The sequence below is a fragment of the Saccostrea cucullata genome, unplaced genomic scaffold (genome assembly GCF_032062105.1).
Source record: "Saccostrea cucullata isolate Sc308-1 unplaced genomic scaffold, CSIRO_AGI_Scuc_v1 ctg1107, whole genome shotgun sequence".
Taxonomy (NCBI): domain Eukaryota; kingdom Metazoa; phylum Mollusca; class Bivalvia; order Ostreida; family Ostreidae; genus Saccostrea; species Saccostrea cuccullata.
This window is the reverse complement of record NW_026940312.1, coordinates 13,630-85,718: the sequence shown is the minus strand read 5'-3', so window position 1 is coordinate 85,718 and position 72,089 is coordinate 13,630. Positions and strand designations below refer to the sequence as shown.

The 72,089-nt window shown below is 32.5% G+C and overlaps 2 protein-coding genes across 3 annotated transcripts in view; both read left to right on the top strand.

Moving 5' to 3' along the window:
- Positions 1 to 4,560, top strand: part of LOC134255098 (homeobox protein HOX3-like) — a 28,248-nt gene extending 23,688 nt beyond the window's left edge. Inside the window, exons 3-4 of the mRNA XM_062737612.1 lie at positions 1,160 to 1,738; positions 3,634 to 4,560. Coding sequence (XP_062593596.1) covers positions 1,264 to 1,738; positions 3,634 to 4,406 — 1,248 coding nt within the window. The 5' untranslated portion in view covers positions 1,160 to 1,263 and the 3' untranslated portion in view covers positions 4,407 to 4,560. The remainder of the gene's footprint in view (positions 1 to 1,159; positions 1,739 to 3,633) is intronic.
- A 40,623-nt stretch (positions 4,561 to 45,183) lies between these two features.
- On the top strand, positions 45,184 to 61,485 carry LOC134255097 (homeobox protein Hox-B2a-like). Of its 2 annotated transcripts, none has more exons than XM_062737610.1 (3): positions 45,184 to 45,640; positions 56,591 to 56,817; positions 58,742 to 61,485. In XM_062737610.1, exons 1-3 carry the CDS (start codon positions 45,310 to 45,312, stop codon positions 60,206 to 60,208), a joined length of 2,025 nt encoding a protein of 674 aa, XP_062593594.1. In that variant the 5' UTR covers positions 45,184 to 45,309; the 3' UTR covers positions 60,209 to 61,485. The 2 variants fall into 2 exon arrangements, with proteins under 2 accessions (XP_062593594.1, XP_062593595.1); XM_062737611.1 differs by lacking the exon at positions 45,184 to 45,640 and adding an exon at positions 51,867 to 51,970.
- The last annotated feature ends 10,604 nt before the right edge of the window (positions 61,486 to 72,089 follow it).

Here is a 72,089-nt window from a genome sequence, read left to right as displayed (position 1 = left end):
ATTTGATTCCTCTTTTGGGGGATAAGGGTTCTCTGTTTATTTTGCGGTAAAATGTTGTATTTTACTGAACATTGGGATGTCAATAATCTCTGCTGATTTGTGACTGGAGGGTGATATACATGGGAATTGACAGCAGAATTCGAGTTCGGGGTTTGAGCTGTCCGGTAGTGATGTCCAGTGATTGATTAGGCTCGGGCTCGGTCTGTCGGCTTCAATATGTCAGGGGACTGGGGAATAGAAGTCGGATATTTAGAGAGTTCAAAAACACTTTTGTTATAAAAAAAAGGTTGTTATATAAACTTTTTTAAACACGTGTGCATATTTAAAATAATTGATTTAAATTGACAAATTTTCAACATATATATGGAAACTACTGCACACTCTGAAATTTGTGAAGCGTTTGACCTATCGTAAACCATTAATTGTTACATAAATTATATTTAAAAAAAAATACATATCTCATTTTGTATATTAAAATTTTGGAGTTTGAATTGATTGATTGTATCTAAAAAAACTTGTATTGGTTGTAAATCAATTTCTTTTAAAACTACATTTGTCCATTAGGTGTCGATATTTATAATGAAAGTTTAACGCTCCCTCATTGAATCTAAAGCCATCTGAATAGACTAAAGTGTTATTTTCGCACCAAAACGGAAATTTAATTAACGTGTTTGAATGCGTTTACAACTTACCTACTCACTACTGAAAACATCCGGGATAACCATTCCAAAAAAATAATTGTGATGAACAAAAAAAATCCCAATAATGAATCAGTAAAGAAACCCTGACAAGGATCAATCGGAAAGATAACAAACATTTAAATAATTTGAAATCAAAATTTTAACCCAGTGAATTAAATCCTGTTACTCAATTTAGAGAACTTGAAAGGTCCAGGCGGTTTCTTTGATGTGGTGTTCGGTACGGATGGACCGTGACCCCTTTGTGTTGGTCATTCTTTTCCTTACATAAGACTGACAGTGGGCCGCGTGTCCTTCGAGGACTCTTTCTTTGGCCAGTTTGTGTTTGTCAGAATAAGGATAATTTATGCGAAAAATATTACCCCGAAACCAAAGTGATTATTTTTTCATTACATAGTCTTCAATTTCAATGCCCTCTTTCGTTGTAATTTAAAAGAAAATTTCTTTTCTCTCCTTTTCAGTCTTTGGAGTTGAATGAAGTCTGAATCATCAGTTTGATTGGTTGGTATCGCGTCACATGACTGCTGGGTAGGTCGATGGTGGAGATGATTTGAGTTATCATAATATGACACATAGAAGGGGGAATGAAATAAATTTCAGCAACAGAGACATGCACAAAACCGCGTTTTACAACCACCCGGCCGTGTTTCAGAATTACTTCCCCGGCGATACTAATTACTGCTATGATGTTCCGTATGGGCAACCAAACATGTCTCCTCAGACAGGAGATTTCTACTCCCACCCATCATGTGCCGTGCAGAACAACAGCTTATCATCTCCAAACGGATCTTATGGAACACAATACACAGGTCCTGACGGGTACCCTAACCACTTGACCGGGGTGGGGAGTCCGAATACCGCCTCTTTTAGTAACAAGGGAGAAATTTATCCATGGATGAAAGAATCGAGGCAAAACTCAAAGCAACGCCAAACAACTCAGCAACAAAAACAACAGCAACAACCACAACCTCCACAGCAACCTCAGCAAAACCAACAGCAACAGGGACAAACAGGGCAGGCAGCTCAGCAACCCGGACCTGGTAAGTCGTTTGTTCTGCGTTTGTATCTAGAATGATTTGGGGAATTAAATATAGACATTTATAGTTCCCCCCAGTGACCGACTACCCATTAAAACCTAATTTTCTAATGATGGATATTGCTGTTACAGGGGGTTTATGGTCTGTTTCTGTAGATTGTTCGTTTTTTAGAAGTCTGATACAGAAGACGGGCTACCAGAATATATTCCTGATTGATATCACTTTAAGGGCACATCTGTTTACCCACTAGTATAGTAGATTTTTTGCTTTATCTTTTTCCAGATAGACGTATTCGATTGTATAAAGTGAAGATGTCCAATTATTATCAAGAAATCTTATTTTGAAACCGAATGCAAATAATGAATTTTATTACAGGTGTATAAGAATGTTACCTCCATAGTGGATTTTGCTGTACACAGTCAATATCTATAAAATATGATTTAATTCAGTTATAGTAATTATCTTCACACGCATTAAAAAAAAGATATTTCGAATTCACGGTTTATTTAATGAAAAAACAAATACCTGCTGTATTTGCAAATTAAGCAATGAAAATACTTTTAATTAGCTAAAAAGAAGAAGCTACGATCATGATATGTTGAGGTTGTATATGAATCTGTGTGTGGTCTATAAACTTTATATAAGCTTTAATTAAATTACTTGTAATGAGATTCCTGCTCTACAACTATCTGATTTACTTTGTAATGTTGTTATAATTCCTTATCATTATTGCATGCAATGATTAAATGACATTAATTAATTGTCATTCGATGAAAGCGTATGTTTTCCACTGGGAAATGTTCTCAATGCAGTAGCTTTGTTGCCATACTTTCAGGTATATACATAGATATAAAGCAAGACAGGCCACGAACAGAATAATTTTTCTCTTAAAAATGAGTTCACTAAAAATGTGATACTTTTTTTTATCTCATCAGAAATGGATTTCATCTGCAATTTTTTTTAAAGGGTGTTTTATTTTCAAGAACATGAACATATAGCGGCATCCAAAAAAAAAAGAAAAAAAAAAAAGAAAGAAAAACACTAAAATTGATTAAAAAGGCGTATAAATACTGGTCCCTTCTGACATAATTTTATTTTTTAAAATAAAATCGACAGTATTATAACTAAAAACAGTTTTGTTGCAGACTGAAAAATTTTACAAAGGATATTGTCTTTCCACAAATTTTATATAAAAATAAACTTTGCTGTATAAAATAAATAAAATTTGTGGAAAGACAATATAAAAGCTTTGATTTCTGAAAATCAATTTATTTTGTGCTTCTAAAATAAGAACGCGGTCCTAAAAAGTGTTGTCTATCCCAACAGTCATTTTTGTAAATGATTCCATTTATACTGTACATGTATACGTTATCAATAACTCTAGCATGAAACTCACAAATGGTATCTGCATTTTTAAAATCTTGACATGGAGTATATGAATAATAAGCTATAATAGTATACTTTTATTTTAAAAAGTACTTGTTAACCGAGAAGTTGCATTTTTACTCGTAATCTAAAGACTTAAACATGCCGGGTCAATGCTATTTTGAAAAGGATTGATTTAAATGCATTATGAGATTATCATATTGTATAGATTTACAGCAAGTCTTCATTTATGATAATTGATACATCTAAGAAATATTGTTAATTTGACAGTGTTTTTTGGGTTCTTTCATGTTGCTAATTTTAAATTTTCGAGGGGAGGTAAATACAAAAATTACGATCTAGCTCAAAATGTACACCATGAGATAGTTCTAATTGGGCATTTTTTCTCACTTAAATTGTTCTTTTTTGAAAAATAATATATAACCTCACAACCTGTACAACTTTATCTGAGAGGAAATAATTAATATGCAATATCTGTAAAAATAAATAAATCTTTTTCCTTTACTTTTTAGAGCCAACAAAGAGAGCGAGAACAGCGTATACCAGCGCCCAGTTAGTGGAACTAGAGAAGGAATTCCATTTTAACCGCTACCTCTGCCGACCCAGAAGAATAGAAATGGCGGCGCTGCTGAGTCTAACGGAGCGACAGATCAAAATCTGGTTCCAGAACAGAAGGATGAAATTCAAAAAAGAACAGCGCCAAAAACCCCATTCTGACAAGTGTAAACACGACGGGAATTTATCCGGAAGTGATAGTGACAGCCAAGGGTCGACATCCGGTGGCGTTGACCGACTTGGCAGTGATTGTGGCGGGAAATTGAGTCCGGATGACCTGGTTCATCCACATTCACCTCATGGTCTGCACCCCGGGATGGGGGCACATAACAATCACACGAACCACAAAATCACGCACTCACCTCAAGTCCCGGGACAGGACCAGAGTTTACGTAACCAGTACCTCACAGATAACAGTAATTACTTCCGGGAACAAACCTCACCTCGCCAGACTCAGTCAATCTCACCGCCGCATCCACATTATAACGACATATACCAATCCTCACAACATCCGGGCTACAATCACCTCCCTCCCGATACCACGGGTTACACGACAGCGGGTCCTTACAATACCCACAGTCCCGTGTACCCAGAGTTACCTCCCGCGAATGCCCAAATGGAGGCGGGAAATCAGTATTCATCTAATATGGGATACACCACTGGGATTCCAAACTCAAATTGTTATACTCAGGGTTCTTATGACTACATGCCAAAATTGACACATTTATAATTGAAGAATAATGATAGTTTTGTGTTAGATAAATTCTGTTGGATTTTTGTAGTGCAAAAATCTTTAAAAATAAAAAAGATTTTACTTTGAAAACTGGTGACATTTCTGCGTTGATCTTGAACAATCTGGCACCAACAAACTGTGAAAAATCCTGTAAAACTCTGGCAATAAATCTAATCGATTTCAGGCGATCTAAAATCATGGACACTAATAAAGCAATCGGAATTAAACTTAAGCGATAGCCTTAACGACCTGTCGGATCTGACACATCCTTAATAAAGTAATGGCCTTTTAATAGTGTCTTCTAACGATGAAATATACAGCTGTATTAAGGATGCTGGTCACTTACAGACAATGACCACAATATGGTAGAAACTGTCAACAGAATTTCAGTGATGACCACCGTCCGTAGTGATGAGGGAGAGCCAGAAAGGTGTGAGCACGTGTGAAGTGGGGTGTTGCTAAATGGAGTTGTTTTTCTTTGAACGTTTATTAAAAATCATTTAGCCAAAGACAACACGAGAATAATAAATGTGTAGATTGTTAGAAGTGTGCATGTTCCTTAATAATCATATAAATAAACAGTCATTTTACAAGATTCATTGTACATTCAGGGTAAATGTTTGTCATGCCAAACGAGAATTTTAGTTATTTGTTTATCTCCGATACCAGGGTAATACATGTACGAGGCGCATTCTTCCAGGTTTTAAATGTTATGAAGATTTTTTTGACGTATTGTAGAGTTAGAATTTTGCTTTCCTATTGAAAATGTCTTGTTTTTGTGCTTAAGTATAAACTTAAATTTTTACCAAATTTTGAGGAAGAAAACATTTGTTAGATAATTGTCCGTTAATTTTTTGTTACTTAAATAATAAAGAGTCAGACAATTGCATTGTTATCTGTTGTATTTGTCTACTGAACTTAAAAAGTGATAAAAAGGATTCATTAATTCCGAATTTTTAGTACCTTTGAAATTCATCAAAGGTTTAAAGGCAGATTCAGAGACCAATTCTCCTTGATGGATCGTCAGAATTATAGCAGATCTTAAGTATATCTAACTGACCAAAAGTGATTGAAATTAAAAGATAAAATCTCAGATACAGAACGAAATGATTTCTGTCCAGTTTTTTTTTTTTACTGATTATTGTATAAATTATTTAAGATACACCTTTTTAAAAGGTGAATTAATCACAATCGACATTTTATGACAGGCCCAAAAGCTACCCCAATGGACGGCCATTATAGACGTGTGATATCTCATAAAATATTCAGAACCTGAGAAGCAGTGGAAATATTTACAATAACTTGATTGACATGGAGGTTAAAATTTAAAGGCGCCAACTAAAATTCAGAAAATACGGGAATATGCCACCTCTGATTTGAAAATCCGTTCTGATAGAAATAGTGTAAACTGTTTTTATGATAAAATCGCGATTCAGTTTCAAATCCGTCATTTTTTGAGTAAGTGTCAGAATGCATTAATTTAAGACTTCTAGAGATCTTATCTCTTCGTTCAATTAAAATTTTACCACACCAAAGTTTAATACACGTCAAATTTTTAGGCCCCGATCTTAGATGGTGGCGGATAGGCTGTACATGGACCCCAGAAATAATACAATCCCTTTCAATTCCACAACAAAATATTTACAGAAGTCGGCCTTTGATGTACAGAAAAATACCCGGCAATGGCTGATTGTTTTGTGAGTAAACATGCTGGATCAAGGATAATCGTAACTTGCTCCGACTCTGAATTGTGAAGCTGTCACGGGAGCCATATTTGATACGAAGCAGACGGTATCTGCAAGTACCCGGCTGTAACGTCACGGTACCGTACCCGCCGCGACAAATTTGATTATCAAAACAAATATGCCCATAACTTAATATGTTCAGAAATCACCCTCTTTACATGTAGGTGTTCTTTAAAATCTTCTCTGAGATAAAACTGAGATTAGGAATATGAATTCAAAGGTCATCCCTTTTCAAAGTAACTCGAAGCACTTTGAAGAGTAAGCAAGTCTGACGGAGACAACATTTTACAAAGCATAGATCATTTTTTTTTATCCCTATAAATTTATTTCTTCAAGGGACACTAACTGCACTGAATATTTCTATTCGTAAAACAATAAATTGAATTGAATTACCTAGCTCTTGGCTAATTCAAATCTAGTTGTTACTTCATTAATTGGTATTTACTATGCTTGAAATAGTCAGGGCACATAGATAAAACCCCTACAATTTTCCTAACCTATGCTGACTTCAGAATTGAATAATGAAAGATCAGTAGAACTTATTTTCTTCGAAATTGCGTCGAGTATTTCTATCGGGAATTTCACACCTGATGTTTAGTCTGTTATTATTGAATCTACCTATGTGTATGTTGGTGGCCTGTTTACAGAGATCATTACGATAAGGTGAATTAAATTTCTAAAATATTATTTCATTTCATACGTAAATAATAACAGAAACATAGCACAGTAAAAAATAAAAAGAGTCCTTCATTTCAGATTTTATCACAAGAAATGTAGGTACTTATCATTTTAAATTAGAATTAATTTGATAAGAAAATTTGCTAATAAATATGAAACATTCGATGTATCATTCGATTGTCATAATGAATATCTAATAACTAGTAGATTAAAAAAATATTTATTCATGTTCGTCATTACATTTTTTTAACGACGATTAATAAGTGATGAATTCCAACCATGCACAATTCATCAATAACCATTAGCACTAACCCGAATGATAATTTATTTTAGTATTTTGAGTGGTTTTTATGGAAAATGAAGTGGGAGGGTGGGTTATTCTCTTTTTCTGCTAGAAAAACATTCTTGTTGTACATATACATCTATCCAGTAAATGATTATAAGTTCCAGATCTCAAGTTTAATTCGATGTACATTGCTGTTCAATTAAGGTATTTATGAATACCCTTTTTTACATAAAAATTTATGACCAAGATAAAAAATTGACATCTCTGTAAATTGTTGTTAAATAATCAATAAATGTATTTATTTTTTCCTTAAATATTTTAACTAAGTAATTAAGATTAATCGAAATATAAGATTTATTTTTATGAAAGTTTTTGCCTCCGTCATCAGATATTTTGTGAAAAGGACCACTGATATGGCGGTGCTCTAATTGACACAAATGAAAACGCAAGGTTGGAATTTGAATGACCATTTATCAATAAATAAATGACAAGCAAAAAAATATGTCTACAAAGAAAAATTGAAATTAGGAAACACAATTAACACATAAGGTAATAGAAACAAACACATACAGCTAAACTATCATACAATCTTAAAGTATGCAAAGAGGTACACAAACATGTACATTTAATCAATACACATTAGATTTCATGTGCCTTACGTAATTTATAGGGAAAGTTGCGGGTCCTTCGGGTGAGACCTTCACCGAGGTCCCGTGTCACGATAGGCGTTTGCGTGAAGCCCCCTCCCTGCTCAATGACCTAAGTGCCGAGTAAAGGTCAGAATTTGAATCCCTTCACCGGTATAGGGTGACATCTCTGTCTCAGTGAAATAGTCTGGGACGTAAAACAGCAATCATTCAACCAACATACATTATGTGTAGATGTATGAAGTTGTACCAGACACACACTTTCTTTCATGAAAAGTGTTATGCTATTATGGATTACAGGAAAATAAGAGAGAGTTCTCGGCAAATTTTGTACAGACTTTTTAAAATCTGATTAATTTATTATATGTCTTCACATTAAAAAATTAAAAACAAAGAATTTATAGTTTTACTGATTTACATGTTTAAAAGGGATAAGTTTCTGAGATTCCAAAAAAAAAAAAAAAATCATTAAAATTTTCATATAACCTTATTTCTATCGATCAATCAGTATTATTGTGTTAAGTTCATTGACCTTGGGTATGATTTTTTTTCTCAATGAAACAAATTTGAGTGATTTTTTTTCCCATATTGTTGTATATCTAAAATGACATTAATTTCCACATTAGAGGATAATACTAAAGGTTGCAATAGACTTATTTGATAAATATTCGCACTAAAGGTCAAGTCAAAATTTTAGAAAAGGGGCGAGTGCACCACACTGTAGTTAAGCATTGCCTGGAGTCTTATGTAACTTGAGGATATGGGGTAAAGGCATAGAAAAGGAATGTCAGAAGAATGCAAGTCGTGGAACCCTCAAAAATTTCTAGTATGATGAGATAACTCTGGTAAGATTGTTAGAAATATTGGGTCTTGTGAATTAACCATAGTAGTCTCTCTTTTTACACGTGTCATACTCGGAAATTAGGCAGGCGTTAAAATCCAGAATTATACATATCACATTGAAATCTTTTTACCCCTTTTTGAGGAATAGATACAGTTGGGGGAAAATATAAACCTTTTCTTATTCCCAAAAAATCTAAATGCCAAAAATCGTTGGTAACCTTTTCGTACTGAGAAATCCACCGCTCAAAATTGTCCTCTCTGTTTGAAAAATTGTAGCCTTGAAACAATTCTGAAATATAATAAACTTAAAAAATGTTAGATTAAGAATGCATATTAATTTGACAAATGTTAATTTTTGTAATATAATGCTTTCATTCTTTATTTTTAGACGACGCTTTTCATTCAAGGTCTTCTGCAGAAATGAAGTGAACATAAAGTGTACTTATAATTTTGTTTAGAATATGAACGGACAAAAGAAAATCTACATATATCCAGTTTTAAATATAATATATTGTATCTTCATTAGTGTTCATCAGTATTCAAAGTAAAATGTTTTCCAATTTCCCCTTATTTAATAGATAGTCGCATACTTGTACATGTAAAATGGGATCAGTATTGAAAATTTAAAATGCTTTTATTTCTTGAATTTTTGCAGTCGCAAAAGGACTTAAGATTACATGCAACTGAAAACGTTTGTGCCGAGTATGGTTCAAATCAATGTGTTGTAACTACTTGTATATTTTATCTGCAGATGGGATAGTTGGAGGTCAATATTTTCCCTTTCTCTAAATATATCTTTCCTGATACAGATTAGATGAGATAAAAATTGTTGCTGATCTAAGAGGTAAAAAAAACTTTTTTGTGAAATTGAAAGTATTGTTCATTGATTTTGTAAAATGCTGTTCACAAATCCAAACACCTGTGAACACCGTCACTTCTAAAGTCACTGTAAACCTTCACCTTCACAGAATTAGCTTAGACAAATTGGCGCCATGACTATCAATATATTGCCGTATACAACACAAAGATTTTTTTTTCTGGTGAACTTTTTTTTTTTTTACTGTTGAGGACCTGCATTCTATAAAAGTTTCCCTGCCCCAGCTGTTTTCTTCATCCCCCGCTCCTTACAGCGCCCCCTGCTGTGAACTTATCTCCGCGCCAGAAAGCAGATCCAAAAAAATATCGAGAAAGCTTGAGCGGTTTTGTAGCATCTCAGCAGGATTGGATAATTTTAACCTGGTACCGTGAGCACGATTACTATATCCAATATACAGGGAAAGAATAAAATCTGGACACTCTTTCGATGAAGAATCAGAGATCTTATGAATGTTTAATTATAATTTGCAATGTACACGTATATACCCACCCAACCCCAATAAGAAAAATTAAACTGGATGTTTATGCCAAAAGAAGCTCTATTCTCTCCGCTTTCCAGTGAAATAATTGACTGGAATACATCTTTCATTATTCATTGATTCTATACAAGAAGTCCAGCAGCTCTACCTAGCCTCTGAAGCAAGCTATACAGGTGTCTGATTTATAAATTCATAAACGCGATCTTAACCGGGGCGTTAAAATGTTTTCATTTTTACAAATGTCGTCCCGCTAATACCCGCTGTGTAAGTTTAACGGCTCGCCTCTTGACTTTCTAAACATGAATGAAATTATTTTTTTTTCAAAAGAATGTTCAGTCTTTTTACTGCTTTTGAAGTTGAAAAGGATTGTGGAGTTTTCTTGCCTGTATGGAAAGTAACATGGTTTGATTGTATAATAAGGCAAAGTTGAAATGGAAAGTAGGCAAATGAACATTTTGATACATTGCCTTTTTCTGACATCCTTGTTGTAAATCTGTGAATAGACATAAAGGCTCAAATAAATCGCGCTGGTCAATCTATATGCTATCATAACTAATTCCATAGATATAAAAAATATTATCTGAATATCAAAGCTATTGAAACATAAAAATGTGAAACTTCTTTCTAAAGGTCCAAAGTTGATCTATAATAAAGAAGAACATAAAGTAGGTCAAAATATACATGTATCTATAAGGTGCATGGCTTTTAAACCTTACTTTTCATTCGTAACTAATTTTTTCAAGCATTTTCATCTCTGTAAATTCTTTATCAAGTCTCATGCACGAAAATGAAGAGGGTCTGATCCCCTGCTACATGTAATAATTGAAATGATGCACTCCGTCGAAAATATGGAGGACAATTCCTGATTTAGAAAATAAATAAGTTCACTGCCAGTTTGAGTCTACAAATTCAGAAAGAGGTTTGAATTAGGAATCTAACTACATGATTATATGCAACATATTATCACGAAAATTTGCGCACTGAACCACCTTTTGTTTGTTCCTTTTTCTTTATTATACCATTAGATCATATGTAAAGGGTAACGGCGAGTGTTACCGGTCGACAGGGGATGTTTACTTTTCCTAGGCACCTGTTCCCACCTCTGATGTTTCTATACTCCGTGTTTTGTCCTGTTCACGATCCGTTTTGTTTGCTGGATTTATGAGGTCGGTCAGTGTACGTTCTTTTCATTTTAACACGCAAAAACCTTTGTATTTCTTCTTAGTCACAAGAAGAATGTTAGTTGATCGTATCTCTGACATTAAATTTTAATTCTATAAAACTAATACATACTAAATGTACATATGTACAGCAGTTTTAGCAATGAAATTATCATTCCCCGTTAAATACCTAGCTGATACATTTCATTTAATTTATAGTTCCTTATCGTAAATCCAACCAACAGAATTATATAATAATACATGTTTATAGATAACCCTTTCTGTTTATATTTTTAGGAAATAGTATTTTATCCGCATAATAAACCCGTCTACTTAAACATGAAGTTTACTTTTCACTCTAAGATATCATTTTCAATGGACATAATTTAGTAAGCTTTATTTCTCTTATACATACCTATATATTTATTTATTCAATAGAATTTATTACAATTCAATTTTGTTACATGTATTTTTTTTTTTGTATATAAAATTCCATATCATTTAATGTAATTTATAGTTTATCATAATGTAACTACAGTTCTGGGAATTATTTTCTGCAAATGCATGTATATTTTTCAGATCGACATGCCCATAGTTTTCATTATTTGTTTGTTACATTAATTAGTTTTAAAAATCAATTTTAATTTATCATGAAAACTGATAGCTGTAGGCCTATAGCTTTCTAGTCTAAAATCTGGGATGGATGACCAGAAAAAAGTACACTCTATCATTATTTTTAGAATCGGTAGAAGAAAGTAGTACTAAAAAATAAGAAATTCCTTGATTTGCAGAATTGAAAAAAAAGTTGTGACAATGCACTAATCTGAACCTGAACTTGTTGATAAAAAGTGTGTTCATTTCAAAATAGCTTAGAAAATGTAATTTATCAAGATGATCAGCAGAATTTTTTGTGTATTATAACACCAGTAACCGGATTATTTTCACTTTCATTTTCAGAAGTTCACACAGACGGACGCATTTGCAGGACGAATCTGACATGCCACCTCCATCTTTTAACCAAGGAGAGACAACGATTTGAGTTGTCACGAAAATTGGGGACATTGCTATAAGTAGAAACCTTGAAATTGTCGCCTACAGGAAAACAATTAGTGGACTGTATCAATATATTTATACCCCCGCTTGAAAAGCGGGAGGGTGTATAGTAAACGGTAATGTCCGTCCGTCCGTACGTCCGTCTGTCTGTTACGCTTTGTTAATGAAACTTTCACAGTTTCTTTATTACATATTGCCATTGTGCACCTCCTATTTTAATTTCTGATCCGACACATATTTTGGGTTTCCCAGCCACAACAAAACATGGACTTTGCCATTATAACCATACGGGAGGGGGGGGGTATCATTTAGTGAGCTCATTGCTAGTCTAGTTTTATTCGAAGAGCTTCAGTTCTGCAGCCAGAAAACTGATGAAGCTTTCTCCGTGTATAAAATGAAGAATCTGCATCTAAACATTTAAATCTTCAACAACATACATGTGCTTCAAATTAATCCATTTCTAAGAAACCAAAGTAAAATCAAGCAGTGAAATATTTCCTTTCAAAACAAATTTAGGTAAAAATCCGATAGAGCTTCAGAAAGACGGCCCAATGACGTCTGGTTAGGACCCATGTCCTGGTCAGGCGTGGCGGCTTGAAATGATAAATAATTATTAGATATTGTTTCGTTTTGACAGGAATTTGAGTCAACCCATTCACTTTCCATTCAATATTTAGATTTTTGTCCCATTTCTGTCCAAATAAACTTCTCATACTTTGTATTTTATTTGTATTTTTGTGTCATTAATTGACTTGTCCGACATAAATGTTGTTTCTTCTGCTCACTTGTAAACCTGACTGATTGTGTGTTCTCCCACGAGATCGAATCCAGACGATAGGGAAAATCAGGAACCAGGAGGGTCGTGATGTACATGTGAGGGGAAATCCGGAATCAACGTTATCAGACAGTCCTCTTATAACCATTTTATGAAAATGTAATATGCATACTCGTTTTAAATCTATCACTTCTTCCATGCAATATCATTTTTCTTCTTGATCATAAAAAAAAAAAATATTCAGTTTTTCTAAATTAAATATTTTCTTAATCATGGAGCACTGATGGTTTCTTAACAATATTGTCCTTTATTCATTTGCGATTGACAATACGAGTTACATACCAAAATAAAAATCACATTCTATGTGTAATAAAATATCATTTGTTACCGTGCTACTGATTTAATGTAAACAGTATACTAGTAATCGTTTAAATAAAAAGAAATGTCAAAATAAAGTTAAGTTCTCGAACAGTTCATTAAAATGCCATACACATCAAAAATAAAAGAAATGATTAAAAGTTGTTATTAATCTAATTTACTATTCACGTATTTCACTAAACGTCAATGATAATAAAATAAAAGTCAAGAATTTTATGTTTGTATAGTGAACTGTTGGAGTTTTAATACCGCAGGAAATAAATCGTCTTTTAAACATGATCTTTATGGATATTCAATCCTTTTAAAAAAAAAATCATATCGTCCTTCTAAATGTGCCAAAAAATGCTGCTGAACTACATTTTAATCTGTCTAATTCAGTCTTAAAAGTACTTTATTTTTTTTAAATATTGTATTTTTTTAATTAACCGGTTAATAGTTTAAAATAAAATATGTCGAAATTTTTGATAGTATGGTTAAAGAAATTGTCATGAAATGGTGTGTTTGAAAGATACCAAGAGACCTCTTCTACTGAAGAGGACACTGTCCCAGCGGCTGATTAATTATCGTGGATTCATAATCCCTCCAGTGGATTACCGGTAGTGTATATCTTGTATATTCTGTGTGTATTGTGTAGTTATTTTGACTTTCTGAAATTCAAACTCGTATTATGACAATTAACAAAGTTTACGTACACAGGGACATGTTACGCAATTTTATCACTTTGCTTGGCATAAGATTAAACAAAATACACGTAGATCTATTCAGTGTAAATGTTGATTTTTTTCCCTTAAGAAATCATAAACTGTTAAATTTTTTTCCTTAAGGAAATTATTATAAGTATTACTAAAACGTCAACAGGTCAAGATGTACATGTATAATAGCCTATTCTACATTCAGAAATTGTAACAAATTTTAATACACTAGTATCTCATATTAATTTACACAAAGCTTTCTGGGGAAAAAAAGCCTACTAGTACACTACTGTAAGATCAATACGTGTAACTACATGATTGTGTATCATGACTATACGGCCCCAATACGCCATGACGAGGATTACATGACTACTTAAACTGCCAGACCATTCATTCTGTGATCTTGGTTTAACTTATGACTTTGCTTTCATGATTTCTGTTAGAAAAAATGTTCGTCTTTGAGATTTTTGTTTCATCACTGTGATATACATGTTCATATACGTAAGATAATTATATTATGATAGCTGAAAAATAAAAACCTTCAATTACATGCAATGAAGGCCAAAACATTTGAAAATCACAATTATTGTCAAAATATCTTATACTTATTACAAACTTGAAAGAAAAATAAAATAACTTCGAAATCCTCGTTTCATAGCTTACTACCATGCATAAATACATGTATGTAATGTACATGTAGTAACCTCTTTAATTTATTACTCTGGTCTATTCTGCTCAGGCACTAAATAATTGTATCATTGCGCATGATAATATTTGAAATATATATATAAACACTAACCTTTTTAATTTTTTAAGACCTTGCTTTAAGAAAATGCCTAACACAAAGAATCCATAATCTCTACCAATATCTGATTAACTTAAAGTCACTCCGCCAAATTTCTAGGGGGGGGGGGGGGTGGGGGGAGGTATAATCAAAATATATTTAAGCCTTGAAATTGATATTTATTCTTGAGAAAAAATAATCGAAAACTAGTCAGTGACAGACGTACAAACAGAATCATTATTGAATTCGTAAAAAAAAGAACTCAACACCCTTAGCTTTTTAGTAAAATGTAATTTTAAAAAACCTTAAGCTTCCTTCTTCAAAATGACAATATCATCCTTTGGCATGAAATACCTTGACAATGTTCCTTTAAGTAAAAATAATTAATTAAAAGAGCAAATATCATTACCACAATTATGATCATATGATTTTCTGAAAGGCCATATAATTATTATTTGTCAAGATCTGTTCATTTCAAATTTCGCTAAATTAAACAAATAATTGTAACATTCACATACATGGGTTTGGGTCCAAAATTTGTACCAGAAACTATCATTTAACACTGAAAGACCACAGTCTTATTTCGTGCCCTAAAAAGATATTGAGCCTGATATCAAAGGTCACTGGCAACAGCAAAGAAAGCCCAGTCGAGAATTCCAAAGTGATGATCCGATTCTTCGTTGATTAGTGACATTGAACTTTGAAATATGACCTTGGGTCAAGATCATCAGATGGCTGCCCATATGGCGCAGTCGGTGTTTGCACGAAAAAGATACGTCACTGCTCAAATTATACTTGGTCTTAATACCGAGTACAGTTCTTAATTTGCAGCCTCCACCGGTGATTGCAAGTGGTGGCGTCTCAATATATGAATGAACAAGAGGCCCACGGACCTTATAGGTCACCTGAGGATCATGTAACAACTTTTGACAATTGAACTTATTTCGTGTTTTAAGCCACGGGCCATGAAATTCATAATTTTGAAAAAGGCAGTATTGCTTATCATAATTATACACTTAGCATGCTTACTCTAGTTACTTAATACCCAGAAGTAGATCAGAGTAACAAAGAGAAAATGCACTTCCACTTTATAACCAGTTATGCACCTCACTGCAAAGGAACCACTAACCCTGGGGCCATTTATTTCAAAATTTTGGAAACTTTATCATAAATTTTATTTGATCATAAATAGTTGATTAATACCAAAACAAAGATTTCAAAGCATTAATTTATATTCAGACTAAGTAACCCACCACCCCTACCCCTGACCCAGGGGCAAAATTCGGCGTATATTGCTAGATGCACCTTTTTCCATCATTAATATATATAAACTTAGATAATTGGCATAATTTAATACCCTGGAGCAAAGGAAAAGAGTATCAAAGAATTAATGTATTTTCACTATATAATCAAAAGAGCCCCTCCTTCTTAAAGCAAATGGCAGAACCCCCTGATACAGGGGACATAAAAAACCACAAATTTGGTTGAGGTGCCATTCTTGATCATCATAACTATTTACTTTGTTTATTTAATACCCAGAAGCAGAGAAGAAGATTTTTAAATAATAAATGCATTTTCACAATATAACCAATAGAGCCCAGCCTTAACACCAGAACCCCTGACCCTGGGGCCATAAAATTCCCAATTTTGGTAGAGATACTCTTGCTCATCATAACAATTTACTTAGTTAGTTTATTTAATACCCAGGAACAGAGAAGAAGATTTTCAAAGAATTTATGCATTTTCACTATATAATCAATAGAGCCCCGCCCTTACACCAGAACCCCTGACCCTGGGGCCATAAAATTCACAAATCTGAATGAGGCACACTTGCTCATCATAACTATGTACTTAGTTTGTTTATTTGATACCCAGGAGCAGAGAAGAAGAATTTATGCGTTTTCACTATATAATCAATAGAGCCCCACCCTAGCACTAGAACCCCTGACCCTGGGGGCCAATGAATTTCACAATTTTGGTAGAGGACTCAATGCTGATTACCAACAGTTTGACTGCTTGATGTCCAGGAGAAAAAAAGAAGATTTTTAAAGATTGCACTAATTTTAGTGGTCTTGGCCCCACTCCCAAGGCCCCAGAGGGGCAGGGACCAAGAAATTCACAATTTTTGTTCCCCCTCACCCATAGATGCTGTATGCCGAAATTGGTTGAAATTGGTTCAGTGGTTTCAGAGAAGAAGATGGAAATGTTCAAATGTTAACACACGACGCACGACGACGGACGAAAATGGATAGCAATAGGTCACCTGAGTTTACTCAGGTGACCTAAAAATTCTCTGAAGAGATGTTAAAAAAAAACAAACTGACTTGCAAGGGGTCAATGCATTTGTCCTTATTTATGCACATGTGTACAGTGAGTTGAGTTAAGGATATACAGAAATCATCAGTTCTATAATATTTGTTTTTAAATTGCATATTAAAATAAACTTTCTACAAAGCTGAATTATATAATATATATTTAAGCGTTCTAAAAGTACAGTAAGGGCTCCTTGACATACATTATTGTATTAAAGTATAATATTTTGACTATAAATACATTATATACTAATTATTTGATTTTGGACTTGTGGAGGACCGCAGTTTAGCATCACTGAGTAGTGTTGCACTTTCGTGCCAGCACCTACTGCGCAGTGGACCTCGGTTTAAATGTTCTCATCTGAAGAACCCATCTCCACGTAGTGTTTAGAACCCGCGACATATGGAGCATGCAACTCCTTATTCTGCGTCTCTAGAGCAAACACTAAAACCACTGTGCAGATGACTGCTGTGTCATGAAGAAGAAAGGAAGAACCTATACGAATAGAGAATGCAGGACACTATAGAACTGGCTATGTTTTGCTTTCTACAGTACTCTTGTTTTTAAATCACAGCTACAGCTTTAATTCCGCTTCCTAAGTGTTCAAACAAAGCAATAAGACAACATTTAATTTCTTAATCAAGTCAATTGCCAGGAAGTTTGTCGATTACGAAGGCGCAACAAAAAGTAAATATTTAAGAAAAATATTTTCATATGCAAAACTAGGTTTAAAAGCATAAAATTATCCTAAGAGAAATATTTAAGAATTTTCCACCATAAGCATTTCTGATTGGTGACTCGTTTTCGAAGATGAAAATTTTTAAGAGGAAGCACTGCAAAGCTACAAGAAGGAAAGAGAAGGGGGAGAAAAAGAAAATGCTTCTTGACTGTGATAATCCTATAGTCCCATCAATAGATGTAGATCACTTTGAACGTCCTGGCAAACGTATCTCTTTTAAAATCAATGAATTGAAACTTTATAGTGAAACCGTAATATACCTGGATCAATACTCTATCACGGACGATCTACTGTTTTCATTCAGCAGTTAGCTCTGGCTGCTAGCCATGTCGTAAACCATAACAAACTGGATAGCTTTGTGTTGTCAAACATAAAATGCGAGCTTTACAGGGATATTTATAATGTTTATGTCAAAAACTGAAATGACATTTTCCCGAGTATTATATCAGAATATCCGGCTTGTATGTTATGTTTACCTGAAGCTGTGTATCGGGATTAGTTTCTTCCTTTTTTTCAATTATAGATATCTCGAAAGATTATTTTTATCTCTTTCTAGGCTTAGAAGGTGTGGAAAAAAGACACAAAAACAAAAACATAATGCACTTTACACGACCGTAAAAGTGCACACAATTTCAAAATAAAGAAAACGGCCATGTTCATTTTTTATCAATTTATGGCAGTTTAACAGTGTCTTTAAGAATTGATTCTATCTTTAGCCGTAAACCACCTTCCGTCACTTCTATTCTCTTATAGACTAATGTTGTCTTAATTTATCAATTATGAATAAGACCATATCATTTATAAAACTATTTATTAAAGTAATAAAATTAATGCGGACATTTTATTGAAATTTTGATTTTTAAGATGCAGTTAATAATTAAAGGGTGTCCTAATAAGTAAAATGATTTTTCACTGAAACATGTTTTGATTTTGGATTGTAAATAAGAGTGAAAGGGGCTTCGATCCCAACCCCTTCTTTTGTTTCCTTTGTGGTTTTATTTCCGCGTTCAATGTTGCATTAAAATCTTTCATATATCAACCCTTCCCCCTATAAAATTATTGTTGATGCACAATTGACTGTATAATGTAGCATATTTAAAAATGAAAAACTCAGGTTAGCCAGTCCTTCTTTTAAAATAATTGAAATTACGTAAGTTTGTCCTTGAATATATTTCGAAGACTAAATTTACAATTTGTAATACAAATAATTGACAAAAGACATTTCAACCGTGTTGTAATAAATAAAGAAGAAAAACCCCTGAGAACATGTGATAAGAATAGGAAAGAGGTCCACAGACTGTCGACAATAATGTAAGCTGATGGAGTGATCACTGCATGAAGCTACATGAACACACTGATTAAAGAAAATAGAGAAAGTATCTGTTTTATTACTTTCAGATGAAAAAAAAATATAGATTTAATCCTTAATGTTTAAGTTCTTTACTTTTGTTAGATAGATACATGCCTGAAATGTGCAAAGTTTGTTTTTTGTTTCATGAAGTATGCATAGTAAAAGTCAAATGGAAAAGATTGGAATTGATGGTTCGCATTCCCATAGTTTCGAATCTTTACCACAATGGTATTGTGGAAAATGTGTGAAAAATATTCGAAAGAATATGTTATCAAGATTACCTTTATCAATCGTATAAATTCACTGATTGATAAGGTAATTAAAAGTATTATTTTATATGTAGATATATTAGTAGATATGTTTTTAAAACAAAGTTTAACATTAGGGCATATGACTTTGTATTTGCGTGGTACTATAGTGCTTTTGATACAATCATTTTGTACAATGTACATATTGTATATTATGTACAAATTAAAAAAAAAAACTAACCCTAGAAAAGAACCTTACAGTTATATATTTCTAAAATATTTTAAGATGAATGGAAAATAAAATTCAAACTGTAAACATTTTTATAGATAGATATAAGGAATATTCGGAATACATTCTAATAATGTTCGTATTATAGACCAACTATGTCAAACTGTCTCCATTAAGAGCTTCTGGTGGGGTGGAAGTACCGGTGGTGGCCTGCAAATGATTTGTACTTATATACATTTATTGCATGATAGAGAGGGAAATATGAAGATTTATTCAGCCACGAAAAATCATATTCCCCGAGGGTTTCGCGCGAGGGGAATATGATATTTCTTGGCTGAATAAGTCTTCATGTTTTCCAAACAATCATGCAATGAATTGTTTATTATACCGAAACAAGCAAAACCTTTGAAATAAACTTTCAAATTCGGCACAGCTCTCAAATTCACTTTCATTTTTTACGTAAAGTTACTATAAAACCCTTTGGTCAACACATTATCATCAATTTTGTGACGTAAACCAGCCTATTGTGACGTTTACTACTCTCGGGAGTTTTCGTTCAACGAACGAGAACTATATTGCGGGAAAATACACTGGGTGTTCCGAAGAGGTGGAATATGATGAAAAGCGTGCAATATGAACTTTTACGGCCCGATCACGTGATAACCTAGAACCAATCATATAACGCGTTGTGTAGAATATTTATTATGAGGTATAATAAAAATATTTGTAAATGAGCCGAAATATTTACATCAGAAATAATTACGTTTTAAAGTTTTCAGTTGAATCATTTGAATTCCTAGACTTTAGGAACATAGAGATATACAATCATGTGACGAGCTTTATCCGAAAATTGATCATCGGAAAATGCAAAGAATCGCAATAAGCCACAGTTACTACCTTGCCGTTTACTAGTATTTAATTTATGAAATGTATCTAAAAAAGAATTCAGTTAATATTAACCTACAACGGACATATTGGTGATCTGTAACTTTTTTTATATTATTTGATATACCGATAAACATATAAGAGCATGTCAATGATGTTTCTATATACAAGTAGTTTCAATTCATTGGTTTTAAAAGAGATACGTTTACCAGTATACACATTGTTATAAATAGAAGTGGGAAAAAACTCAATTTATTTGAAAAAAAAAAAAACAAAGAAAGTGTCAGACATTTTTTAAAATGTCATATAATATTGTTCGTATTTTATGGGAGTTCAAGACATCTATTTCATTATTGCTTTTTAAATAGAAGGTTTGCTAACATCCTTCCATTCACTCCGATAAAGTAAGAAACAAAATTGTATATACATTTGAAAGAAACAGTTATAATATCACAGCACAACTCGATGACAGATTCTTACCACAAGAGCATTTTAAATTAAAATATGTGCAATTTAATTTATGTTAATTAGATAAGTATTAATGGTGGTATAATGTATCGTGCACCGTCACACTGAAGGAATCATTGAGTCCATTAAAACCCAGCCTTCCGGAATGCCTCTATTTTCTTCGCTGTTTACGTTTCATGAAAAGAGACTTTATCTTAACTGAATATATTGCTCTGATTATTTGAAAACAATACCATGAATAATTATTAATTATTCATGATATTAAAAAATCTCTTTGACATTAATAATCGCGTACAGTTCATTATTGACTTCCACGTTTTCAATTAAGGAATCTGTGGTTTTAGACAGAAATAAGCAAAACTTCTCGGAACACCCAGTGTTTTACTGATGTGGCCAACCCTCATGGTGGGGGGGAGGGGGGGGGGGACAAACTTTACTCGAATCTACCCATTATGGCCATGCTTTTATACCATCTGGTATATTATACATTTGTATGGCCTTGTTTCTGAAAAAGATTTATCCCCTGTAGACATGCAACTTTTTGATCGGCAATATTTTAATATATTCTAAATATACCAGGTAAATACAAAAAAAGGAAAAAAATGTATAAACTTTTACCCGGTAAATTCGAAATTGAGAACAGGACACTAACTTTACAGTATTAAATCCAAATATTGAAGCTGAATCAAAGAAAATAAAAATTTTGTATTATTTTTTTTTAATTAAAGAAATCAAACATCTTTTTAAAAATATATATTATTTAAAAGTAATATATTCCAAGCGCAATACATTCTTTGCGAAATGGAGCGAAGCTTTCCGTATTCCGTCAAGTGTTACAGTTCTGAACGCAAACTGCAATTAGTATACGATATAATGGTAATACCACAAACAGTATTGAGAACTGTAAACTCCTTAACGTTTTTGTCGGTTCAGATCTGTAATTCTTTTCTTATCAAGTGACTCGAGAGCGTTTGTTTTTTAACACTGAAATTGATTAGAAAATGTTTTGTTATAGGGCTCAGGGATGGTATGACCGGTTAACAGGGGATGTCTACTCCTCCAAGGCACCTGATTTCACCCATATATTGGATTTCAAGGACTTCCGTGTTTTATGCCCTTTTCACACATTTGATTTGTTTATAGATTTTTTTCAGATCGCTCCGTGTTCATTTGAATTATGAATGCAAACCTTCACATGTATATCTAAAAAATGTTTTTACCAATGCACGTTTTGCTAACTAGTCAAAAACACATATTGAAATTTAAGATATCAACAAAGGCACAAACAAGCGATTTAATGCAATAATCAAGTTTAATAAGTTTTTCGTACAAATTTCAGTAAGGATGATACAAAGAAACTTATATCCAAACTCTTGAAAATAACAACTTAAGTCATGTTTCTAGAAGTTGAATAAGTTTAACCGCACATATATTCATTTTCTTTCAAAGTTTCAGTTGGATTTAAAGTTAGCAAAAATTGTATAGATTAATAAGGATGACTGCAGAAAGGTGGATTTTTGAAAAGCGGAAGTTTATAATTTCTTTATAATTTCGAAAATTCTTATGCTAATCATTTACAACCAAAATATAAAAAAATATACTAATCCACACATCATTTTTTTTGTTTGTATCATCTTTTAAAGATCGGTCATTTACTTCTGATTGCTCATTGTATGCCTTATTTGCACGGCAACAAGCTTAAATGCAACTGAGTCTGTTTTAGTGCGAGTTCATGCAAAAACTTTTATTTTATAAGTGTTTTAATTTATTTGTTAATGAAATCTTTAATGGTAGATCTTTTATATCTTTATCCCTCTTGTCTTGTTAGAAAATCTGAATTTTTGTTAAATATTAAAACAGGTACAAATTCCAATGTAGAACAGGAATTATAAAGTTTATGGTCCAACAGATAATTATTATAATTACTAGAATATCATATACAAATTGCCAAAACTGAGTCGACATTGACACGGAAAATAGTCTCGAAGCCCTAATACATCACCCTGCCACCTGACAACCAGTCGTGTAGAATTGTTATATTTGCAAATCACTTTTCTATTAATGACATATACGGGCAAACTTTGGCTTTATTTCAAATATACGACATACAACTTCATAACTTGCTTTAACTAAGTCACAGCGTGCTTTGTTCGCCATATATCTTAAAAAATAGTTTATGATATTTTAATTATGAAGTTTATATATATATATATATATATATATATATATATATAGAGAGAGAGAGAGAGAGAGAGAGAGAGAGAGAGAGAGAGAGAGAGAGAGAGAATATTTTCGGTAAAAGTTTATAAAATCTCTCATTTCAAAATTGTGCACTCCTTTCTAAGTGTACTTAGCAATTACAAACAATTTCAGTAAATCTGAAAACATGTATGGTCTATAGTTCTAGTATTCAAGTACTGCTTCTTGTAATAAAGGGCCATGACCCTTCTCAAAGACCGATAGATTGTAGATAGCAAGATCTCCAAGTCTTTCATAGCAGAAAAGCGGGGATTCCATACAGACTTGTCACGAAAAAAAATATTGAATTGATATAGACTTCAGATAAAGGAGTCTAAACTATCCTTTCCTTGAAAATACGTACATGTATATATTATAAAGTTCTTATATTTCATTTGATTACTGTTTTGGGGTTTTCCCTTGTTAGTATTAATTCTGCTGTGGTTATTCCTGTAGTTACGACAAGGTCGTTAGGTTATCCTTACACGTCCTTATGTAGGACATTTTGTCAGTCCATTAATAAACAGTACCTTATATTTAACACTGCCCTCTGATCCTACATAATCGAGGTGTTTAAATATATCTAATAAATGTCAAGTTTGTACTATCAATTGGCTTATATAGCTGCCTAGAAAATGTTCTCTATAATTGTATGTACTTAATTATATATGTAAAGTTAATATGGCTAAGTAGTTTTGAAGTTCGAAAAAAAAAATTTTAATCAAATAAATCGTGAACTAAAAAAAAATCTGCATTTAAAATGGTAAACGTTTCGATAACCGTGACCCAGATTTTGCGTTTTGTCCTTTATAGTTTATAAATTCGCAAAATGAACTCGACGTAGATACATTGTAGCAACACAAGCTTCATTCCTCAATTAATTATTCGGTGGTTTAAAAGGATGATTTTTAAATTATTTTATTGATCCTTTAGTTTGTATTATAATTAATATACTACATTTCACCACAGATGTCTACGAAAACTTTGAAAAAACCAGAAGTCTCTGTCGAGACTGTAGCTCTACTGGTTTACTTATAACAAAGGATGAGAAAAGAAGCCATTGCCATCAGACTAAAGCTGTAGTAGGAGTAGCGTTTTAAAGGAATTTCACAGACATTTTTATTTTTAGTAACCTTGGCAACACTGTTCATCAAAATCAAAATCCGATGCACTATTTTATGTATCTTAGTGTAGTCTACTTGGGTGCTAAGTTATATTGAAATCAGACCAAATTTGTAGGAGGTGTAGCGTTTTAAAAGAATTTCACAGAAAATTCTATTTTTAGTAACCATGGCAACACCGTTCATCTAAATCAAAATCCGATGCACTATTTTATGTATCTTAGTGTAGTCTACTTGTGTGCCAAATAATATTGAAATCAGACCAAAACTGTAGAAGGAGTAGCGTTTAAAAGGAATTTCACAGAAAATTCTATCTTTAGTAACCATGGCAACACCGTTCATCGAAATCAAAAACTGATGCACTTTTTTATGTATCTTAGTGTAGTCTACTTGTGTGCCAAGTAATATTGAAATTAGACTTGAACTGTAGAAGGAGTAGCGTTTTAAAGGAATTTCACAGAAAATTCTATTTTTTAGTAACCATGGCAACACCGTTCATCGAAATCAAAATCCGATGCACTATTTAATGTATCTTAGTGTAGTCTACTTGTGTGCCTAGTTATATTAAAATCAGACCAAAACTGTAGGAGGAGTAGCGTTTTGAAAAATTGTGTTTACAGACAGACGGACAGACAGCTAGACGGACGACGGACACCTTACTATCGCATAAGCTCTTCTGGTCTCTGACCAGTAGAGCTAAAAACAAGTTTACATCTCAATATACGCAAATGCTTTTCTCTTGTGTATAGTTTCTGATAAAAGTATACTTCTCAATGCGATTAAAATATATATCTTTCCTGTTAAAATTCAACATAAAGCAAATTAAGTTCAGCACATTATAAATTCAATTTTATTCTGAATAATTATATACAATATAGTATTGAAAGCAATTCGTTGCTTCTTAAACATGTAGCTAATTTTGCCAAATACAAAAATGTAAAAAAGATATACTTTCAAAGTACAATGAATCTTTTAAATCTGTAATACAATACTAATTCTGTAAATTCCTAATCTGCCTCATTTAACCTTCTACTACTTGAGGAGGAAAAAATATGGAAATAATCAACAAGGTCAAAAGTCTGTTGAAGCAATGCATTGGAGCAAAGCAAACACGGACCTCTAAAACATAAAGATGGGATCTGGTGACATGAAGGAGTAAGCACCTACTTCCACACTCTCCGCTTGCACATTATCTTGATCGTGGATACGGAAAGTTCCCTAAAGAATCAAGTGCATGAATAGTGGCCTAACATTTTTGAGAATCGTTCAATAGCATTGGATAGAATGATAAATGGAATTTGCTGACAAGGTAATTGTATCGACTATAGCTTCCACTAAATGTAATCTTCAATCAGAAATGTTGATATCCTTGCTTCATGAACTGAATTGTCAAAAATTTTCCTCATTTTAAAAGTTGTTCATACGTAGAACATGCTCTTGCCATTGAATCAACTGTTATCTTGGAGATATAAGCCCCATTCGCAGGTGAACAGGGTTTAATGCTGGGCAATGAGCTCACTAAGTGATCCCCCGCCTCCCATATGGTTATAATGCCAAAGTCCATGCTTTGCTGTGGCCGGGAAACCCAAAATATGTGTCGGATCAAAAAGTAAAATAGGAGGTGCACAATGGCAATATGTAATAAAGATTCTGTGAAAGTTTCATTAAATTTCATTTAGTGGTACAAGAGGAGTTGCGGATAAGAGATGGGTACCCCAAAGCGTAACAGACAGACGGAAGGACGGACATACCGATTACTATATACCCTCCCGCTTTTCAAGCAGGGGGTATAATAAAGGAGTTTGACGATAGAAAAGTTGAAAGTAATCTCATTCATAAATTTAATTCTTTAGGTTTACCATACCGTCTTCAATTTTCTAGTACAATATCCAAATATGGAGCAAATGTGTCATGCTCTGTAGTATCTTTTATTGTAAGTTCAGAAGGTATATCGAACCCGCTGTTAGGAATTAAAATGAATATTCGTAATAAATAATGATACCCCCCGCCTTCCATAATGTCGATGTGTTGCTTTATATTGTTTTACGGTAATGTGTAAAGAGGAATAACTCGTCCTATGAAGTGTTATCCAGAAGCTTCTATTATGTGACGTCATAGGTAAACAAAAAATGGCAATGTCCATGTTTTGCTCTGGGAAACCTACAATACGTGTCGAATAAAAAAGTAAAATAGGAGGTGCACAATGGCAATATGTAATAAAGATTCTGTGAAAGTTTCATTAAATTTCACTCAGTAGTATAAGAGGAGTTGCGGATAAGAGAAAAAGCGTAACAGACGGACGGACGGACGGACGGAAATCCCGATCACTATATACCCTCCCGCTTTTCAAGCGGGGGGTATAATTAATGAGAATTGTATACCTTAATGTTGAATTGAAGGCCACATCAAAAGTTTTCTTTCTTTTCATGTAGAAGTTTTCTTTATTATTAATATGTCTATAATCATGTGTGTACAAAAATAGGACTGCTAATTACAAGGCGCATTTGGTACCCATGGGATCGACATACATTGGCAACGAAAAACTCCATTATCTTTATACCCCCCGCTTGAAAGCGGGAGGCTAAACACATGTAGTAATCGGTATGTCCGTCCTTCCGTCTAGCTGTACGTCCGTTTGTTATTCTTTGGGATACCCATCTCTTATCCGCAACACCTCCCATATCACTAAATAGAATTTAACGAAACTTTCATAGAATCTTTAGTACATGTTGCCATTGTGCACCTCCTATTTTACTTTTTGATCGGACACAGAATTTGGGGTTTCCATAGCAAAACATGGACACTGCCATTAAATTCATATGGGAGACGGGGGGTATCATTTAGTGAGCTCATTGCTCATAGTAATGTAAATATATTATATATATAATATCAACAGTGTGTAACATTAGGTAAATGTATTCATACATAATATAGACGCTCTTTTTATTGAAGTTGGTAGTACATTTATGTGATGCGAAAATACGTGATATGAATATATGTCTTATATGTCATGCCAATCATCCATTCCATGATACCACTCATGCTAAAAAAAACCATCTTAGTTTTGATTAACTGATGTGAAAAGCTCTTGTCATACTGTGCGCACTCTTCTACATTATGCCGATTCACTATTACGTTATGCGAACACGGGTATCCTCGGCCTTTATATGAGCATAACGTATTTTCCGCGTTCCGCAAGCACTAAAATTGGGGGCAGAAATCCCTCCTTACCATCTTTAGTGACCAAAATATACATAAAATTAATAAATTTATTGGTTTTACTTTGTAGGACATTGCATTAGTTTCACATTAAGTTTAGCTGAATTAAGTTGAAAACTTTTTTTCTATAAAACTATAAAGCCTGAGAGCTTCTCTGCTTTCCTCCTCTGTCCTTGGTCTCCAACCATTTGCGTCGGAAGCAAATTGAAAGTAGGGGGGGGGGCTGGGGCTAAGTGTAAGAAAATTTTTATACCTTCATAAAAAACCTGACAATCAAAAAGAAGGGGGGGGGGGTAGGTTCGAACTTCACTAGCAAATTTTTTTCCAAACAACACCACTTTCCACATTATTTTAACCTAAACTACAACGTGTCTGTGGAAAGTTGGGGGGGCTTAACCTACGCAGCGATGTTCAATGTCTATACTAAGTCTATCTGTGGAAAAAATGTGGGGAGCTAAGCCCACCCCCCCCCCCCCGAGGTCAGCCAGAAAAAAAAAATTAATTTGCCCGAAAAAACTTGACAAGCCCAAAAATCCTATGTCGGGGAGATGGTCAAACTTCGATCAGTCCTAATTTTTTTTTTCAGATATACTACATTGCCCTCAGTGGACTAAACTTAAAAAAAAAGTGGGGGTAGGGGCTGTACTTTCAATGAACATTACATTTTCTATATTAAAGTTATGTCTGGGAAAAGAGGGGGGGGGGCTGATATTTTGTGCCTTTAATTCTTCACTCTCTACCATCGGCTCATACATTCACCTCTGTCGTTGGCTCGCGTATACACAGTGTTAAACACAAGAAATAGTGCGTTTGTATTAATTCATTACTATTCAATTTCTATGCTCATGTCTGAGTTTTGAGATACGTATTTACTAAATCAATCCAGAACTATTAATTTAAATTGAAACAATTCTTCAGATATCACGTTTTATACGTTATGTCAAAAATCTTGACGTGAGCCCATTGTAGAGTTGTTTGAGAGAGGAACGAACGACAACTCTGCATGGGAGATTGGTAATTCTTCCTAATCAATCAGCCCCCCCCCCCCTTAACAGTCTTTAAAACACGGTCGTCAACATTCATTGTATACTAGATATACAGCTTTGAGATAATGTAAAGGTATTTTTACATCAGATAATGCACTTTTGGAATCAACATGATAAAGAGTTAACACAATATAAAGATATTTTTAGATCACATAAGAAAGAGCTGACATAATGTTGTAATATATCCACATCACGGTATGGAGTTTTGACATAATGTAATAAAGTGTTGATATAATATAAAGATATGCTCCCATCATGTTATACACTTTTTACACCACGTAATAAAGCACTGATATAAAGGTAAGATGTGTTCACCTCACATCATGATGCTCTCGCCGTAAAATAAAGATAAATCCATATCACGTAATAATGCTTTGATATAATAGAAATATACACTCTCAAAAAGGAATGGATTTTTGACTTCATGTAATGATAAGTTTAATTATAAAACACAACAATTTACTTGACGTAATGCAATTTTGACCTCACATATTAAAGAAATGAAATGATTTAAAGAAACATTCATTTCACGTAATAAAGTTTTAACACAATGTAAACACATTATCACTTCACATAATGAATTTTTTACTTCAAGTTATGAAGTGCTGTCATAATGAAAGGATGTATTTACTTCATGTAATGCAGCGTTGACATGATGCTAAGATATGTTTACATCATCTCATAAAAAATGGACATAACGTAAAGATATGTTCACATCACGTAATGATAAATTGACATAATAAATGCATAGTTGTATGCTATAAGGCAGTGATGGCGTTCCATACTCTCACTCCTCCATGGCACCTGATACCACCTTTGATGTTTTGGAGGTATGTGTTTGTTCTGCTCCTATCTGGTATTGTTTTATGGACTTTTGATCTTGAATACTGTTTTTTAGCTCCATATGTTTCATTATTGCGGATGAGCAATGGCAGGGCAAGGAAAATAATTTTTTTAATTGAATAAGCAGCTGTCTATTATATAATAAAAATCCCAAACGTTTTGATGTTATTGATTTTAGAAAAATGTGACTTCAAATGGTATTCATTTTTAATTTTCACCACTTCTTATAGATATTGTACAGTTCTGAGTTTTCTCCTTCACTGATGGTAATATTTAGTGAGGAGTAAAGACAGAGGCTTACTATATTTGTAAGGATTTTTACGTAGTTAAGGAATCTAGTATACGTGCATGTAGTAATGCAAAATCAATTTGCTTTTTTGGGGGAATATTATGTTTTTAAAACTGATATATGTTTGTAGGAATTTCATCCTTGGAAAGGATTCTTTGGGTATATTTTGAAATACCACATGCAGAATTAATGTTACAAAGGACATAATTAAATGAGCATGTATCTGATAAATTATCGTCTAAGCATTCAATATATAAAAGTACCTATGACATGTAACATAAGTTCAAAAATATCTAGTTTTCATCATCTTTTTTTCAAGGAATAAACCCAAAACGGAGAGGTCAACACTCATTAACCACCGTTTCTTTTTTTAAACAGTTCAAGATCATGCAATTAAGGGTGCGAGCAACATTAAAGTTTCCCGAGGCCAAAACTACCGGAGTATTTCCCAAGTCGAAATCGAGAGTCATAGCTTTGTCAAGTAGAATTTGAATCTTTTGTTAGCTTACTCGATGATGTACATGTTCTTGAATTTATACCGATACCAATATTTCCAAGCAATAATCAGCTCAATTGACTAACGCACTTCAAAAGAAGGTTTATGTCCATTCTCAGACATACTTACGAGGGGTGATCAAAAAGTTCGCGAACTAATTGAATTACTTTCAAAAAAGAAATGATACAGGGTTTCAATGTTTAAAATTTTTCAAAATAATCCACTCCGATTTTAATACGCATCTCAACCTTTCTCCCCGCTGATCACGTGATATAGGCGGTCACGTGACATACTCCTTATCATTCTGTCACAGAAGCCTCAAGATTTTCCCGACTCATATTTCTTACCATGCAAGTTATTTTTTACTACAAAAACAGTCCATTTGTCAGAAATTGTCAAATCTCGGCAACAGTATGGGTGGATAATGATATCCTTTTCAAGAATGAGCAGGGTGACTATCAAAACCCAAGTCCTCTGTCTTTGGAGCGTCGTTTATTCAATGTGGATAAAGTATGGGTGCCTTCTTTTTATCATATCTGATATGTTTAGAGTCTAAAGTAAACGTATTTAAGGGATTTAATAATTACATTATTAAAAAGATATTCAACTATTTTTCGTACTATAAGTTGGCGATCTTTTACATCAAATTGCTCAACAAAGGTCGCATCACTTCCCCAGCTTGGTTTCACTGGGCGACAAACATCATATTTTTTTTACATCTAACTTCCTTCACTTGAACAATCAATCCAATTAATGACTAAATTTGTCTTCATAAACCGTGTACAAATTATCACATTAAGCTTCTGCAAAGGAATTTCCAAGATATAGGTTTATTTTTAACGTTTCGTTTCTCGAATACGACAGAGTCAACCATTTTTTATCAGAGATGAAATACATATTGACGTCATTTTCACTTTGTGACGTCACAAACATGGAAAAAACGTTTCATTGCATGTTATTTATAGAACATGTGGATGACTCTATGTGTGCCAAGTTTCATTCTAATCTGAATATTGTCGATTTGAAAATATAGAGATAGTTCGCGAACCTTTTGATCACCCTCGTGTATACTAGTACATTTCTAAAGAGGGTGTTAACTCATTGAATTAATAAACGTAAATTCACAGTTATGTTATTATCAAGGCATAATTAAGTTCTGTTAGATGAAAATCATCTAAAGATAAACACATTTCTGTAATTTTTATGCATAAAATTGCGCTGAAATCATTGAAATGAAATAAATATTTATTTAAATATGACATCCTGAGTGTTCTTTGTCATCTCTGATATTTTAAGTCACTAGGGCTCAATTATCATAAAATCCTATTAGATATGAACTTCCTACCTGAAGATCTTACCGGTGTCAAACGTAAATTTAAGTATAGTCTTTTTGATACAAAATCTAAAATTCAAAAACCTGTTACATGGAAGACATTAAAGTTCGCTTACGTTGGGAATTTCATTTGTGTTGTGTCATCTGTTGCCAGATATACATTGGACCGTCTAGCTTTAAAGGCCAATGTCCGTAACGATCCATATAAACTTTATGTCCAACTTATAATATCATCATTCAACTGATTAATACGCCAAATCATCTCAATGAGAAGTCAATAAAATCAATGCACACAAGTTGTATTAGAAATTTGATAGAAGACTTTCTATATTGTGTTGAGTGCTTCACATTTATAATACATATGGGTTATACAGTCATATGATTTTGAGTTTCAACATGCACAGGGGTCACGCAAATTCAGTAACTTGAGTCCCGTTTTTCTGTTAGTTCATGCGTGTTCTGCAACACAAGTCATCTCATTTTAAAAGTCAGTGTAGATCATTTTTATGTCTCTTGGTGTCGTATCGGTAACTCGTCATGTATTTTGTTTGAAAACTTGACACGTTATGTTTTTTGATTTGCCATGAAGGTGATCAAATACTTATTTTCTCCATTATTTCTATCACTCTTTCCCGCAACATCAGTACTTGGCTGTTCAGTGGAAATTTTTTTCCAAAATGCTACCTGTGATGCAAAGTGATGAGGACCTTTTCACACCTAATTCAAGTAATAAAACCATTGGACAAAACTTTATTACTACACAGAACCTTTCTGACTCTTTTAATTTCGGTGACATTTTTGACTGTATAGATAAGCCTTGCAATGGAAGTAAGGAAGAGGCAAACCAATGGTCACCACGATTTGAATACCAGAGAAAACATATTACAGAATTGATGAACATAATTGAAGACGCTCATGAGGATAGAGTTACGAAATATGAAAATTATAATTTGGAGAACGTTCGAGGTTCTCCCGATATAAGTGCAGCACCCGATATAAAAACAGCACTGAATGATACTTCATTCTTGACGGAGGATTTTGTTTCTTCTGGAGTTGATGACAAATTTTTAGTGAATGAAAACGTTCCTTTATCTCTTCCAACAGTTCCTGATGAATATGGAACGGATGACAAACATTTAGTCAATGAAAACGTTCCTTCATCTCTTTCATCAGTTCCTGAAGAGTATTGTCTAAGAGCGTCGTCTGATCGAGCTAGTAACTTAGAAGGAACCACCGTTACCGATTGCATTATCATTGATGATGATGAAGAGGAAGAAAACGCAAATGACCCATTTAAGTTTTCAAATGACAGTGGAATTGGACAGCAAGTCTTCTCTGAATTACATATTACAATTCCTGAGGAACATCCTTCGAACATTCACTCTAACCTACATGCTCCACCATTACATAACCAGGAATGTCTACTAAAGATATCAAAGGAAGTGTACCCTGATAGTTTCGAAAATAATATTGTTAACTCTTGTTCTGTTAACATACAGGAGTCAGACATACAATCCCCAATAAAGGCAGGAGATAAAGTGGAATTTCGAAATGGTGTCTTAGTAAAAATATCAAGCAACCAGGATGAAAAACAGTTAACTGTAAATAAATTTGATCAAATTCACCAGTATTCTGAAAGCAATAGTCTTGTCTTTAAGAACTCCAAACAACCCTATACCCGTAGAAGACATTTATTTAATGATGAATATGACAGCATGTGTCCGAACTCAGGGCAAAGATTACATCGTCCTCATTTCTTCAGAAACAGATTATGGAGACCAGAACAGGTCGAACATGTAATTTTCCCTCTTCAAAATCACCAGTTCCAGAAACAACATAATTTCATAGATAATTTGAACTTTGGAAGAAACAACCAACTGCAAAATTCGGGCCTTTACATGCCAGGAGATTTTGATTACCTCGATATTCCTTTTGATGTTCCAAGTATTAACCAATTCCAGAAGGATTATATTTTTGATCACACGCAATCATGGATCAAAGAATTCCCTAGTAGAACCGAAACATTCACTAATGTTGATACAAATGATGAAGTTAGAGAAGTTTCGGACGATGTTGGGGGTTGGGAGGAGTGGGGATGGCTTTGTGATCCAGAGGAAAATGAAGTCAGTGATAACAACATGATTCTGAATGCATTAGAGGAAAGTCTTGACGAAGAGGACAACGAACTTTCTGTAACCAGAGACAATGTGTGTGAAGAGGAGAGTGGAATGAGTAATGAAACAAAAGAAGATGATGTTGAAAAATTGACCAATAATTTTCAGCTTGATGATGAAAATGAAGTAAACTTTTATGAAGATGCTGGTTTTGACACTGAAAAGGAGGATTGGAGCTGGTTGGTAAGTATTGAATAAAATTCTTTTACCTTTTACAGTATCAACGAAATTAATGTCTAGTATTTTGACAGAATGAAATTTGATCTTATGTAAACAACAGTCGAAATATTTCTATTATTACAAACTACTTTGTTTTGATAAATTTAATAATCAGACTATGATACTAAACTATTGGCTTTGAAAATGAACTAGATGCAAAATTTAATGCTGTTGTTGTTGACATTTTGAACTTTATTATAAGCTACTGAGTATTTACTTCTCTACATGATTGGATGAAATGAGGATATCACAATAATCATATTCAGAACTCCAATTAAACTATACAAATTAAAAAAAACACATGAAAAACAGAGGTGGAATCGGGTGCCATGAAGTGAGCATCCCCTGTCGACTGGTTACACCTGCTATGTTTCACTTGATAGGGAGTTCATGTGAATTTTTACACATTTATTTTGGATTTTTGAAAAAAAATTATATTGAAAGAGTAAACTTTAACTAAAATAAAAAAATTTACTTCATCAAAATATTCCAACTAGAAGCAAAGTTACAACATTTCAAAGTTTAGATTTGGGCGGCATTTATGAGATGTCATACTGTATGTTTTATATAGAGTGTGTATGGCACTTAAAATTTGCAGTAATATTTGGCAATATCAGCAATTAAATAATTAACAGAGCTCCAGATAATTTTTTTACCCAAAAGTGCAATTTACTCCCTGAATTTCAAATCAATGCAAATTTTGATTTTCAGTGAAATGGTTTCAGAGTGTTTTGTCAATGTATCAGTGTTTTAGAAGAGAAAAAACTACAAAGGACCTACAGTATCTGCATTTATTTAAATTCATTTTAAAAATACAAACAAAACTTTTGGCTAAAATGAGGAACATTCGTTTTTGACAAGGAAGATCATACAGTAGGTAAAGTTATCACAGGCACTTAATTTTTTCCTCCATTTAAGATGATATCGTAACAGGAGTAAATGAGAGGAAAAAAATTTCATTCATATGAGTTGATAGAAATCAGGAAATGGCAATGGACCCATAATAATAAAAAAAAGTTATGTACAAACCGTATGTAAGTGTCTTACTAAACAGAGAACTCTAGAGAATTTAAGAGAACTCTTGATCGGTAAATTATGCAAAATCGATTATAATCTAAATCTTTGATTCTTTCTCTCGAAATAAAAATCGTCGTCTCCATTACTAGTATGAATATTCCTGGTTATTAAGACGCTTTTAAATCTGTATTTCTCTTCGAGAAAAACCAAACACCGAGTTCACTTCAATTCATATCATTAGATAAGTCGTACTTGTATTATCCAAACAATTGTGCGCAGTACTTTCGTGGTGTAATGTTTAATGCGTAACTGTACGCTCAGCTTTACTTTATAATGTGTATTTTGAAAATTTCAATGCATATTTCTGCAAATACGCACCTTATCTGGAAAACTCTTAATATTAATTTAAATGAGTAAAACCTAAGCATATTTTTGGAATTCTTGTTGTTTATGCTATTATTCTGGAGTGCACTGATTTGCATAATTTCAAAATGGCCGCCAATATTTGCATATTTCCAACATGGCTGACATGCATGCAAAAACCAGATATCTAATTTAACCTTTGATAATTTATTTTTTAACAAAAATTATTTGTAACACCATATTTTTTTTATTTTTTAAAAAATAAATATCTCATAATAAATACACATTTTCTTTAATAGTTTGCCATTATTAGGCAAATACCTTAATCATTACACATTAATTTGTGCGGTCATAGTGCGAATACATGAATATCATAACATAACAAAGACATCAAAATCAAGTTTGATTACTTACTAAGCCTTGATATGATCTGGTTAATGGAGAAAGACAATTCAGTGTACAATGTACAAATAATATGATAACTATCTGTATTCTTGAAAGACATCAGTCAACAATCGATCTAATGATAAAACTTATATATCAGTAATATTGTTAGTTTGTAGAAAAATCTCTTTCGTATCGAATCACCTGGGAAACTTAAACAGAAAAGAATTGTTCGAATCCCACTGTAGGACGTGGAGACCGGTCCTTCGGGTAAGACCGTATAAACCGAGGTCCCGTGTCGCAGTATGTGCTGGCACGAAAAAGATCCCTCACTGCTCAATTTCTCAAACCCTTTATAGTCGTCTCTACAAGTGATAAACTCGCATTAAAATTATTTTTTAGATTACTGAATGGTCGTAAGTGCCGAATATAGGACAACTCTCCAGCGGCAAGTGGTGTCTCCATATGAGTGAAAAATTCCTGAGAGGGACGTTTAACAACATTAAAGAAACTAAACTATTCTCTCCATTGGAGGAACATTTCATTGGCAAGACTATATCTCCGTTTGTCCATTTGTTTAGGTGTCTGAGGATCTGAAAGCAAAACGTATTAGGACCATAAGTTACACAGATGGTGGAAATAATTTCAATATACGATCTTTTTTCAAAGTTATATTAATATTAAGGTCAAAATTGGTGGTGCATGGGTAGGATATTGAAATGATGAAAAACTTTTGAATAACTTTATATTAATTTGAACCTGATGGCGCATGACTATGTTGTAGCTGATTGCATAGTTTTGGAATACACATATTTATATTATATATCTTTTACTTCTGTATTTTTATCATCCGACCTTTGGCTTTCCTTTAACATGTAACAAAAGAGTCTAATTATGAATGTTTTCATATTCTAATCTTAAACAAATGTATTTACAATCAAAATATTAATTCACTTTTGACTTTTTTAATATTCTTCGTCAAGTATGATTAATTATCCAGTCTCCCTTGCACAGTTGTTTATTGTCCTTTCTCAGAGACCCTGAATGAATGAGCCGATGGTAGAGAATGAAAATCATTGTTATCATTATAAAGTGAAATCTCACTCCTCTATGGCACCTGATCCCACCTCTGATGTTTTAGGGGTTGCTCGGTGTTGCTCGATGTTTGCTCAGCTCCTATTTTTTTTTTTTAATGTTTAATGAACTTTTGAGCTTGAATACTGTTGGTTATGTCCATATATTTCAGCTTAAACCCACTTATAATAATAATATTTATCTTTGACATCAAAGTACAAATTATTAACTTTTTAGCATGAAAGCCTTCTGATTTTTTAGCCATGGTACTTTGAGTCACCAAAGAAAGGAATGCGTCATTACTCTGTACGACTTTACCTTTGAATGAATCAAAAAGAAACTTTTTTGCGCCCGAATCGAAAGATCCGAGGCGTGTATTGTTTTTGTCCTGTCTGTCTGTCTGTCTGTCTGTCTGTTTATCTGTTTGTTTGTCTGCAAACTTTTACCTTCGCCCTAACTTTTGAACCATGAATGAAAAAGACTTCATATTTAGTATAATTAAGCTCTTTCAAATGACCCCAAGGTTAATGACTTTGTGACCTTGATTGTGACCTGCACGCTAAATGTAGCTTTTTTGTCGGCAAATTTTAATCTTCGTCATAACTTTGAACGAAGAAAGATAGAGACTTAATATTTGGCATGCATACTCCACTAATCAACCCCTTTTACATGACACCAAGGCCAATGACCTTGTGACCTTGACTGTGTCCTTTATGCTAAAAATAGCTTTTTTTAACCTTCACCGTAACTTTTGAACCATGAGAGATAGAGACTTCATATTTGGTATGTATACTTCGTTAATCATGTTCTTTCAAATGACACAGATCAATGACCTTATGACCTTGACTGTGACCTATATGGTAAAAATACGTTGTTTTTTTTAACTTTGTTGCCGCCAGTGCATAGTGTTTCACAAACACATCTTGTTTTTTTGCTTTCCAAATACAATACTGTAATTAAAACAGACGTGTGAGAAAATGTCATTATATATTCCAAGACATATCTTCAAGTTTTTGGTTGTTGGTTATTAATAAAACAATCGTTAATGTCGTGATTTTTTCATCCGGAGTTAAAATAAAATGCGTTTCACAATGTAAAAACCTCATTGAAATTTATAATTTTACTGAAGATTCTAGGAATTTGTGGTCAATAGGAATTGTTTGTTTGTTTCTTCTAGTCTGACACCATCATTTTTCATACTTTTTTCAGATTTATTTATATCATCATGCATGAATTGTACTGCTTGAATTTGACGTGACAACCCCTCCAGACTAGTTAAAAGAAACCTGTGGTTAGGACTGTAAAATTGTGTTTGCTATGTGCAGCGCACAATTCTGAAAAGAAAAATCAGAATATCTCAATATTGGACTAGATTTGATTTTTAAGACTTTGTAGAACCCTGCCATATCTGTTTCATATTTGGATGTTTTTACCGACTCTAAAAGTTCAGGGCAAGCTAACTTATTTGTATTACAATGGGGAGGACTTGAGCTTTTCCATTAACATAGCCAACTTTTCCACTTTCAAATATCACTTGCATATGGTGTTTACGTCTTCCAACGTATTGGATACTCTGTAGCATGACATGAGTATACAAGATCAGTTATAAATTAACCGAGACTTACTACATATAAGTTCATGTTACAGGAAATTCAACAGGGTCGTTTAATTGATTTATTTAAAACCGACCTTAAAAGTCCTTATGTAAATTCTATGGTAGTAGTTGTATAATGATCTTGTTAATAAATTTAATTGGTTTGGTCGTATTTTGGCTGAAGTATCCAATTCTTTAGATTTCTTTTTATACTAAATTTCCGTCCATCTGATCACTACATAGGGTCAACAGGGAATGCTTTCTCCTCCTTGACACCATATCTCACCTCCAGAATTTCCAGGAGTCCGTATTTTGTACCTGGTTAACAGATTTGTATTGCTTGTAGAATTTTTTAAGAAATAATTTTTTTCTATGGTCTGTTGTAGGTAATGGACGCATACATACCTTTATCCCTAAGATATTATCATTAGGATATTTCTCTGATACAGGTATCATTCCACTGGTTAAGTTTTTATGGCGTACTAAGTATGTGTGATGTATTTCATTTAAGATAATATCTTAAGCAAGCATATCACAAAATTGATACCTATATGAATGAATATGCTACTTTCATGTCAATATCGTGAATATTTTTTTCCCAGATTGTTCAAAAAACTTACCAGTTCTAGTAAAATGTTTACCATTGCCATTGCCTGAAAATTTATTTCAGAAAATTATCAACATCTTTAAAATTATTAGTTTTAAAATGGTCGCAGCGGCCAATTCTACGCGGGTTCTGATCCAACCTATTTAGGTCAAATAAAGCCGTGAGTAGGCGGCATTTCACGCAATTTTTTCAAGGGACTATTAAAATCAATCAAATATATTCATATCACTCTTTAAAAAAAAAAAATTAAGGAATTCCTTTCGAAAAAATCATCATCAAATGATATGTGCTCAAATTCATTTTAGAGGCCCCCGTGCATGTTGAAAAAAGAAGAGTTATAAATGTATATAAAGTATAAATTTTAGCGTAACTTAATTTTTTAAGAACTGTCTGAATATGCAATATTTTTAACAAGAAGAGTGAAATACATGAACAAACTTTGTTGAAAGCATTTTATTATTAAACTTTACGCATTTTTGTCTCTTTATTTAGTTTTGGTAATCGAAGTTGTTTAAAATATTTATTTAAAAAAAATAAGATTAATGCGACAAATTCTGATATAAATTTGTTTTTATTTGCATTTATGGTTCATAATTAATGTTTCTTTTTGATTTTTATTGATTTTTGTTTATTTATTTAATTATTTATTCTTTAGTTAGGTTACATTACCTTTACAATGAAATATAAATAAAGAAAATCATCCGTGCATACTTTACCAATCTATTTCATAGTTGTAGAGAAGTGTATTAAATAAATTATACTTTTTACGTTTATTAAGAATTGTTGTTTATGCAGCATTAAATAATTCTTGGGAAAAAAAGTGAAAAAAATCTGGTGTGTCGAGTACACATAAAAGGTATCAAAAGTCAAAAAATGATGCGTATTTTAAATCTTTATATGTTATAATTGGAAACCTAAAAAATAGCCATTTTTGATCAATAAAGTTAATTTGGTTTTTTGGACTTCATATGTTTTGTATACGTAAACATAGTCAACATATTAATCTTAAAAAAAATGCATTCAGGTAAACCTTTTTTAACTTTAAAAAAAAAAATTTTTTTTAGATAAAGGTGTAAATAAAGTTTTAGAGACACACTACAGAATATGGTTCGTGGGAATAGATTACTGTTTGGAGAAAACCATAGATAATTTTGTCATAATTTTAAAACAGATTTAATATGAAAAGACACTAGCTGGAATGATAATAAGCGCTTAATTTATTGCACACTTGTCCAGTGTTGACAATTTCCCTTATTATAGAAACAGAAGCAGGAAACCGTCTTATGAATTCTTGTGGTTCCAAGCCCCTCGGCGTTTTATTTTTTTTTTAAATAAGAAAAGAAAAACCTTTATTTTTCTAGTTTAAAAAAAAGAAAGGAAAAAAAATAAAATAAAAAATAAAGAAAAGTTATGTTTTTTCACGTTTAGTTTGTTTTTGGACTTGATGCTTTCAAACAAAATACATGTATTTTCTTTCTTTGCAATATTACTTTATTTGATTTTTCAGTCGATATATGAACTTTATACATTATCTGGACAGATGCTTTATAAATTAGAAATGTTTTATCAAAAAATATCGTTAAATAGTGTCTGAGTCTAAACTATGTTGAACAATAAAAGATGTGCAATGGTATTCTCAATTGGATGTAATGTATCTCTTGTAAATATAATTTAGTTTATGGCTGATGTCAAAGTTTGCATTTCTTCAATTTGTGATTTATTTAACAACAAATATTCTTAATATGGTTAAAATTCGTGTTATACATGTAATGTAATACACATGAGAACAAAAAGTAAATGCGAAAAAGTTGAAGATCTGTTAAGTGATGATTAATTTCAATAAAATAAAAAAGCATAGTTGTGATTTTATACTTAAACCTGTTAAATCAGGATTATATCAAAATGCGCATTTAAAATTCTGAAATGTAGAATTAAAAAAAAAATTAGCATTATGAAAATGATATTGAATGCAAGAAAACTTAACAAATTTCTAGGGATGATAAAATTATTACTATCTGGTTTCTACTAATGTGACAGTGAACCAACGAGGTCAATAACCATTTGCCTATAATTGATTAATATTTGTCAGATAATAATCCCTCTATGAGAATGATATTTTCAATACGTTTATTTGATAGTTAAACTCAACTGTTGTCATTCCGAATTAGTTTTCCCGTCATGATACATAACAAGGACATACATTTAAAATTTCATTTTTTCCCTCGATATTTTTTCATTTTGTTAATCCCTGATCAAAAGAGAAGGCAATAAAATAAAAAATATACCTAAAATTGGGTGAAAATGGTAAATAGCTGCTGATAAAAGAAATCCGTGTATGTGGCTCGAATCGACAGCCGTAAGACATATATATCATTGTAAATTTTACATAAAAGAACACAAACACTTTCGGAGGTTACAGGCTTGAGGCGACAATAAAACTGATTATATATGATTCAAATTTCTCCACGCTAGGGTAATATGCAAATGAGTCAAGTGAAGTTGGTAGAGATAGCATCTTAATACACTGAAGCAGAGACCTCACAACATGCAGACCTGTCGCAGGTTTTTTAGGGAAACGTTATGGTTTATATTTTCGCCGTAAATCAAAGTCTAATGGCCCTGCTATCAAATTATGGTCATACTCTATTGAATCCCGCTACAAACGTCTAAATATTACATTTATTGACAAAATTAATTAACTCTTGATTTTTTTGAGTGAAAGATATTCAAGTTCTTCAAGTTTAAGTTTTCAAGGTAAAACACTTGCGTGGCAACAAAATAAAATAATCTTGGATAAAATTTCTCTTAATGTAGAATTGATTTTATTCGAAATCGTGAAATCAGCTAAAATTATGATTTGATGTTACATTCCTCAGTCATGTTTAATATTTTACTCAGTTGGGTGTAACTTCAAATTCAAACACGACATTTATATGCATTCCAATAAAAAACATTTTTTAGGAAAAAAGCACGCCTATGAAATATAGATATGTGTGATGAGGGACTAAAACTAAATATCAATCCTGTGAATTTGCAAAATAAACGTTAGCCAAGAGCTCCCATATTTTTCTCACCGCATTTATATGTTTTGCAGCTGCAAATTACATTTTTATAATCCTGTTTTGATAACTAAATTCCTTATATTGCGTATGAAAACAGATATATAGAGTAACATGCATATGGTAAATAAACCCATATCTAGTCTGAAGTACAATATGTATAAACGAAACAGGACTGTCAAGGGTCAAGATGATCAAACAGAGACAGGATCATTCATTTTCAGAATAAACCACAAAACTGGATGCTTTTTAAGTACTGACAATGAGCTCACTAAATGATACCCCCACCTCCCATATGATTATAATGGCAAAGTAAATGTTTTGCTGTAGCCGGGAAACCCAAAATATGTGTCGGATCAATAAATAAAAAAGGAGGTTCACAATGGCAATATGTAATAAAGATTCTGTGAAAGTTTAATTAAATTTCACTCAGGGGTTTAAGAGGAGTTGCGGATAAGAGATGGGTACCCCAAAGCGTAACAGACGGACGGACGGACATACCGATTACAGTATACCCTCCCACTTTTCAAGCGGGGGGTATAAATATGCACTTTACAGAGAATATTAAATCGAACGTATGTTTAATTGGAAAGAAGGTATTTCAAAATGTATCATTTTACCATGCCTCTGTAATCCTAAAAACTCCTTGGTCATATAATTTTCATGAGAGCCATTTTTGTCATCAAGTTCTCTAAAACTTTCTGTCATTCATGGTCTGTAATATCACATAAGATCTTCGATTGCGACAGAAAATGAAAAGAAGATCCTCTCCATTCTGATTGGGTTCCTTACATAAGTATTGGTAACAAAGACAGGAATGCCGTGGCCCCTGTCCTTCCTAATTCCCCACCTCATCATTCTCTCGTTACCCTCTGACAGCTTCATCTGTTCGGTAGTGGGCAGTGGCAGCAAGTTTTCCCTTGGTATACCAGATAGACCCAATCATCTTGTTCTCATCATTAAATTGTCATAGAAGATTACGACTCAAAACCATTGTTTGTTGTTTTAAAATGTTGACATTTGCATCGAGATTTTCTTTATATACATGTATTGCAAAATAAATTTTAAGTCCAGTCAGGTTTGGTTTTTAAAAATAATACAGAACCTTACGGATAGTTATAATGTTCAACTTTTCCTTACTTTTTCATATTTAAAAAAAGTCATAAATCAATATCAGACAAGACGGAAAACTTTAGACCAAAACTTCCTCTTCATTATACAAAACATATCTGTATTCCACAGTAATTAAAATGTTCGGATTAAGATAATTGACTTTATTAATACCTGTTAATTACCGGGAGATTTCGAGACAGAATAGTTGGGAGAAAAAATGGTTGACAAGATTTTGAGAAATGGTTGCTAGATGATTAATTTAATGAAATACACCTCCTACATGTCAGGCAGCTGCTTGTTTAGGAGGCACCTTGCCCACTGACGTTCCTCGATTTGAAATTTAAATCAAACGCCAAGAAAACCATTTGTAGCCGCTTATACTATATGTTAATTTATTCAAATTTTGGTTTAATTGAAAAATGTATTTCTATAAATTGTATATTTAGATATTATAATTATCATTGTGAAACATTTATAATGTGAGCGCGACCCTTGATGTTTTTATGGAATCTGTTTGAAAAATCTGTTTATTATACGGAGTTTGCAATGCAGGTAATTTGTCAAAGAATAAACTTATACAAATCATGTTGAAATTTAACCACAATTATTATAATGGAAAGAAGATATAATGCATGTGGCGGTTCATTTTTAAAATTCAAAATTATGCATAATATTATTTTTTATACAATAAACACGTGAATATGAAATGAAAAAAAAATATCAGTCATACTTTTAAAAAGAAAACGCCTCGGACAACAAATTTTATGAGAAAAAACCAGCAGGTTATTTTACAAGAAAATTTCTTTTTCTACATTTTTTGTCATCTTCGATTTTTCATTGATGTATAGAAGCATTCTAGGATGAAATTGTCCGTAAAAATTCTCACTATGCTTTATAATCCAATTTGAATGTTTTGTATCTTGTTTCTATTTTCCCGTTAACTTGATTAACACCGCGCCGGACAATGGGCGCAGATCAATGTCCGAGCTCCGCGGGAGCCGGGCCGGCACCTGGACGCCTCATTTACCATGAGAGCGCGACCACTTCTCAACTACAGGTTCGGCAGACCGACTACGCTTTGTGACGGAATCTCACGCCATCGTGAAAATTAATAATAATTCTCCGTCTCCATTTTGTAGAAATTTCATATTTTTTTCCCGGAAAACACTTTTAATATTTTTGAAAAAAAAGGATTTGAATCATAACGAAATCAGTATTTTATCTTTGCATTTTTTTATTGTATACTTACAAAAATCAACATTGAATCAGATCCAAAAAACTAAGAGAAAACTCTTCATCGGATTTCAAGAAGTGAACCAAATCAAACTGCACAGTAAACGTCACATTGAAAAGTAAATATCTGCTTTGACAGTTCGTGATAAAACACATGTATCCAATGGACTTTTGACGTGTAATGCATCCAATAGGTTTGAGGCCACGTCAAGAAAACTTTGAAAATACCGAAAGACAGCTAACTGGAATGTTTAAAATCCCACAGTCTGGAAGGGTTTGATTTTTTGCCATTGCACACAAAGCAGGTTTGAGTCTGTGAGCTGGATCGTTATTGAACTATTTCCCCCTGTAGCTGACGTGTTCGCTAAAGAAATGATTTACAGCTTGTCACAAAGATCTATGACAGGTAAAAAAATCGTAATATTGCTACTGACATGAATTCGTCACTAAAAACCTCGTAAAAAATGGCTTAAGAGATCATAACACTTTCCGGAATCTGTCTTTTCTACCGGCCAATTTATCCGTGTATTTAGAAAAATAATACTTTACTTATTGATAAAGAAAGGATTTGTGCAAATTTTGCATTTTTCGAAGTTGCTGGAGATACCTCATTGATGCATTCTATATTCCCACCGTTAGCTGTCAAGTTTTACCTTCTGGCGAAATTGATTGGCTTAGGCAAATCACATGACCTCTCAATATTTGAATATTCTAAGAGAGACGTTCATCGTACTTATACAAAGTTTGTGTGTCACCTGAGTAATAGTATATACGACACAATTATAGTATATACATAAAATGGGATGTAAAATGAGTCTCTGATTGTCGCCATCTTCATTTGTTCTATAGATGACCATGGACGAACCGAGAGAAAGCGGATTTATAAACAGTCAACCATGCATTGCAGAATTTATGACTTCGCTCCCGCTTATCAATGAAACTTTACAGCCTCCATCAATCAACTCTGAAGGCAACACAAGATCATATTGTCAGTCTTTCACGGCAAATCACCCCTCTCTATCACAACATGCTGACCCCCGGGGGCCGGGGATAGGCGACCCCAGGGGCCGAGATTCCAACAATGCTGGAAAATACCCCGAATTCGCATGGATGAAAGAGAAGAAGAACATGAGAAAAAATTCCAATTCATCAGTGCCGGTTTCCACGGGATCCGATATAGGTAATTACACATTTTCTTTTTAAGTCCGATTTTAACAAATCATGAATTTCTTTTGACATTCTTGTTGAAATGTGATCCCTTAACGAGGGAAGGTTATTTGATTAGACATAAAACATTAGCAGTCGGTGTCGAGTCTGACCCCTGATTTAGCAGTGAAAGACAGGCTCTGTTTTCTGTCGATACTACACAGATATGTACATATTGAATCTCGACCCATATTCAATTTTGGAGTCAGTGACCGTGAAAAGGTCGCCTCTATAAACAAAATGTACCCTGCTCATTTTACATTCGGAATAATGGCTGGCTTCTATTTGATCCGAGGGGTCACGGGTAAAGGGTGCAGTTATGTCTAGCTGATTTAACCAAATTAAACTTTTGATGCCTCCAGAGGTTTACTATGTAGAAGAGACATATAGAAAACATCCGCGGAGTAATCTGTCAAATCACTCGTGTGCAATCTCAACTTTTTATCTAAGACCTCATTTTGAAATAACTTAATCGTGGTGAAAACATAAATAAATAACAATCAATTGTTTTTAGCTAAAATTTATTTATTTATTTATTAACTCAGGTACTGGATGTTTTCTTTCTTAAAAAAAAAAAATAATTTTTAAAATTTAAAAACAAATATTTTATATGTAAAAATACCTAGTGCATGTAGTGATTTAATGTGCAAGAAAAACTAAATATCTGGACATTTTTTCAATGAATCTGGATAGAAGAGACTTGTAGACAAACTGAACCATTGGAGGCTTGTTAACAAACATGCTCAGTGACTTGGACAGTTAAAACGGACGGGTAGTGTTCAGGCCTAATTCCTCAGACAATTGTGGGATGGCCGACTTCTTAAACCCCGACCTGATCTGTGGTCCGGACTGCAATTTCGGGGATTAAGGCTTCGTGTTTCATGTCAAATAAATTTAATAACAGACGTTATTTCACAGACTAGTTACAGTTTTCCTGAATTTACCCAAATCTTCTTACAAATTAAAAACATTCTGAGGTATTAATTTATTGCTCGTCAGTGGAAGTAAATTCAATTCTGGCCTACGAATGTCAATAAAATAATTTTTTCCCACAAAAATTTGTTTATTTTTGTTGGCAAAAAAATTAAAGATATGTTCGGATTCTCGAAATTTTACAATGAATACATGTACTTCATTTAAATTTTCTCCAACATTAAGGGGAAAATATGCAAGGAAACTCCCGACGGCTCATAATTTTTGTATGATTTTGTAGGCCAAGAGGAAAATTAATTTGGAATTTTCTGAAAATAAATTGCCTGAAACCCATGTACGCGAATAAAACCGGCACAACAGCATTTCCTCATATTTCAACAAAATATATTTGAAACATAATCAAATAAATGCGCATGACAATTGTGTAATGTTTTCGTTTCCATCACAACAAGTGTATATATTTTTCTTTATATTTTCCGTGCAAAAATGTCAACAGGTAGTATTTCCTTTACAATAAATAAAGAAGATTTTGAGAAATATCTCAAATACAAGAAAATGTACAGAAGGCCTGGCGTTTTGATTTATGACCCGTTGTATTTCTACTTAAACAGATTATGGCGCTCGTTATTTAGAAGCCATTACAAGGCGATGTAGAAGGGTGCTTAATTTTTATGTGCGCCTCGCTTCGCCGGAGAAAGGCTCCACACATAGTTTATTTTAAAGGAATCCTTTCTAGTTCTATTAAAAAAATCTTGAATAAAGTAATTTTTTTGTAAAATTTGAATTTTGGAAAATAATGTGAAAGACTGAAATTTTCATTGCACAGAAAAGTAATAAATAACTAAATAAACAAACAAATAAATACATTTATTAATTAGTAAATAAATAAAGCCCCTGAAATAAAACAAAAGTCGAAAATTTTTGAATGGCAACAATTGTTTTTTAAAAAATATTTTGCCTTAAAATTATTCAACACTTGACAAAACACTTTAAGGGATTAACAATAATATATGGTAAAAATAAAATTGAATAAATAATAAACAATATTGTTTTCCTACGTACAGTTAAAAGGGTACAACAAAACCAAGTAAAAATAAGAATTGTTGCTTTAATTCTGATAGAATCTCAGCATTGTACAGCTTCCCCTCTAAATTCCCTAAATTGAAGAGATTTATAGATTAAAGAAAACCGAAATCGTGATTGAAAATATCGCAAGAAATAATAAAATAATGAAAACGCCAAATAACTATATTTTTTACCACACATATTTTAAATTTGGCAACGACACTGCAAATCCTCCCAAAATAGGTCTTGCAAAAACAAAATGTATTGTGCATATCTTCGTTGAAATAATGAGGATGAGAAATAATTCTCTTTGAAAAGCATATTAGAAGTTAGTATTTTTTACATTGAAATCCTCTTCTTAGGGCGACGAACTGTTCGAAAAAGCCATCTAGGAAGCATGTATCTAATGTCTTCATCCCCAAAAGAAAAAAACGATACTGTATATTGGTTTATTTGAGAATGCTCACGAGAAAAAGTAGTTGGATTCTTAAAGACTAAAAACATAAAATTTAAAACTTTAACCCTGACTTTTGCCACAATTATACAAGGGCCCTTAAAAAATACGTACAGACATTGTCTCGCAACATATTATTTTTACAAGATTTAAGATCAACATATTAAATGTAAAAACATTTATTTTGTCGAATTTTGAAGTTTCATTCCATTGGATTGAAACATTTTAATTAAAACCCTGTTGCATTTGGGTCATGGTATAAGGTCGAAAACCATAATCGAAAACACATTGTTAAAATATGAATTTAATTGAAAATAACTTTTAAAACAAATTTTCATGTCTGTTGCTTTAAGACCCTCTCAGCATGTTCAGTATTGATTTTTATAAGAAATAGAAACTCTGATATAAGCAGTTCAATTTTGCAAAGCTTTGGTATTCACACACGGATATTACATTCAAATGAATTTATGAATCTGTAACTTTCATATTTTCAATTGCCAAGTTATTCATACTGTATAATTTTTCTTATTTACACTTAAACTTTTGATTAAAAATTCGCTGGATATTTTCCTTTCAATAAAAAAGTACATAGCAGCAGGACGGTAACAATAACGGTTGTAAATGCAACTTTTGTATCAACATTTTCAATCAATTTGGCAAAACAAAATTAAAATCAAACCCAATGAAGCGAGAACAGTACATTTCCCAAGGGACAATCTTTTGGTGTGTTCCTGTGTTGTCCAAACCGTTACTTGAAATAATGACTATGGAAAATAATTTCTTTTCTTTCATTAAATTGAAAGAAAGAACGATTAAAAAGGAACCTGTTGTTGAATGAAAAATCAGAAAACGCTCTATAATGGAGAAATATGCTATTCACAACTCGATCAAAACCAAAAACACATACCTATATACTCGTACATTATAAGCTTAATAAGGTATGACAATTTCTTTTTATAGCTCGCCTATAAGTGACATTGAATTAACTCACAAAGGACCGACTTATAGGCGAGTATATACGGTACCTAAATATGTTGTATGTAACATTGATTTCATAAATATGTTGTATGTAAAATATAAATTAGTAGCCTTGTAGGTATTTGGATTTCTACCTTCAGTTCAAACTTTCAGATTTTTTTCTCGCTCTTGCAATATAAATGGTGAAAAATAGTTATATGCTGAATTAACGGGTGTTTTTTAAGAACTATTTCCCGATTCTGAACGTTTGATTTATACACTGCAAAAATATTTTCCAAACATTCTTGAAAAATATTTTGACCAACAAGAACTGAATTTCACAATATCAAATCTACCCCTAGCCATGCATGCTAAATAAGGTTTGCCTCAGCGCGTCTCCTTGTCAGATTCCCCCGGTGTCACTCTGTGATTAACGTTTCACAAAAATATTATTTGCGTGCTAAATTAATTCAAAATTCAATTCATTTGAATAAACATAATAAATAATAACTGTCCCATAAACAATGATATTTGACAAGAACTAAATATAACACTTATTTACCGAGTAAATTATGTCATACATATTCTGGCCTGGACATTTTGTAGTTGGCGACAAAACGGTGAATAAAAAAGGTCATACAAAGAGATAGAATCTCTGTCCAATGTGGGCATACAAGAAAAAAAACATGGTTAATGATATTCCATAACCTAAAAAATAAAGAAAAAATATGAAAATGAATAGCGCCATTGTTTACGAGTGAAAATTATTCAAATGTTGTTTGTCGAGCGAGATAATTCACATCACATTTTGATAATGCTGAGGTAGTTTTTACCTGTAGATACTATCAACAATTGACACATATTTAGTGCTAATATAACATTGACAAGTAAGAACTAAATCTTTGAAGGTTGTCAATCTATGATCTTTATGTGCTTTATGTATGAAATATATGGAGATAAAGAACAAAAAGCAGTTAGTATTCAACCTCAAAAGTCCAATAACAATTATACAAAATAGGAGCAGCGTAAACACGGACCTCCAAAATATGAGAGGTGGGATCAGGTGCCATGGAGGAGTGAACATCTCCTACCGACCGGTCACTCCCGCCTTGTGATCCCTGTCAAGATCGGAAAATAACGGAAAAATCCGTCGTCAATTCAATGTGTATATAATGGACTAACAATAAGTATGAAAACTGTTAGTCGGCATTTGACTCAAAGATAAATTGTATTTGCTGACAAGGTCATTGTATCAACATTAGAACTTACGAAATGATGATTTAAAACGAGACTGCTGATATTCTTGCTGCATCCATCTATTTGTAAATAAGTTACTTCGTTTTCGAAATTGTACATAAGTAGAGTGTGCTCTTGCGTATCGAATCAAATGAGGGATATAAAAGAAAAAGGTTTTTAAGAATTTTTTTTCAAACTAATAATGATATGTAGATAAATAAATGTACGTGTATTATTCATATACATGTACATCTATAGAGTAGTATTTTTTGTCAAGGGATTTTTTATGCAACATTGAAAATATCGTTAATGTGGCATAATCTTCTAATCTGTTTTAGGGGTTATTTCGTCTGATTTAATCATCGGAAAGAAAGTCATGAATAGATACACATAACCTGTGTACGTATGCCTCGGCATTCAGTTTCTATTTGAGCATGAATCTATTTTAAGAGATGGGGTCTTGGAAATTTTTCCCTTAAGTTTGCTAAACATATTGGTAAATAAAACCAGTATTTTAATATTCATTAACATTAAATTTATTACCATGTCAATTGAGACACCTGCCAGGAAAACTGTTGTGGTTTCATCGCTGCTCGCTTGTTCATTAAGTGTGCGAGATTTATGATTTCGAGTTGAGATCTTTTGCAGAACATGCAATATTTGATCAATGTATGCAATTTTTAAATTGAAAAGTCAAAATATAGGTAAGGTTATTAAAAACAAGTTGTTATGGCTCACGTGCTGCTGCTATTGCGCAATGAATTATTACAACCTTGTCAACTCGTGCCAGTGTCTGCTTCCGCTGTAGAGACATCCATTCCAGTAATTTACAGTTGGATTTGAAAGAAATATTTTAAATTTATGAAAACCCTTTCCTTGTATTAATTTATTTAACATTGCACAATACTCTGAAAGAAATATGAAAAAAAAAATCCATAGAAGGAAGACTGTTTTTGAAGATGATGCCAAACTCTCGAGTTTGGATAATGAGATCATTGAGTAAAGCTCAATTATTTGTAATTATGTTTAAAAAAAATGATAGCTTTGTAAGGTTTTAGAGAGAGAGAGAGAGTCGCCTCTGATATAATGTTGCAGTTTTATTGTGATTTTCAGTGCTGTTAACATGGTTGAGGTATGAGTAGCACAGGGATTGTTTTCTCTTCCAGCGCAGTAACTTCCGGTTACACGAGCAGCCCTCTTGGTTACTGCGATATGATTTACAAGGTTTTGATCGTATTAACGTTACGCATGTCGTACCCCTTTATTGTTTGTAAAAGTACACAAAAACAACTGTAACATAAAGAGATTGGTCTTGTTTATTTTTTAGCAGAGATTTCGCCTATTATAACATATCCCGGGTCACCTAGTAAAAATATCGATGATCCGTACGGCTAGAGTGACATTTAACTACAATTAAAAGTGCAACATCAATTGTTATACAGTTTCTAAATAAATAAATCAGAAAGAAAAATTGTTTTGAAACAGGTGTGGTTTAAGGTTATTATTAGGTATTTCTTGTGGGGACACACATCTTAGAGGGAGAGTCGATACGGTGGCTTCTGATTACAGTGTGTTCATGTTGACAAAGTATTGGATAGATTAAAGCTGATGGAAAACAGTTCTTAACTTACTGCTTTACGATAATGACTAGCAATCCAGGTAGTGTAAATTTTGTACGTTTATTGTTAGAGATCTGCCATGTATTTGAAATAAATAGGACATATATATGTAGGACATTTTCCGTCTATATGTACTTATAGTATTGCGAAGTATATTAAATATTTCTTGGCATTTATAGTAAAAAGCTCCCTAAAAAGTAGTTTCTCAAGGAAAAGAGTATTTTGGAGAATTTGACAGGGCCTTATTTTCTTTACAAACGGCCGTTTTGAAATCAAAACGTACATGTAATAATTTTTGGTGTTCCTAACTTATGTAGCAAAATACCATTATCACTTGCCTATTGGATTTTTGTCTTCCTGGTGAATCGACACGTATGCTCGACGTCCCTTACGTAAGAACAATTTAAAAAGCAAATCAAGCTATCTATAAACAAGTTGATGAATCAAGGATTCAGCAATGTCGTTTAAAGACGTCATTCCACAAGTTCTTTGGTCGAAACAATAACCTTGTCAGCAAATACAATCAATCATGAAACGCAATGCTGACGTACGTTTTTGTTTTCATACCATTCAATTGTTTAAACATTATTTAAACACTGAATTTTCTACGGATTTTTTTCGATCTTGACAAGGAACATACGGGTTATGACTGGTTGTTAGGGAATGCTTGATCGTCCATTGTACTTTATCCCATTTTTTATGTTTTAGAGGTCAGTGTTTGCTCTGTTCTCGATTTGTATTGTTTCCAAAGACTTTTGATCTTCAATATTGTTCGTTATCTCCATATTTCATTTTGTAAATACACTTGACATATTATAATTTTTGAATTTACCGGTTGTAGTAAATTACAAATATTAAACAACATGACCATAAATTTATCATTGTATAAGTTTTGTATTTTCTAAAGACCTTCCGGTAAATTGCAAAATACAATATATAACACATGAAATGTACGTTTTTCCCTCAATCTGTACCAAATTCGGGACTGGAATTTTTTAAGCAGGCCATTTTTTCTCGTCCGAGCAATTGGAACGCGTTCAACAAGTTCTTAACAGATACTAGTAGTAAACGAATGCTACTACATTCCTTCCGTTTGTATACCATTTGCACCCGTTTGGCAACATTTTTGTAGAAAGTAGTTGTGATGGAAGCTGTAAGAAAGACGGATTCAGTACATTTAGAAGTTATACCAAACATTTGTTTATTTTGATCCGAAAACGTTGTTTTCACAATATTTATTTTAATATCTTTGTAAGGTGAAAACTTTTATATACCAGGTCTGCCCTAAAGAACATCTTGACCATAATATTACAGAGACTGAGCACTTCATAGTATTAATCAAAAAAATGGATGTACTATTGGTCAAAATTACTTCAACATATTCATGCATTCATCATTATAACTGAGAATTATTAACAAAATTTGATAATTTGGACATTAAAAGAATTACATTGTAAACTCTCTCATATTTTCTCTCTGTGTTATTTATGATCTTATTTCAATTACATGACGCAAATCTTGCACTACATCTTACTTGACAAAAAATTATAAGTATTTATGATGGAAAGATCAAGGATAAATAAAGAACAAATTTTATTCATTTGTTCTGCATCTATGTTTCAGTTCTATTCTTACTTAATGATAAAAGTGTAATCGGGGTTAATGAGCCTGCGTATTGATTCCTTTTAAGGCTTGTACGATATCTGTTTTCCCTTTCCCAATGGAAAATAACAGTTTTTAGGATACCCATACACTTGGTTAACAACTTATTTATGTGACCCAATGTTTTGTCAATAAGATATAAACTCAATTTTGTTAACAATATGACTTGAATGTACAGAAAAAAAGATTTTAAAATATTTTTTGGCTTTTATCTGTACATGAAATGATATTCTTAAAGCTCCATTTCTAAGTTGTATCTAAAAAGACAGATATGCTCAGATATCACTCGCAAGAAAGACATAAATTTTTTAACCAACAAAAATAAAGCGACCTTATGTTGGATGAAATCAATAATTGTAATTCAATTAAAGAACAAGGAAAACAAAATAAGAAGGATTGAAGTGTGAAATCGCAGTGACAAAGTTAAAGTTTGGTGATAAAAAAGCATCTGTGTAAGTTGATTAGTGTATGTCAGGCTCAGTTAGAACACCTGTCGGGCTGTGCTGAAATGCCTGGAGGTTTGCATGCCTGGGAAACCCCTTTACAGCAGCTACATATCCATCCCGTGATTACATTGTGGCATCTTCTATTCGATTTGTTTTGACGAACTTATTAAACCGTATAAAATATTGATACAACACTACAATCTAATCCATCCTTCAGTCTCAATAGTATTCAATGCTAAAACAATCGACAGCCTTTTTTTATCCAGCTGCACAAAACGTAAGGTCACATGGCAGTGAATCTCTTCATGTCAAGGAAGTGAAAGACGACGTTATGTTTTGAATAGAATGACTCTTTCTATAACTGGTTTAAGCTTAATTTGTTTAAAGAAAACACTTTTGCACAAAGTCAAAGAAATAAACGATAAACATTGCCAATACACAGTGAAGTAATTTCATAATTCTCAAAGGTAAGACCAGTACAGTAAACGCTTCGTAAATACATTTTATCCTTATATTTTGATCCTTGTTTTTAATGTGCATTCATTTACCTATTTAGTATACAGAACATTTACGACAAAATAAGTAAGTTATGTTACAGCATACAGGTGAACTATATTATTTTTCCTGCCTCTTGAAATATATATGGTCATGCCGTGTATAAGCTACTTACGAACCATTTATTATGTAAACCCACATGTACCTTGGAAAGCATATAAAACTAATTTTTATCACAAAAGTGTATGCTTGTCAAGAGTAAGATCACTTTTAAATAAAGTTTAATTTAGATGAAAAGAAAGGAGGGCAATGTTTGAAAATAAGAGATCAATGAGTAACAATGCTCACCTCTTTAACATTTCTTTTCTTGTAAAGAGAGTGAGTAAATAGATCTTATTGTGGTCTAAACAACACAACCCTTGGCTTCTTGATTCTGTTTTGCTCTTTGCGTAGTCTAATGTGGTTCTACAATGGTTCCATAAGCAAATCGATGCTCATAAACTTCATCTGTGCTATAAGAGGATACAAATAAATGACAGATTTTGTTACTTTGTTTTCTTCCGAATCGGAAAGTCTCTTCTTAAAATATTTTTTCTTTCGTTATTACGCAGTCATTGTGTTGGCCCAACCCAAAGGGTTGCTACAAGACAAAACATGAGTTTTACAACATTAAGATGATTGAATATTTTTGACATCATATATTTTTGGTTATTCTTTCCCTGGGGTCGTTTTTAAAAAGTTAAAGATTTCTTTTAAACCATCATGCTCTTAAGGAGAGAATGGAAATAATCATTTGTTAAATGCTTATTGCCTTTTGTGACACATTTTCAGTTTACCTGAGGCTGAGCAAAAAGACTCAAGTCAGATTTTCTGACGTAAGAGTATTCGCCGTTGCTTTCTGCCGTTTGCAAACTTGTTCACTTGTATATATCTCCATCAAAAGTGTGCAAATTTCAACGAAATATGCAACAAACATCCGTAGTGAAGACGATTTGAGCTCAAAGGGAGAGACATGTCGCTTTTGAAGTTCAAAGTTTTGAAAAGTAGGTCAAACCCAAGGTTAAGGTCAAAGAGTATAAATTGTTGATACTCAGAGAAACACATTGAATATACCTAAAGTAGAAAAGCAATAGAACCAACAGTCATAAGTTATGTCCAAGGTTAAAGTTTGGTAAAGATTTTGCAAAAGTGGGTCAAACTCCAAGTCAATGCCGAGAGGTCAAATTTGATGGTCAAACAGACTAACAGGTAGATAGACAGTAGGACAAACAGACGGATATAGCAAAAATTGTGTGTCCCAAATCTTCGATTATAGGGTTATCAAAATATTGAAATATTTGCCAATGTAAGTTTTACTTCTATGAACAGCAAAGCCATTAGATGACAAATTGTATTGTATTTGTCATATGATACGTGAGTTTTCTAAGTTTGATTTATTCGTCTTAAGCTAAAATTAAAAAAAATATGGATGAAAGCATTTTGTTTCAGTAAATTATTGTGCAGAACTACTTTCAACAAATTGTCTACGAACTTATTCCTAAATTTTGTAACAAAACAAAAAACCTTTCATATCGTGTTTTGATTTTTGGTAAATGTGCATTGTTTAGATAAACATTATTTACTGTGCAAGAGACATTCAGTTATGCTAGAAATCTGTTTCTTAATGGTAATAAATTACCCATGATTTGACATGGTTTATGGAGAGTTTATATAAATTGTACAATTTTAGCTGTAGTTACTATGACATAAACATATGATTTATGTTATAATATGAATATTATAATAACCCTATGTAGGTTTAACTCGGTATCCAAGCTTGGAGGAGGAAAGAACAATTCAATTCAACATCTCAAGATTCATTGCGAACGTGCCTTGTACGAAATGACACAGACGACAAATTGTGTGTTTAGTATAAATGACAAAGAGGCGGCAGGTCAATTAGTTGTGTCGTAACTCAGACAAAGTAGTCCTAAGTTATTCATAAAAAAGTAAATATGATTGTCAAAGCGCCACTGTCCGAGAAATTATGTTTTGCATTTTAATTTATTTATTTTCAGATTTTCCGAGCCCACCGCAGGCCATTACAAATACCCAATCACAACCACAAGAACCGCGGAGTAATTCAAGTTCCCATAGCAATGGCGGCGGAGGAACAAGGAGACTGCGCACTGCATACACCAATACTCAACTTCTGGAGCTGGAAAAAGAGTTCCATTTCAACAAATATCTATGTCGACCGAGAAGAATTGAAATAGCTGCATCGTTAGATTTAACAGAGAGACAGGTAACAGTTGAAGAGATGTACAGAAATATAGTCCTAAATATTAGCAGAGGTTCAAAACTATATCATTATTATGATATATGTACGAATTTTTTCAGGTCCCTAGTCTTACAGAATTCTAGATTGAAATATGTAATAGACCCATGTATTTATTCAATTATAATTTAAAGTTCTACAGACACTAACAAATCATGAGAATGAAATATTTGCTGAATTTAATTCATATTTTTACCTACCGTCAAGACGAAAATGATAAGAGGTCTTCCCAAGAATATAAAAGGAAAAGTTCGAAAACCTTTACTGGATTAATAATATAAGCATTACTTCAAGTTAAAAAAAATCTATTATTTTTCTCAGAAGCTCTAAAGCTAAAAGTTTTTTTATGCCCCCATAAACGAAGTTTTGGAGGTATATAGTTTTTGTCTTTACGAAACACACTATTTAAAAACTTTAACCCTGCCCATAACTTTTAATTTAGTGGAGCTATGACATTCATATTTTACATGTGTATTTCTTGTGACAAGACCTTTCTTTGGGTACCACCAAATTGGAACTTTTGACCTTGGAGTTTGACCCACTTTTGCACAAAAATTCCAAACTTTTACTTTGGCCATATCTTTTGAACAGTAGACACCAGGACACTTATACTTCACACATGCATTCTTTGTGTAAAGACCTTTCATTGGATACCAAGAACTTTGACCTTGACCTTGGAGATTTCCGTACTTGTGAAAAAAATAACCTTGGCCATAACTTTTAAACGGTAAAGGTATAGGACTTTCATTTCACATATGTAATCCTTGTGAGAAGACCCTTCATTAGATACCAAGAACTTTGACCCTTTGACCTTGAACTTGGAGTTTGACTTACTTTTACAAAACAAACCTTGACCATAACTTTTGAAGGGTTAGGTTTTCATATTTAATCCTTGTGACAAGACCTTTCATTTGATATCTAGAAATTTGATCCTTTGACCTTGATCTTGGAGTTTGACCTACTTTTTAAAAATTTTTAATCGTAACTTTTGAAGGGTTAGGGCTTTAACTTCACATATTTTTTTGTGGCAAGACCTTTAATCGGATACCAATTACCTTGAGCTTTTGACCTTGACCTTAGAGATTTTCGTACTTATGAAAGAACTTTAACCGTGGCCTACTTTCATGTTTCACAATTGTATTTCCAGCGAGAATACCCTACTTTAGGTACCAATATATTACATTTGCATTGAGAAAAGTTCAATCTTCGCTATGTTGCCATACGGGGGCATCAGTGTTTCACAAACGCATCTTGTTTATAAAATCACTACTAGCATAATCTAAGTATGTTACAAACAACACCCACACAGTTAGCAATATTATATGAAATTTGTTCCTTTTCATTATCTGGAACAATATCAGGTGAACAATGATGCCTTTTGCTTAGTGTTATTTGAAACTGGGTGTATATATCTTTCTGCAACACACAGTACATGTATTTCAAGTAGAAAGACGTGGCAGCTGAAGAGAGAATATATAGGATGCATACTAAGTTATTCGTTGTCAAGGTCTTTGAAGATTATTTTCTAGAGCTGATGTTATTGTATCAAGTGTTTGCAAATTTAAAGTGTATCCATTATTGTAACCATTATCGTTAAAAATTGCAACATTAATATTAGAACAATTTCTTTTGTCTAGACTTTTTCTGAGTGTACAAGGTTGTTATATTTGGAATCAATAAACAGAATTAATATGAATTTTCTGTTTTGTAAGGAATATGAGAGTTGCTAATTTTTTTGTCCTGGCCATGAACTTTTCCTCCAAGTTATTGACGCAATGATTAGCAAAAGTGACGTATAAAATTGTAGAAATGCAATACGTATATTTCCGTTTGTTAAAGTGTAAAAGGGTTTGATAATATCTAATACCTTTCCATTTTTTGTTATTTTCAGGTAAAAGTATGGTTTCAGAATCGGAGAATGAAGTACAAACGACAAACGCAGTCTCAACGGCAGAAAGCGGAGTCGGATTTCAAATCGATGACGTACGACGGGAATCTAGATAGTCCCACGTCATCCGACGAAAGCTGCGATCGAATGGATAGACGGGAAAGCTATGAAAGCTGTCATGACAATAGGGAAGATATGTGTAATTCCGCCGACAAAGTTTCACATGATGGCGGGTTGGATTGTGATAACGAGCAACACAGACGACCTCTTAGCGCAGAGAGGATTATGGTGAAACCAGAAGGTTCTGAGGTTGTTGAGCTCACGGTGTTGTCGGGCCGGGATAGATTCCCTGATGCAAGGCGGTCAAACATGTCAGATCTGTCGGATCCACAGCAACGCTCACCAATAGGAAGTGTTCAGAGTATGAACAGCCCTATGTCGGCTGCATCAAACATGCTGCCTACGCCACCTATTGCATCATCACCCCTGGCATCTCCTGACGTCAGACCTGTTGATTTCGCGGACAAAATTATTGGCGAAAGCGAGGCGGTCTCTAAATCTAGTCATAGTGGTCTATCAACCAGTGGTGGAATTATGTCGAAAAATATATGTGGAAAAATGACTGATGTTGAGGGTGCGTGCATAGACACAATGAACACAAATAAAGGTTCACACCAAACCATGCGTCCGCCCGAGTGTACCTCACCGGTGACAAAAGAATCTGGACATGTCGGGCAGGTTAATAACACGCCTGTCATGGAGGGAAACAATGTCTTTCAAAGTTACAATGGCCATGATTCAAACTCATCAGCTTATCAGCCGTCGTATCCTACAAACATGGGTTACCTACAAAAACAGCCAAATAACTACAATAATCATTGTACCGCGGAGAACTTCTACGAAAGTCCAGGAGATTCTGGTAGCAGGATGACGAGATTTGGCGGGAATGGATTTAACTCGTGGAATTATGACGGTACAAATCCGCTCAACTCACCCAATGCCAATTATCACAACAACAGAATAGGGTTTGGGATAAATGGAAATCATTTGTATTCGCCAAACTTTTCTAGAGTCAATAATTTCAATCCTCGGGAGAACGAAATATCCAGTCTTCCAAGTCGCCATTTTAATTCTAGGTATATGACCAAATCTTCCGTTTATCCCCAACAGATGCCCGGAATAGACCAACACTCATCAAGTTCGCTTTATGGAAGCAATTACATGGAAAGCTTTTCGGAAGGTGTCAATCAAGTCGTAAATTCCTCAATAGGTCAGTCGTCCGCGCGTCCACCTCACCGTGCCGGCGACTCTATAGGCCGGGCTCAAGCCGGACATGGCATTGAGCCTCATTATGGCCCCGATCAATACCCACTTGCCAATAGTTACAATGAGGCCAGCTCTTCCAGCGATTTTACGAGTATTTTTAGTGAGTATTTTAATTCACAACAGCCAGAATACCAGGCGATCTAGGCAATTAAAGTCTTGTACGAGTAACCAATACAACAGTTGTTTGTGTGCCATGGTTTCAGATGCCGGTTTTTTATTGTCGTAAGACGCTGTTGTTATCTTGTTTTACATCTCTTTTTCATTCCTTTCTTTTTTATGGTGAATTGGAAAAACGGGTAATAACGAGCTAAAAGTTTTGGTCTGAAGTGGCCAATGATTGTTAATGTTAATTACTGCCGACAACATCTTATGGTATTTTTATAACGTGCATACTACACAAGTGTTCAGATTTTGTTTCTTTACTTTATTCTTTTTTAAATACTGTCATAAAACAATATCTGTTTTCATTGATTTGTTATCAGTATTTTACATCGTAGCAAGTCATGCATTTCAAAACACTATATGCATTTCAAACACTAAGTATGATTTTTTCCCTCGAAACAAAATGCTTTTTATCAGAGTTTTTCTCTCTACTACAAACACCGAGTGAGACCACAGCAATGGAAATTGTGAGGGGTGTCTGTACAATAAAGTCTTTAAATCGCTGACTTGAGACGAAATGTTTTTTTATCTTGATCTGCGTGTAAAATAAAGGGTACCAGCTCCCCCTCTGCACTGTCCACGACCCATGCGATTCAGAGGCCGTGATTAGATCTCATGTTTCCCAATTCTAGGCTAGCTATTGGGAATACGTGCCTCGGAAGCCACACAAGTATTATTTATATCTGTGAATTGTACATCTGAGAATGATTGCTTATTCTATTTCGTCACATGACACGCATATCTGCATAATTAATATCATTTAACGCCAAAGATATTTCTTGAGCCTTATTCTTGATTGTTAGCTGTTCTTTTTATCGAGTTAATAGTTAAATATCCATTTCATATCGATTTTGTATTTATTTTCTGTTTTTAGCCATTCCCAAATTGACCCTCATTTTCCAAATGCCAATCATATATATAAAGCTGACATTTGGGGCTATACGTTAACGTGCTGTCAAATGCTCTAAAGCGATTGGTTGATTTGTTCGAATGAATGAGTCCATTGCAGGGGTTCCTTACAGGAGAATGAGTATTAGTCGTGTTGTTTTTTTTCTGTTTCAATTTTATATTTTTGTTGAACTTTCATTAAGTATTATACCGGTTTGATATTATATAGCCCCTTTTTGTTACAATTTGTTACTTTCTTGCTCAATGAGTTTTGTCTATTACTGCATTTTCTTTAAACATCTTGCATATGAGAAAAAAAATTGCTTGATTTGTCTCGGAGAACACAAAATGTTTATTACTATTACTAAGTAATAAAGATATTAAAAAAAAAAAAATTGTTCTTATTTTTAGCATATAAAATATTTAAAAATTTTTGCCTTTTCAGATGCCAGCATTTAAAAAAAAAGTTAAAGTGGATACAGCTAATTTTTTTTCACAATAATTAATATGCATAGAAAATGCTACAAAATTCATTTTATATGCAGTGTGAAATTTGATAAACCAAAGAATGGTTAAGGAAAAGCACTCTGTACATCCATTTAATTATGTTATAAGCAACAATATGTATATAAATTGTTTCTCAATATTAAAAAAAATCTTACAAAGAGTCAGTGTTTTGGGGAAGAGTATATAAACTTTTTTCAATAAAACTATGAATATAATCCTAAATGATAAATTCATTAATTAGGAGTTCTGGTTTTCAGCCAGCAAGTTCAATCATTTTTAATTACATCAAAATGATTCCTTAATTCTGGATAAGACTGAAAAAGAATTATCCAATAACTTTTCTTAACCTTTAAAAAAAACAAAATCAATGATAATTCTATACAAAAAAAATTGGAAAATTTAATGATCAACCAAATACGTATATGTATTAGCTATGAACTATTTAGAAATGACTTAGTTGTAAAGTGTTGTTGTTTTGTTTTTGTTTTTTTGTATATAGCAAAAATGGTAATATTTGAATTTTTAATACTATCATGCTGAACATTTTATGAACTTGTTAGATGTGACTTAAACTTTTTCAACGTGATTACCTGCTGAAATTAAAATCAACAAAATTACGTCTTTTTTCAATTTTGTGTTTAAATCTCTTCTAAAATGATGGACAGAATTTAAAAACGAAAAATAAGTTACGTTTAATCAAAACTATAAATAATATTCACAGAGGAAAAAATATACTTTTTTCATTAATATGTTTATTAAAGTTCCTATAATTTTGATCTGACATTCATTTTTTTAAAAGCAAATACAAAAAATGTTATCTTAATTAAAAGATTGAAATAAGTAAATAAATAAAAAAAAATAACTTGGTAACATTAGTTGAGAAGTATATCCACTGTTTAGACTACTATACAGGAGAGAAAAAACAGTGACAGGTAAACGTGTTTTACTTTCAAGTTTTGGTTAAATGATTTCATAAAAAATCTCATAGTTCAAAAATAAACAGAGTCTTTAACTAATATACATAAGCTGTAAAGTAAAACACCAAGGATGTTACATTAGATGTCAAAATAGGGAAAATTTTAAGTTACATGCAAAGTCCTAAAAACAATTTATATCTTGATTTATATGAAGTATAAAAAAATGAAAGATTTACAAAAAAGAATCGAATGATAGCTATGTTGAAACTCATGGGAAAAAAGTGATTAAATGGAATGAAATTTCAAAATCTTTGCACTCTTGCGATCTTCAACCAAATGACACATGAGAACTTATATGTTAAATAATTTCCGTCTCATAACTATGGACACTTTTTTTGTGCTTTTACACATAATATCGTCCATGATGAACATCTGGATATGTTTTTCAACATACTATTTCCTCAAGATGTATATTTGGGGTTATCGATTTTTTGGTGCAAAATTAATCAAATGTCCGTCTAGCACCTGCAATGTAGAGAGAGAGAGAGAGACCACGATTATTTCGTAAAAGACTTATCTGGCATTCTGTTGTCATAATCGTTAAACAAATCACAGAGTCTGATAATGAATTTCACTACATAAAATATATCATTAGTTTTTTTTTTAAAGCGTCAACATTATAAATTTCTGAAACTTGAAATTTATATCTCATTGAAATATATAATAAAATTTTTTCATAAGAAAGGAAAAAAAATACAATTTAGGAAATCTCATTTCTTCACCAAATATTCATCAAAAATACATAATGTAACCATACAAGAAAACGAAAAAAAAAATCCAGGACCAAGAATGTATGAGATGTATGTATTTCCGTCCTATAGAAGATGTAGCGTTGTTTACGATATCACCTTCTCCTGAGTGTTTTAGCAGCTGGGTTTGGGAGCCCCATCTGGCCGCGGTTGAAACTGACGAGTCCCAGGAAACAATGGTTGATTCGCTTCGAGAAGTTCAGAGTGACGGCGCGCTGATGGAACACGGAATCTTTCTGCCTCACTCGCCCAGCGTTTATATAAGCAAAAAGAACATCGCATTGGTTTTCTCATAGTTTTTACAAGTATGTCTACTTAAAAAATGTCTTGGTTATTTTTTTTCTTTTTTTCTAAGGTTGGGATATTGGTTTCTAGAAAAGCAAACAAGATAATTGAAGGAGCATATGTATATGTTTTGGTTGGGGCATTGATATAGCTAGCAGCAGCGGATAGGAAGAGTTCCTACAGATTTGTTTGTTTGCTTTGTATCAAAGTCTTGACGTGCGCGGCTTGCAATTGTAGCAATGGAAATTGCTGTCTAAACAAAAACGATATTCCACAAGAAGAGAAAATTCCGATACCCTCGCAAGGATTTATAGAACTTTGATCCAAGAAAATGCAAAAGCGTTATGTTTGAAGTGGAGAACCTTCAGATGGGGCACTAGAGATAGGTCATAAAATATTTTTAAAATTATAAATGAAATTCTTCACACGAAAACCAGCTTAATTTATTATTATTAATTTTTTAATAAAAATCAAGTTCTTTAAATGTTAATATAGAATTAACCCTCGAAAGTTATATGACTGTTTTGAGAGCTCATACAACATATATGAGTTCACTGTAGACTAGATATATCAATATACTGTGGAGTATTTTGAGTATCAATATCGGTAAAAGTATATCAAAATAAAATCTGTGTAGTCTCCAAGAAAATGTTCAGACCATTCCATTTCACTTTTATAATCAGTAAAATGAAGCTGCTTTTGTAACTGACATCTTGCATCTGTAAAATTTGAAAAAAGGCATATATTAAAGTAGAATCAATTTTAATTTTTGATACAAACAAATATATTTCATGTTAGTGTAATAATATGAGAAATATAAAAGTTTAAATAGAAATAGATCATCAAATAAAAATTTGAAACAAGTTTGTTGCCAGTGCCTGTCATGTGTTACATAATGAAATAGAATTAAAAAAAAATTAAGTGAAATAATTTTACAACGTGTCCTAATTTTACAATTCATTAATATTCGGGGTTTTTTGCTTTCAAAATTTAAAGTAAGAAAAATACTGTAGATGCTTAACTGAATGTGCAAAGTTGTGTTGAGACAAAATTATCAGTACAAGCTTATAAGTGGCTCAGCTCACGTATCGGAAATTATCATTTTTTAAAAAGAAATGTTGAAAATTTATGTACGTAGAATTTTTACTACAATAGAAGAAAAAATATTGATTACATGTACATTAATGTTTGGAAATCTGTGTGAATATTTTTTGGAGAAAAGAACAGCTTTTGAATGTTTGATGTTGGATATTGTATAAACAATAGTTTTTAAATTCTGGGAAAAAAATGCATTCAAAAGTTTTAGTTAAAAAAAAAAGAGAATTTTTCTATCGGTTTGTTCACTCTTGTATCATGTTGTAAATTTTGAATTTACTAGGGGGAGGTAACTGCAAAATTTACAACATGGTAGTTGATAGATTATATCTGCCTAACTTGTATATATATATATATACGTGGAAGAATCATTGGAAACATGGCATAGTAGCTAATTTTATCTGAAAGCTTTTATATATATATATAAGCTATATATATATACGTCTGGAAACAATAAAATTTTATTAATGTAAAGTAAACATAAAAGTCAATCACTGATTAACAGATCAATGACTAAGTTTTAGATGTTTAAGTGTTAATTATTTGAATATTCGTTTGAAAAAACCCTCACCAATACATAAAATCTATACAGTTTAAGTAATCTGTATTTAAAATACTGAACAGTTTTGAAAAAAGAAAGACATTAATATTTTTTTTTATATATTTCATGGGATACAATGCATGTAAAATCTAATGATGTTCTTGGAGAAAGGTAGACAACTTGTACTGGAATATCAATAGATTTAACGTTAAATGAAATAATTCAGTTAAGATGTGTAGAAGAGGTTTTCATTAATTTTAATCTAAAGCAATTATTTAATTCAATCTATTGAATAACCAGGAATTATAAACTCACTCTCCCCAAAAATTCAAGGCCATTGTGTGTTCTGTATAATACCGAGTATTCAAGGACATCCTATCCAAAATTCTAAGGAAAACAATTGCTAAGCAATGCACATGTTCTTTATGCAAAATATAGCACTAAATAATTCACATCTTTTAACATAATCTGTCATGCACAAACACGTAATCCTATTAACTCACGTAGAGCAGTTAAATATATAATAAAACAATGAATGCAAACACTAACTTAAAGTTTATTTGGAGAAAAGGTAGGCCACGTTTAAAGAGCGTTTAAAAAAATACTTTAAGTAAGAAATTAGTCCAAAGAACAATAATGTAATAACTTTCTCACATTCAAATGTTAAACTTAACAAAAGCTGTGCTCTTGATTAACCTATCTGTTTAACCAAATCGTAATCAATAAACACTAGTATTATCTTCATTATCAAAATCATTTCCATCCTCCTACGACTAATGAATGCAGTTAGCTATAGATACGCATATGAGCTAAGTGGTTTTATTGTAAATTGAAAATGATATATACTTAGTTTATAATACTGCTATAGCAACTGGTTTTCCCCTTCTATATGTTAAAGGAATTTGTTATATACTCTTAATTACGGTAAGGTTTAGTCTTATATTCCATCATATTTCAAGTCCACACCTTACATGTATTTTTTACAACTATACATCAATTAGAACTTCTAAACTTTAGTAAAATAAAAACTTTCTGGGGCCTATATATCGAACATTCGAAACATAGTCCTTGGACGTGCTAATGTTCTTCGCCTTACTAGCTCGACACTTTCTTAATGGAGACGGACACTGAGTTACTAATTAAGTCCTAAATGCTAATTTTAAGAGGGCAAACATTCTGGATACCTTGATCTTACAACTGATGCCTGAATTTCAGAACTATTATAGATTCTGTGGAGTTTACGTAAGGCCACGGGCCAAATATAATATCAAAGACGACCTTTACACTTTGACAGAAGAATAAAAAAAAGTATGAGAAAGAAAAAATCTTATATTCTCCTAATAAGGTCAGATGATACAAACTTTTGTCAAAAAAATTAAAAAATACAATTTGAGTCTGGTTTTAATTAATAAAATGAACAAGATTCACCGCGTAGTTTTTAATTTTTCACCCAGGGTTTCATAATAATGAGATTTGAAGTGAAAAATATTTCTATAGATTAATAAGGATGATTGATGAATGTTACAATTTTAAACATCATAGAAGGTTAACAATTTCTTAATATTTTAGAAATTTATTATTATCATCACATGAAACAAAAATGGGCCCAGAAATATATACCAATCCAAGTAACCGTTTTTTGTTTGTATCAACTGTCTTAAACGACTGAGAGACATATCGAAACCGATGAAAGCTCCTGTGTTCTAAACTTCAGAATTAAAACAAGAATTAGTTAGTTACACAATCATATGTACTGGTCCCAGCTGATAAAGCAGATAACAACATTGTCTTTGTTTGTAAGGCTCAATATTGTAATTGTATTTTCAAGGATTTGGATTTTATTCTACAAGTTATTATCAAACTTCTACCCAAATCTCCCCTTCTTTGTAGGAATTTTTCAAAACCCTATGTCAGTTTTAAATATTTTTATTAATTAAAAACAAAAATCAAAATGAATATGAATTACTTTACCTATATTGGATTCCTAAACTAAAAAAACCTTACAAACAAAGATTCATAAAATGCACCAATAAATGTTATACCAATATAATTTTTACAAATTATATTTTTTAATGACTTAAATATTAATTGGATTCCTAAAAAAAAAAACCCTAACAAAGTAAGATTCATAAAATGGTCGTGTAAATGTTATTCCAATATATTTTTTTTACAATTTTTTTTTTACTGACTTTTATATTACAACAGTGAAGGAAAAACTTTAGGAGTATCGTACAACAAAAAGTTTACATCAGTTGTAGAGAAATAAAAATACCAAGGAACTTATAGAAAATTTGAAATTACAAAAATAAAAAAAATCATCAAAAACGTACAACTCTTCAAAACTTTATAAATTTCTTTAATAAATTAAAATTCAGACTTTTTGTCATCATTGGCACTTGCTTTCTCAATTCATATTTACCTTGTCGTTGGTTATTTGAACTATTATTTGTTTTGTTTAAAAAACATTCTGATTGCACACACAATTACTATAAATTTGAAAAGATGCCTGAGATTCTGATTGGATATACATGTATGTCTATGTTTCGTTTCTTTGTAGACAAAAACTTTACAGAGTCTAGATATTGAATCTCCTTTCTGTTTATGTTTTTATTCACCTTAAAATACACGTTATTACTGGTGACATAAATATAGTCAATAATGAGGACCTTAATTCATTAATTTTAAAAGGGTCAAAATTTAAAAATAATTTCATAAATATTTTGGATTCTGCCCAGGCGATAGTCCAGGCATGAAAAAGAAGACCTTGACACCTTGACCTTGTCAGAATGGATTAAATGTATCAGATGTACGTATATATGTTAAAATCGCGCATTGAAAGATGGAGTGGCAATATGAAAACCATCTATCCTTCTGTATTCAAAAATCCAGAAGTTAAACAATTAAATTAAATTGATTACATGATCAGTACGGACTGGTCCCTGCTGACAAAGCAGATAACAACAAATTCGTTGTTTGCAAGGCTCATTATATAAAATGTGTATCTCCAACTTATACTCATAGTTCTTTTTCTAGGGGGGGGGGCATTCTTCAAATCATATGTCGGTTTAGAATATTTTTAATATTCCCAACAACCAAAATGAATTTGAATATCATATCTATATTGGTTTCCAAATCTTCACAGAAATCCTTACAAATTAAGATATATACAACCTGTATAGTGGATTACAATAAATGTTCTACCAAGCCTCTTTCTTTGCTCATCACTTAAAATTAACAGTAGTGAAGGAGTATTGTGCAATAATATATTCGAGAAGTGGTATAAATGAGATGGGATACTTAAAAATTCGAGGGACTTAAGAAAAATTTTAATTCACAAAATTTAAGCAAAAAAAAAACAACAAAACAAAACCAAAAAAAAAAACAAACAAAAAAACAAAAAAAAAAAACAAAACAAAAATAACAACAACAAACAAACAAAACAAAACAAAACAAAACAAAAACAAAACAAAAAGCTAAAAAAAACTTTATATACAACCATTCCCTATGATACATTAAGGTTCAGGCTTTTTGTAATTTTATAAACTCATTGGTAATTTGCAAAATTATTTTGTTAAAAACATTCTGATTGTAAATCCATTTGCGCTGAATGAATAGCAGATATATTTTTGTATTCATGTTCAAACTCTTATAGGTAAAAAGAAGAAAACACTTGCTACGAGCTTCAACTCGACATTTATATATATCGACAAATAACAATGTTTTGTCAATTCTTATGTCGAAGCGATATATCCCAGTGAGCTTGAAATAAAAGATACCAGATAGTCTTGACACATTTGTTTCATATTTGGATAATTTACTAGAAAAAGACGTAAACGGTAATCAAGCAACAAAGCTTTTTCATAATCGTTGTGACTAACTTTTCAATCATCAATTTTTCCTACTTTTGAAGCAATATGTCTTCATAATTTGCATACGGAGTTTATATCATACACAATAGCATGCTATACGTATATAATAATATTTAAAACGAGTTAAGTTATTGACAAAAATATTGCTGAAACAAGAACATCAGCTGTCTAGTTTAAAATCGTCATTTCGTATTTTCTATGGCTGATACAATAATCGTGTCAACAAATACAATCTATCATTAAGTCAAAAGCTGACTGAAGTTTCCTAGATTGATTGTAAGGCCATTATTTACACATTGATTTGTCAAGGGTTTTTTCCTTTTATAACCCAATCATGACAAGGAGCAAACGACGGATCTGACCGCCCAGCAGGGGATGTTCACTACTTCATGGAATCTGATCCCACCTCTGATGTTTTATATACCTGTGTTTGCTCCACTCCTGATTTTTAGTGTTAAATGGACTTTTGAGCTTGAATACTGTTCGTTTTAACCATATATTTCATCTTCCACAATTAATCTGAACTCCAGTAGATGTCGATAGCGCCATATTTTAAACCGACCTATTTATTGATATGAAGCAGAATATATTAAAGATATAAGTATAAGTAAGTTAATAAGTAAATTGCTATTTATAGTGACATGTGTTGTACACAATTACAATTATAGCAAATATAGATGTAATTGGAATTACATAATCGACCCATCGGAACTATATGTCACTTTTAATAAATGTAAATTCATTAAAAATACAGTGTTGTTATAAATTGCGTTTCTAAGCATAATAAATTGTCGGTAATGAAATGTATGGAGATAACAAATAGTATTCAAGGTCAAAAGTTCGTAAAATAGTATAAATTAGGAGCAGAGCAAACACGGACCTCAAAAACATCAGAGGTGGGATCCGGTGCCCTGGTAGAGTGAGCATGTTTTGAATAATATTTGTTACACCAGCCACTAAGTATACGAGTAATTTCTTTTACCTATTTTTATAATACTTCATGATACCATTGGTTTTGTCCAGTCATCATTGAATTGAAACAAATATTTTATCAATAATCATCTGCTTAATATGCTTTATCATCGAAAAATGGTGATGGTTATAAAAACTTTGTCGTTGTTGCTAGAGTGTATAAAACAAAAAATCGGCCAATGTTTAGATCTGTTTTTTCTCTTCACACATTTCTAATAATACTTTATTGATATATAAATTTCTACTGAAGTTTCCAGGGATTGTTGCCGATGAAACAGGAAGGGTAGAGTAAAATATCGCTTTTGATTTGATGTTCAAGACTGGAATCTTGGGTGATAATATTTGTTGTATCGACACTAGAACTTGTGAGATGATTACTAATTTAAACGAGACTGTTTATGTTCTTGTTTCATCAACTTATTTTTCAATAGCTTCCCTCGTTTAAGAAATTGTTCGTACGTAGGGCATGCTCTTGCGTATCGAATCAACTGAGATACATTGTTCTTTCGGAGAAAATAGGGGAATCTCTTTTTTTAAAAAAAAATTCCTTTTTTTGCTTGTAAAAGCAAAATGTTTGATTGCTCTATAATTTTATTTTATAGTTAATTGTAAGTTTCAAAGTGAAAAAGATACTAGTGTATTTTAAGACTAGGATAAAATGAAATGGTAATTCTACGTTATTTTACATATATGAAGGATAAATATTTTAAAACTGAATGTTAGTTAAATACTAAAATTAATTTAATGGAGATACATTCTGACTTGAATGAGATAATTCACAACAATATATATTAGCGAATCGAATGAGAAATTTCTTTTACCTATTTTTATAATACTTCATGATAGCATTGGTTTTGTCCAGTCATCATTGAATTGAAACAAATATTTTATAAATGATCGCCTCCTTATGCTTTATCATTGATAATTTCTACAAGTAAACACGTGTCTGTCTCTAAATTATGTCAAGTTACATGTATCTTAACTACGTACAGTTAAAATGATGTATTTTCGAGGATGTAAATTGCACGTTTGCAGTCAAGAATGCTACACAGTTTCTTTCTGAAGGTCAGTCTTATGCAACAGATTATTTTTAGAATGCAAATAAATTGAAAAGGCTAATGAACTCATTTTGATGGCTTTCTTATTTCTCAAATTAGGTCCAAGGCGTATAACATATGTTTGTTACATGAAAATAATAATTTACGAAAGGTTTTTTGCTTAGTGACATTAATACTTAACGTAAAACAATTTGTTGTTGAATTGGTCATTGTATTATGCGAGTAGGAGAAGCCAATGCACGATCCGGATTATTCTTTCTGAGGTTTGACTGAATGCAAATCGGAGATTAAATGGACACAATGATGGATATAATTTTAATGTGGCCTTCACTTTTTAAATTTAATTTGGACACTATTTTCATTACATCTCAAGTAGTAATTATGAAAATATATTCAGATGTGACAAATCATGACCCAAAAACGCGTGGAAATTTTCACCAGTATGGCAGTTTATAAGAATAATTTATCTAATCTTTACTTTGATACGGGTTCTTTCTGACAAATTTGATAAAAATAAAATCTAAATACATAGGTAGTAAACTGTCATACTTTTAGTGGCCATTAACTTTTTCTGTCACAAAAAGCGAGATTTCACGTTAGGGGAGGGCTTCACAATTCATGTCAAAAGACAGGAGTGTCACAACTCAGGGAGGTGATTCAAACACAAACTTTCTAGCGAACATAACTGTCATGTCAAAATGAAATTTTACAGAAAAGTGCAGTATACGAGAGGACCAATTGTGTCTCTAAAAACAAGCCGTCAGCTCTGAGAAAGACATTTATCAGCAGTAGAGTTGTATAAAGGTCTGAGCCACAAATCTCTAGCTATTTCTGGAACTACTTATGGCATAATGATTAGTCTCTTACATGAAAATTCATCATAAGAGTTTAATGTCTCTGGACTAGAAATCTCTTTTTATGT

Coding starts and splice junctions, on each gene's coding strand:
- LOC134255097 (XM_062737610.1), top strand. CDS start 45,310: ATGACCATGGACGAACCGAGAGAAAGCGGATTTATAAACAGTCAACCA. Junction 45,641..56,590: donor TTCCACGGGATCCGATATAG/GTAATTACACAT, acceptor ATTTATTTTCAG/ATTTTCCGAGCCCACCGCAG. Junction 56,818..58,741: donor TAGATTTAACAGAGAGACAG/GTAACAGTTGAA, acceptor TGTTATTTTCAG/GTAAAAGTATGGTTTCAGAA.